Genomic DNA, 71718 nt, shown 5'->3' on the forward strand with positions numbered 1-71718 from the left:
TAAGGCTACCACAGAGTGGACTGAAAAGAACAACCCATTACTTGGATGGCTAACAAGTAATTGTTGGGTTTAATAATTTTTAATCATTCATGAAGTTGATCCTGGCGACGTTGCTACTTGAGCGTCTGTTTTGGTTGTGTTTAACACTGTGTAAAATGTTTTGTTTATTTTTTATATTATATACTTTATGATTAATTATTTTGTCAAAGTGTAAAACATAGCTAGCTTGTGCCAACTTCTTAGAAAGTAAAAGGTCACTATTGTCTTAAGTAAACAAACACATTCTTTTATGTGAGCTAAGGTTAATAACACAACCCACTGAGACGCAATATAATTTTACAACATTAGCATTTGTTATTTCATCCTGTGGAAGACGTTCTGTGAAATGGTGGACAACGCTAAGGCTCCTTGTAGTCTCTAAACTAACCCAACATATCAAAATGTTTGACCCAATGTTTGATTAAAACTACCCAACTTCTGTCCCAACAATATAAGCGCAGAATTTGAGTGAAAGAATCATCCCAGCAGTTTATGCGAGGATGTCTGATTTATTTTACAATTGTATAAGCCTCAATGGGATGTTCTTTTCACTCTGTTTTTTTTATCAGTCCGTCATCTGCCGCTACCCTGTGTAATTTAATCAGACTATAGCTGGAACTGTCCCTGTCGTGGTATGCCACTGAACTTCAAAATACAATCAGCAGCAACAATTGGAGGAAGACAGATGGTAGGCTTCTGTGTAGTCAGTGCATCTAAATTTAAGTATCTCTCCATAAAGTATGGCCGTAGACTAAGCAAAGAATGTTTGCAGACATGCAAGGGAACATACTAAAAGGGCTTTATCTTCCCTTCTCTGAAACCCAAACCGATTTACCTGCAGTGGGTTTGTTAAACTGCCAGAGTGTCATAAATACTTTTTTTTAGTGTAACATAACTGAAAAACTAACAAATCTGTTAGAGAGAAAAATGTAAATATAAGGCAGCCTCCTTAACCTGATTGTGCAAGTGCGCACATGATTAAACTAATACTTTGTTGATTTACCTTGTGAGTAAATCTAAGATTTAAGTCTTTTTTCAAATTTGCCAGGATCCCACAACTTGATTGGCAACATCTGCCCATCCTTCCTTGTAAAATTTCTCCAGCTCTAACAGATTGTGGGGACAACTCTGGCCCACAGCCTCCTTCAGGTGACAAATCCTCAGTTCCTTGTAAAGAAAAGAATCCCCAGAGCAACTAAGCTACCACCACCATGTTATACTTTGGGCAGGGTGTTCTCTTAGAGATGCTCAGTATTGTTTTTGGAAATGAAATTGTGGCCCAAAGTTTAAGTTTAGTTTCATCAGAACATTACACATTGATATTATACCACAACATTTTAGCTAGGACTGGATTTTGTCTTTGGAAGAATGACCTTCTGTCTTGCAACCCTGATCCTTTGTCCAGACAAATGTAGAATACAGATTGTAGTGACATGCAGAACAGAAGTGCTTATTGAAAATGTCTGCAGCCCATTCAGGGTGCAGTCTGCCTCCTGGCAGCCTCCTGGATTAGTTTTTTCTTGTTTCTTTATTGGTTTTGGAGGAACATCCAGTTTTTGTAATGTCACAGCTGTCCTATATCTCCCCCAAGTACTGATGACTGTGTTACATATACAGTCCTGTGGATTTCTTGTGCTCTTTTCTTGACTGATACGATTGTACAAACCATGGCTTTAAACTGTGGTGGTTCTTGCATGAGGCAAGCCCCTCCTTCAAAATGCAAAAAATCCTCCAAATTCTGGGATGGGATAAAACACAGTGCAGTCTTGCTAAAAGTACATACAATAGTCTCCATATTCTATTGACTGCACCTAAGTAAATGCAATAGAAAATTGAACCACCTCTCCATTTCTGATGCTGCCCTGGGCAACTGCCCATGAGGCCTTGATCAAAAAATGCTTCTGGCTTTAGCTAAATGATGCAAATGAACACGTGTTAATCAAACCCCAGGGGAGCAGCTAAACTTTACTACAGATTAAACAGATTCACTATAGTTTATAGGAAGTTCAAGAAAGCTGAATGCTGAAATTAAATCAAAAGTATTAGATTATGGGTGTGCAAAGTTTTGTGACTTGGCTGTTGTATACTATTATTTACATTTATCTTCCCTAAACAGTAGGAAAATTCAGCTAATTTCTTCAGCTGAATTATAGAGGATATAGGGCACTTTACAGGTGGAAAGGTTTTTGAAAATTTTGGTCATGGTCTTAAATCTTTATGCAACAGGGTTGTCTACATTTCTGGGATTAACAGTACTTGTTACCTGAGAAACCTCCTCTCTTTTGCACGTGGCTAAAATGGCTTTAGAAGAATATCTTTGGTCAAATATGGAACAACTTGGAACATATTCAGAATTAATTTCTTTAATAATATAATATAACCCAGCATATCTATTTTACAACAGACTGCAGCATTCACTGACACACTGGACGACAGGGGAGGTTGGTGACCCCAACACAGTTTTTCTAATCCCCTACACAATAATTTACCAGAATAAGCCTTGTTTATTTAACTTGTGGTTTATTTTGCATACCATCACATGGGTGAATGAATATCTCTCCAAACACTGCAATGGGCGGTAAGCACTTGGCCAGAAGTTGATATTTTTACTCAAATATCCGTTAAGGATGTCGTGCTCCGAGCACTGCCAGCAACCTCTCAGTGATCTCTGATCTAATAGAGTTGAGCATAAGAATGTTAAGATTAGATAACTGGCATTTATCTTAAGAAGCAACCATGAGTGTCAGTGTGGGGGCTTCAATCACGTTCATTCAGATACCAAGTTGGAAAATTTAATTCTGCTGCAACCTGCTGATGTCACAGTGTCATCAGCAGGTTGCAGCAGAAATACAGAGAGTGGAATTGTCACAGAAAAGATACCGGACCACACCACACAGACTCCATCGTCTTGCATGGTCCAGGGATCATTTACGCAGGATGAGAGACCAGTGGGCCTCAGTGCTGTTATCTGATGAAAGAAGATTCACGTTGAGCAGATATGATATGCCGCAAACAACACTGGAGACGTCAAGGAGAGCGCTATGGATCTGCCACTGTTGCAAGGATGTTGTCCTCCAAGCAACCTCTCAGTGATCTCTGATATATAAAAAAAGTTGAGAATAACAATGTTAAGTTTAGATAACTTATATTTATCTTAAGAAAGCAACCGTGAGTGTCAGTGTGGGGGCTTCAGTCACGTTCAATAAGGTACCAAGTTGGAAACTAAAGCAAGTTATCTTGTTGAAAAAACAAGACACTACAAATGCATTTCAATTCTGTGGAAAAAGTTAGACACTGTTGGGAAAGTTATTTAGTGTCAAGCTTTACTGAGACGGTGGGAAGTTGGCACGTAACCATGTGGTGTTTCTGTAAGCTGTTAGTAGGGCTTATCTCAACCTCCGCTGTTGACTGGGGCTGCTGTTGATGAGGGGGATGATTTAACATGTAAACACATACGGTAATCCATTTACTTTATAAAACACACAAACACACACACACACACACACACACACACACACACACACACACACACACACGCACACGCACACACGCACACACCCATCACACTCAACTTATCAAATCAACCCAGATAAAATAGTTCATTTCACACAGCAGCTTTCCTGCTACAACAGATCAGCCAACAGTTTATCTCACTGTGTGACACAGATATTTTTAACATATATACAGAACAGTGAAATTTGGTTTTAAAATGTATTTTTCAGTTTTCTTCTATTATTTTAAGTATGCTAAGAATATAAAACTATCACAAAATTGCAACTCGACTTTAATGTCTTGCCCAAAGATAATGTCACTATTGATATGCTGGAGCCTAACTGTTTCTGAGTGAACTAACATGAGACTCAATATAGATCTGTTGTCAAAAGCATCCCTGGAGCACTGATTAAAATAAGTGAAGGATATTATAAAGATACTGTTAAGAAGGGGATCCAACACAGTTTTATTTTTTATATTTAACTGGAAGCGGCTCTGCACTGTCAGACTCTTCGCCAATGGCTTAATTTGCTAACTCAGCCTGTTCTTTGCATTAAATCGTTTTAAGCTCAGTTTCCGTAATTAGGGTAAGCAAGAAAAAGAACATTAACATTACTGACAATACAGCCGAGGAAAATATTGTATACCCTTCCTGTGTAAACGTGTAAAACAAGAGAACAAGAGATCCATCTCAGACTTGACGAACCTCAGTTGGCATGAGAATGAAAGAAAAGCAATAATCACAAATGCAGTCAAGAGCCCAAAGGTAACTTTGCAGGAGCTTCAGAGATTCACTGCTCAGGTGGGAGAATTTGTCGATGGTACGACTATTGATGCTGCCACCACCATGTTTCGCTGTGGTAGGTCACATGTAGGTCAAAAGTAAAACTTTGGTCTCATCTGATTTGAGCACCTCTTGTTTACTGTGTTCCTACATAGCTTTTGGCAAACTGCTAACAAATGTTCTCATGGCTTTCTTTCAAAACTGGGTGTTTCTACTGAGTTTGTATTAAAGCTTATTGATTTCTAATTCGGCAAATAATATTTTTAAAATAGTATTTTATTTTCCCTTCTGATTTGCATTGTTCTTAGTTTTAAAGCTAATTTGACATCATTCCAAACTCCTCAAAACAAACCTTGGTTCTTAAACGAACATACTCACTTTGAACTGTGATATCACTGCATTGATTTAGTTTTCCTTATACTTTTCATTTTGCTTACCAGTTTAGTTGAATGTTACTAGTCTAGTTGGTTTTTTGATTAAAGTACTTTAACTTGGAGTTGAATTACTTTGTTTATAAATTCTTATATTTTTATTTGTATTCTGTATATGTGTACAGTGTTCACTGTTTAAGAACACCAGAGCGTGAATTCAATTCTTCATGTGTTGTTCTATAATACCACACCTCACCAGGCAGGTATTCTTAAAATAATAACTGACAGAGACTGAGAGCTGTTTGTCTAATAATTCTTGATCATCAGCTGGTGCTCTGACTTGGTAATTTTAATCAATTTTACTAACTTGTTAATAATTTTCTATGGCACTTATTAATAGGTATTCATCGCCAAACCAACCTATTGTTGCATAACAGATTCAAAACTAATATTTAATAAATGCATTCAGGGAGCCTCTGTGTTTCCACTGCAAATTCCTTTCTGTAATTGTGTCTTTGATCTTAGGCTCACAAACTGTACAAAACAACAACCATGCCAGATATAAACACGACATAAATACAATTGCCCCATACTCTGCCTGTTCTGAGCGCCTACCAGTCTGCCGATGTGACCTGAAGCTGGTAAAACCTACGTGACTGTTGTTGTGTCTGAGCGGCATTCAGGGATTTCTGTTGTTTATTGTGTTTTGTCTTTTTTTGGACCCCCCCTGGCCACATCCTCTTACACTCCTACCGTAATGCCTGTCCTCCCCCGAAACACACCCTGGTACTCCAAAGCATGTGCTCGGTGTCATGCGTACAGGAAGAGGCACGTGCTGCCAAAACAATGAAAAGATGTCATAGCTGCAGCCAGGGGTGGCCCTCACACAGACAACGAGACGTAGGCTAAGGTTTGGAATACAAAACATGTAGCAAATTCCAAGGTCTTTTGCTTTGGTTTAGCTTGTGATGCTTGGACATAATGTTAGACGCAAAACAGACTCTACACTCCATTGTATCCTGAGATCCTATTTGTAATTGTAACATGGAGCCAGGCAGATGTGTAACACAGATGTCCTTTCAGGCCATTTGCCTGAGGGGGTTAGGATTGGTCCACCTCCTCCTCCTCCTCCCTTCCAGGCTCCCTGTCTGTGCCTCTACGTGACCGGTCCAGTGTGTCAGTGCCAGTGGAGGCCGCCATGGCAGCAGATAACGCGAACTAGCTTCCTGCCATTAGGGCTAATTGCCCCACGGCCCGGAACTGTGCAGACACCCTGGGTGGGGCGTGATGGAGTGGTATGGGTCTCTTTGTGACTTTGAGAAATTCCGATAATTAAGAAAAAAAAGCTAATTCTACCTATCTGCTAATGTGTCTGCATACAACACTTCAGATCAGCAGGATTTGAATGATTAATCAAAAAGAAATGAAAAGGAATGAAAGGACGCATGATGGCAGCAAAATGGTTTCTGACAGAATATGTATCTTATCTGTGTCACCAAATAAACACCAAATAAAAGAGGAAACTCAATGTTTAGTTTATTTCTGGGCTTGTCCAGAGTTTCAAATGAAACTTACATCAAGCACAAGGCAGGAAAATCTTTATGGTGAACTGGTAGAACAAATGGAAAAGGCTGGCTCTGTTCACTCAAAAGAACAGGGTCAGCCAAAAGAACAAGGAAACAGGGATGTCAGAAAAGAGCTATCCCATAGTGGAGCTGGGTAAAATGATTTATCAGACCTGGTTTGATAACTGGATTCACAAAGAGTCAGGGAAATTTAGCTTTTGGGGGAAATATGAGGATGAACCTAAAATACACCATAACCTTAAGAGGTGAACTTAATGTGAACTTTAAACATTAGAATGCACATGCCCAACTCTTCAGTGTTTCAGTACTTTTTGCAGAACTTGTTCTCTAACAAGGAGCTTAACAACAAAATTCACAACAGGTGTTTGATCCATTAATCAACCAATAAATTTCCCAGTTCAGTCAAAATTGGTATGTAAACAGTCCTCATCATCATGCTGTTCTCATTTTGACATCATGAGACCAAGACAACACCTAGTAATTGATCAACAGTACCTTGCCATTGTGAAGCCTTTAAACAGGAGGTTCTCAGATGGAAGTGGCCACTGAGTTTAGTGTCACAGAGTGGCATCAGCAGGTTGCAGTAGAGATACAGACTGGAATTGTCACAGAAAAGGTACCTGACCTTACCAGGCACAGACATCATCGTCTTCCATGGGCCAGGGATCATTTACGCTGGACGAGGGACCAGTGGGCCTCAGTGCTGTTCTCTAATGAAAGTAGATTCACTTTGAGCAGATATGATATGCCGCCAACGGCATTGGAGACGTCAAGGAGAACGCTATGGATCTGCTACTGCTGTTACCAGTTGGGCCTTTGGTGGTAGGGAGTTTAGTCAATACAGAACTGCCCTACACTTTGTGAATGGTAGTGCCAAGTCCATGCTACCTAAATAACATCTTTAATCCAGTCACTGTGCCCCTGCTTGAACAACATAGGCAGAACCTCAATGACCTGAGGGCCACCCTGGTAAGTTATAAAAATCTTTGTATTACATTTATATTTTTCAGAGGCCAGTGGACCATCAACTAGTCAGTCCAGATTAGAAAGCAGTATTGCATCCGAAGATACTGATGAAACTTGTATAAAACTTCACTGGAACAGCCAAGGAAAAGAGCATGTATGTACAGTACATATTATTGAAAGTAAATAAATTTGGGGTAATGAATACTGGTTTGTATTAAACAACTGTTATTTCATTTAGAAAAAAATGAAGGCAAATGACACACAGGGCATCCTGGAGTACTTAAAAAGTTCTGATGCCAGGGATGAAGAGACAGGGGACAGGATGCTCCACACTCTAAAAAGAGCATTTTGGCTGTAGTTTATGTTCGGGACTTATTTATATTGATCTCACTTAATTCTTTTGGTTTAGTGACAACAACTTACTTTTATGGGTTTAATTAACTAAAGTCCCACATTTCCATCTGAAAGTAATCTTTTACATTCAGTCCAAGTGACACAGTTAAGTTTAATGCAGCTTTAGTATCCAACGTGCGACATCATGACGTAAACTTCGCCTGAGGCTGAGACAGACGCCACAGTACTGACACTGACCGTGTGTGCATGTAGTGACAAACATTGCATTTGGTATCAGTATTTAGATGTTATGATCAGGTGCAGGTGAAAATTAAATTCTAATGCGACTACAGTACTGTTGGACTGCCATAGTGTTACTTTAGAAAGGCGCTAGACTGATCAACGCCTGATAGCGGCTCAAGTGTTGCAGTGGCCAGCTAACTTTATTTAACGACATGCTACAATGCAGACAGGGTGGTGGTTTTTTTAAAGGTAATCTTTCCTGGACTTTGCGGAGGTGACGGTGATTTGTGGGTGATCTTTATTGTGTATAGTCCAAAACTAATTTAATCTGATTCAACCCACTATTCCTATTAGTGTAAGCTGCTACTACAGCCAGCTGTCTCTCAGGTGCTGTTTATATATGATATAATGTAAAACAAAATGCATTATATCCCTATAGTTAACGCTAAACTGGCATTTTTCTTTAAAAAAAACGTTAAGTACTTGTGAGTATTCAAAATCTGACTCATTGGGTGCAGCGCTGGTGGCGCAGGTGGTTTAGAGCATTACCCATGTATTGAGGCCTTCGACACAGGTTGTCATGGGATTAAATCCCAGCCTGACAATGTTTGCTGCAATCCCTCCTCCCTCGTTTTCTGTCCACCAACCTACAAAAAATAAACGGCACTAGTGCCTAAAAACAAAAACCTTTAAAAAATCCGGTCCTCATCAAAATTGAATTTCTGACAGGGATCCAAGCTAACCTATTTGCTACTCACAAGGCGGCCATGAGAAAAGGCAACGATCATGAATGAATTATACTTTAGTTGCAAAACATCACTGGTGAAAACCAGCCTACATAAAAATCTGGGCTTCAACAAGGTTTTGCATTCTTTGCGGTTTGTCAGGATCTGCCATTTTGGGTTTTTTGGAAGTTTACTACTTTCTAGATTCTTGTGTTCGCATCTCGTTTTTTTTTTCCTTTTAGGTCAGCGTTTCCCCAGGTTTTATTTAGTCTAGTTTTTGCTCAGTTCCTCTTGTCCCTACTTTCCTCCTGCTCATTAGTTTAACCTGACATTCCCTCAGCCTCCCTGCAGCCTGGTCCACACCTGTTACATGTTTCCTCTGATTACCTGCCTCCCTGTCTCATTGGTCCACACTCCACTTCCCTCAGTTCATAAGCTCTCTATTTTGTATCGTTCCCTGCTGGTTCCTCCTGTAAACTTCCTCATTAACCACCCTATATCTTCCCGAGTTCTTCTTAGTGGTTTGTTGTCTGTTTTGCCTCCTGAACCTGTTCCCTGGGATTACCTGCCTGTACTTAGTACTCTGCCTACCTGTGTGCACCTACAATATTATACTGGTCCTACCTGCAAACCCTCGACCCTGACACAGTTAAGAAAATGTCACATAGTAATATGTCATTTAAACATCCACGTCAAGTTTAATTATGAGGTTTAGGCTGTTTGATGTGATGACTTAAGCATGAAAAACTCTTCCACAATCTAGACTGATGCTGACAAAAACATTAAGTATTCATAAATACTCACAAGCCCACTTAAGGAAAAAAGCAATATCCCTTGTCAGTAAACAAGGAGGTCCTGGTCTCGACTCCTGGCTGGGGTCTTTCTGCACCGAGTTTGCATGTTCTACCCGTACATGTGTGGGTTCTCCGCAGTACTCCGGCTTCCTCCCACAGTCCAAAAACATGACTGCTAGGTTAATTGGTCTCTCTAAATTGCCCTTAGGTGTGAATGGTTGTTTGTCCTGTGTGTCTCTCTGTTGCCCTGTAATAGATTGAAGACCTGTCCAAGGTGTAGGCACCAGCTAATTGTGACCCTGTATGGAAGAAGCAGGTATAGAAGGATGGATGGATATTTCAAATGAAATGTCTAGTATGATTAATGCATCATCGTTTGTGCAAAACTGTTCATGAATTTGTGATATTTTTGCAATACAATTTCATATGTTTCTTTTAAGCAATGATTCTTTTTTTGGCCTACTTGAATTTCTGATTACCATCAAAGTATTTTATGCCTATTAGAAAAACTAAAAGAACATGCTACAACACATATTTAAGATGATTTAATATCTTATTTAAAAAAAAAATATATATATATATATATTAATATGGCGTGATTGATAATGTACTTTTGGATAATTCAGTTGTTTTATTTTGGAACAACTTCATATTTTCAGTTGAGTTTACATAAAATTAAGTCAAAGGGGTTTGAATTCATTTTTGAAAGAAACTAAATGATTTAAGTAAGTTTAACTTAAATTAACTTGGATACACTTAATTCAATTACTTGTTCCCAGTTGAGCAATTCATTTAAGTTGGATCAACTCCTCTGTTTTAGAATGAGAGTTCTTTGGCGGAAACACGCTAGTGATTCCTGCTGTCTGTTTAGGGCCAACATACACATGATGGCTGGAACTTTCTCTAACTGGTCCTTGTAGAGCAGTTTTTTCAAAGATTTAACTCAAGTTAACATAAAACCAGTGTTCTGTTATCTATCTTGTTTATTTGTGCTCTTTGGTTTTGCTTTTTTTTAGAAGAGATAACTGAAGGTGCAAAGATAAAATGAAAATAAAAAATTAGGTCACTTTAACTCTTAGAGCTGAATTAGCTTCTTTCAGATAACCTTTGGTCACACTCAAAAATTCACTCAAATGTAAGTCTATGGCCAAAGAGTTAACTTTAGTCAGTTTAGAATCAAACTGGTGGGCAATAAGTAGTGATTCACAATATATTAAGATTAACAGGGCTATCAGCCGATGTTACTCAGAAACATGTTATGCAGAGCAGATGTTCATAGACGTCCCTCTCCACTGATAGAACAGCTTTAATCTCTGTAGAGTTGCAAAAATCTTGGGTAAAACAAGATGACTCTGAAATATTGAAACCCCATTGTCTTTACCGCGTGGTATTGATTTTCTTATTTGGTTGTCAAGCAGAAAGATACAGATAAAGATGCTGTGAATTTATATATGCTGCATGAATCTACCACAAAAACATGTTGCCAGTTAACCTTTTTACCTTTTACATATGTGTTTCCTACATTTTCATACAAATACATGTGGAAACATCTTCATTCTCCTGACAAACGGGGCTGTATTAAGGTAGGTTGGGAGTCAGGATATTTGACAACATGAGATATGACAAATCTATAAGGTAACGTTTGGCAAATAAATCCTGAGTTTTGAAGAATGCATAAGCTGGTGTTAAATGTCTGACTAGTTGTGAGAAAATAAGACTAAAAAACAGTGCACATATTTCAAAAATGTGAAGAAAAAAACTTTAAAACATAATTATTGCACATATTTCTTATTTTCAGGAAACCTGGAGTAACTTTAATATCGTGTATAAAGGCAGTGGACAGGGTTACATTGAACACTAATTCAGAGACACAATGAAATAGAAAATGTGGCGCAAGACATCAAGAATTGGAAGACAGTTTGATAACTTATCAGTCAATTCAACACACTGCAACAGTTGTTTTCATTGAAGCTAGATTTTGGAAATGTGAGGATTGCTTTGGGCAGTGGAATTCTACAGATTTGAGAAGGCTTTGCTTACTGATTACCAAAATCTGAAAAAAAAAAAAGATTACAGGATCTTCTGAGAAGTTTCAAACTATCTTGTATTTTGTGTGTGTGTGTGATGAGGAGGAGGAAATCAAAGCAAGCTGGTATCCTGTGGGCATCCCAGGGCAGGACCAGTGGGCACAAGGCGGCAACGAGGTGGGTCTCCTAAAGAGCGTCGTCTGGCCTTACAAACACACACACGCACACACCCTCGTCCCAGTACAAAAGGCCAGCCGGTAATTGATGTGGTGTCAGAACTCAGGGGGCAACCCCCCCCCAACAACCCACCTCCACGGACCCCCAATGCACACACACACACACACACACACACATCTGTGTTTTACTATCTTTATGAGGACTTTTCATTGACTTCTATTTTCATTAATTTCTATGCCTAACCCTGACCCTTACCCTTAAACTAAGAACAGCATTTAAAAAAGTGAGGACCACACTTTCCAGAAATGTGTTCTAACTTTGCTGGTACAATATGAAAAATGGTTCTCACTCAGCGTGCACATTGTTTTTTTTAAGACCACATAATTTTTAATACTTGAAATCGTTTTTCAGTATTTTGACAAAAACACAATGAAAACATTTTCACTAGACTTAAACTTTGATTTCTTTGGTGCTGTGAGATCATTTCTAATTCTTATTTTATCAGTTGTTTTTTTTTTTTTTGATCAAGTATTACATTATTTAGTTTAAGTTTTATTTATTTGTAATTTAGTTATCAGTTTTAGCAAGTACTATAGTATGTATCCAACTGTATAAAGTTTTTAATCTTTTCTTCTTTCTTTTTGTTTTAATAGTGTTTTGGAATTGCTTACAATAAAATAAAATGACACTGCACACAAAACAATGAACACATTTTTCTACATTTTAACTGAAAATATCACAATGTTTCTATTTTGCCTTTTCAAAGAACATGCTTTCTAAACTATGATTCGACTGGTTAAGAATGAGAATGAGCCCATAAGAGTCCAAGTCCAATGTATCATTGAAATCAATACCATGTACATGCATTAAACACCAGCATTACATAGTCTGCATTGGCACCTAAATGTTTAGGAGGTTTTAGCACAATCGTGTCAAAGTTAAATTAAATATACCACTGCTGTAGAACCTGCTGTCGGTTTGTCTAACAGACAGATTTCTTGTCTCAAATACTGTAAGTCAGCCCTAATATTCTGGGATAAGTAGGTTAATAAAGCCATAATCTCCTGACCAAACATCACCTGGAACATGTACATCTTTATCATTTGTCTCTAAGTAGATCTCTCACTCAACACATACAGCTATAGTCAGAGCCGGCCCAAGGTAGAAACTTACTTTGCAGCACCTAAGGTCCCATTCAGAAGGTGCCTTGAAAGTTGTTCACATATACTTGGAGAAACATGAATAATTTGAAAGTTAAACAGTTAAAACCTAAAGGTTATTTAATATTTTCTGCTTCTGTTTGAAGGCCTGAAAAAATGATGAGAGACCAAAATTGAATTCACTATTTACTTAATAAAAAAGGAGGACTATCCCTTCTTCGATTTCACCCTCTGTTAACCCGAGGTCACCAAAGCTTTACAGAATTTGTAGAAATTTTAATATTAATAGAAAGGCCAGGGTTCTTTCTGCATAGAGTTTACATGTTCTCCCCGTTCATGTGTGGGTTCTCTCTGGGTACTCCGGCTTCCTCCCACAGTACAAAAACATGACTATTAGGTTAATTAGTCTCTCTTAATTGCCCTGAGGTGTGAACTGGTGTGTGCATGGTTGTCCTTTGTGTCTCTGTTTTACCCTGCGAAGGACTGGCGGCTTGTCCAGGGTGTATCCCACTTCTCGCCCGTAGACCACTGGAGATAGGCACAAGCTCACCCGCCACCCTGTGCAGAAGAAGGGGGTATAGAAAGTGGATGGACATTTAATACCCTTCATAAATGACTATTAGTTAACTCTCACTTATACGTCCCTATAAGTTCTGTAACCACTTTTTTATTCCAAGTCCCAAATTATTACTTGTTTTTCTTCCCTTTAACAGTTGATTCCACTGCACAGCTGTGCTGTACAACAAACTGTTCTTGCCTATAAAACTTTTAAATTTGTAAGGCACTAAATTTGTTAAGTTTCCCCAAGTAGAATAATGGTGAATAATAAATACAATGGAACCTTGAGATATTTTGATGAATATGACGTTACTGTGACAGAACAAAATACATTTTAAGAATCAGAATCAGATTCCCTTTTTCCCTCTTTTTTATGTATATATAAAATGTAAGGCAGGTTGTGGTAATGGAAATATGCCTATTTGTTTCCAGCAGAGTAACTGACTACTTTGGCCGTGAGGTGTTCATTCTGTTTAACAGAGAGCCAGCCCGGGGTAAGAAACTGTCACTCGTAATTTTACCATTTTGTTAATTTAACTGATTGTTGACAATGTAGTTGACTAGAAAACCTTTTGTGTTGATGCAGAATTAAACAACGGCCTGGCTCCAGCTCTACATGTCTTTTTGCGGCTTCTCACAGTGCTTTTATATATATATATATATGTATAATAGATCATTGTGGGACCTGGTCCCTCAATGACGTATTTAGCAAAAGCCCCTATGAAACATTGCTGCCCTCTATTGGCCACATTAAATACATTCAAGGACAAAAACGTTTCACACAGCAGCAGCTGTATAATTGCTTTATTGAGAGGATGGCATAGTTTGATTGGGTTAAGTTTGGTAATTGTTTTGCATGTTTCTGAATGCCATGTGTGCCTCATTGTTTTCCTGTTATGCGAGGTGCTGCAGAGAGGTAATTTCTCTCCTCTGGCCTCCATTAGTCATCAGGCTGTTTGCAGAGAGGCATGTTTGAATCCGTTGGGCTTTAGATTCCAGGGCATGTTTTCTTTTTATTGTTTCAAATTGAATTGTTTTTTCAAACTCCACAGCAATTTGATGGGAAAGCGCAATGTGTCTTGTTGATAACATACCTTACAATATAATAATAATATAAGAATAATTTTGATCAACAGTGACGACTTGAATATTCAGGAAAACATTCTCCTTTTTAAATGCAAATCTGGCAAAATTGCTTCAACATAAGAGCAACTATTCTGCTGATTTCCAAAATATTTTGAAACTTTCTAAACTCAGCTTGTCTGTCCTTCTTTTCCCACATTCGTTATTAAGAATGTACATCTACTTGTCTGAGCTTGTCTGGTAAGTGTCTAGAGCAACTATGCTGACGTAGGTGAGCAGTGAAGAAAGCATCGTGACTTAACAATCCAACGTAAGACTGAATGCAGTCTGGACTGCAGCATGCCTATTAAACCAGCTTTCAGAAACAAATGCAGTTCAAGTAAAATACATTTTTTAATTTTGAGTTTCTTGGCATATTTTCAATGTATTTGTGAGACTTAACTTCACACAGTAACATTTTTATTTAAAGAAAAGCAATCAAACTTGTTTACTGAGGTGTTGCTATGGAATGCAATGTGTATGCAAATCTTTTATTGTTAAAAGGGACTAATCTTTTTTGTGCCTTTTAATAATCACACACTTACGGATGTGTCCAATGAGCAAAGCTTGGACGCGTCCAATAAGGTCCACTTGTTGCTCTCTTTAGCACTCCACCTAAAATCAAACGATGCTTAGCCTATAGATTCAGTATGTTTAACATGCACCCACAGTAAAACAGGATTGTTCTTGCAATCTTTCATTTTTCATATGTCTTGACTTATATAGACGATGAATCAAGACAAATGTGGGTCTAAAATGGAACCAACCACTGAAAACCCTTCATGTTTGCACCTTTCACTTGGTCAACAAAACAACCAGGAAGATACCTACCTCCCACTGTGGTGACCGACCACCAGAGAAGAAATATAATGAAAAGGATTAACAGTACTACAGAGAGCAGATCAGGAATGATGTTATGTTTAAAAAAATAATGAGCAAAGCAGTTATGTCCTTTTATGATTGATAACAGTGGATTATACGTGCATGTCTTCCTGGTTCTTAAACTACAACAAAAAATTGCCACTCAAAAATAGCCAAATACACCACTAGCTTTCAATACTATAAAAGCATAGAAAACACCAGATTTATATTGAACTCAAATATATTTTGACCTCCATTTCGTCACAGCTATGTGGCTGTAAGATTACTCCAGTCCTGTAACACATGAGTAACCAGGCATCTGTGTTTTCTTGTTGCTGACAATAGAACCCAGACCCAGATGTGTGGCACTAGGCTCTAACTGCTTTGAGTAAAAAGGTTGACCACACTCTCCTTCAACAAATTGAATTGTAGTGTTAGAAAATGCAGAATACTGCCATAGAACATATTTGTGCCTACAAAGATGGAAATACTTTACTATTTTGATAAAAATTAGTGAAATGTTCTTTCATCTTACTGTCGCGGTTTTGGGTTCAGTGTGTGTTTGTGTTTTGTCTGCACTTTTGTTGTCAGTTTTCAGATGGTGCTGGAGTTTCTCAGGTGTGCTGGGTGACAAGTGCAACTGATCTGCTGATTGCAGGACGAGTATTTAAGCAGGAGGCTGCCAGCACTTTGATGCCAGAGTGTTTGCCTTCAATGGTAACAAGCTCAGCCACTACTAAGCTATGCTTTGTTCCTTGCCTTGAAGCTGACTTTGTGTATGTTCCTTTGCAGGTAGAAACCTGAACCTTCTGATCATTCTTCATTGAACTTTGACTTCGGTTCCAGAAGTTTCTGAACGATCAAGATGACCTATGTTTGGTGGATTTCGTTTCCAAGTACCAAGCTGGCAGCTTCCTGTTATCCTCCGTCTCCTGAAGCAAGGCAGAACCGTACCCTGTCCACCCTCCAACGCATTTTGATCTGGAAATCATGTATATAATTTATCATGGGTTACAGGAACAAGGTGGATTTAAAAAAAGTTACCAAAGATTTGAATCTGTATTTTTACAAATATAAGAAAGAAATTACCGTTGACTTGTGTGGCAATGTGGGCCTATGGACAGGTAAATACTGTATGTTTATCACCTGATGTTATTAAGAAAGGCCTGATGAGATTTCTGACTCCACGGGCCTCATGATAACACTCTATGGACCCATTGTGATGAACTGTGTGAGCAATGCATGTACAGAGGAAACTATTACAACAAACAAAGAGGGTTTGTGTCTATGAATGTCATGCAGTCTCTGGGGAAATAGGCTGGCTTTCACCACAGGAAATTGACCCACAACACCAGAGGTATTGTAACATGGGAGACGGCCTTTGCTAAACTTGCACAGACCTGCAAAGATGAACAGACTCTTAGTTTAGGCAGCTACAATAAAGCATACAAAGGGAAGAAAGCTCACCAGGTTCATCAAGGGGGCACATGTTCTCAGAGTCATTTGGACCACCAGGGTCCACACAGAGTTGTACATATTTCTTTCTTCATGTGATGACTGCGTTTTATATGACTATTTCCAATTAACAAAGCATGCTGACTTGTCTTTTTATACTGTTTTCAGGAAATAGCTGAGGCCATTTGGAATTTGGTAAAGCAAAACCATTAAAAAAAAATAGGAAAGACAGACCTCGTGTCACCGGTCTTTTCAGGCATGTTCACAAACACATATTGTGCAATCAATTTAACCAGATAAAAAAAACTGATCATCCAGAGTCAATTTCATTTGGAGTATTTATCTTAATGCTTGCACTTTGTTTTACCTAAAATGTTTAGAAAATAATTGCAACTAACTAAATATCATCAATTCACTGAGAATAAGAGTATTTCTGTCTCCATCAAGTAATGCTAATGTAGTGTTTGACATATTGAACTCTATCTTTGTTATGTTAACGTCTTCCATTCAACATCCTGTAAAGTACTTTGGAGGGCCCTGCATAGAACTGGTGCTACACAAATAAACTTGCCTCATCTTGGCCTGCTTTGTTGTGCAGCCGAAACTTCATATAGTTTTCTTTCCAGAATTAAACTATCCTGCCACTCCTCCATAAATCCCTGATTTGCGGGGTGCACAACTATGAATAGCATGAACATTTTGCAAGGCACTGTATGTATTATAAAGCTTTTGTGAAAACTAAAGTGTGTATGTAGAGAGAATTAAGCTTTCAATAAAGCATAATTTCATTTTACCATGACAGTGAAAGACCCAAATTAGAATAAGTTGAACCAGAGAGGCTTCAGGGACACAGTTTCGAGGTTCAACGATGGCATAGTCTCTTCCTTCCTAACTTGTTTTTTGAAGAACCCAGTCGCCAGTCCAAACAGTGAGTAAAGTTAATTAAACAATGAAAATGCTTCGTAGATGTGTTAGATGTCAGCAGTTGACAAAATTTGAGCGGGGAGAATGATTGAGAACAACATTGATTTATAAGATAAGCAGCGACAAAACAGCTTTAAATTAGTTTGCTAAAAGTGTCCCTTTTATAAAGTGTTAGATCACCTCTAACAAGACCTAGTTCAGTAAAAACTGAATTCATTCTGAACTTAGTTCATAGCTCCTGCATGAGCTAGCTTTGTTTAATCAATCAATCTTTTTAAGAAATGTAGTAATTAATATATATAAATCATGATATCATGCGTCAGTTAGTGAAATGATCTTCAAGCATTTGCAATAGGGTCTTTGCCAGCCCACCTGTTTCATTGTCTCCTGTTATCTTTGCTCACACAAACAATATTTTAATGTGATGTAACTCTCAAACAAGCTGCACCTTTCTTACATATTTTCATATCTAAGTTTCAGAGAGCAATAAAAGTGTGATATTCTGAGTAGAAAATTTGCCAATGAAGAGCATGTTTTGTTTTTTTTTACCACCAAAGCACTATGATGTTGGTGTTCCTGTTGAACAAAATGCTGATTTTGGAAAAATCTTCACTAATGTAATTTAAAGACAACATATGTGCTGTTATTTCGGCTATACTTATGGTGCCATAAAGAAGTATTTGTCCCATTATGGGTTTCTTCTTCTGTTTGCTTTTTTTTTTGGTCACATGCAAATGTTTCCTTTCCTTTAACACACTTTCTGCTCAGTCAAAGATAACCTGAGTAAATCCAGTATGTAGATTTCAAATGCTGATTTCATTAAATTAAGAGAACAAAACTATTCAAACCAACCTGGCTCTGTGTAAAAAAGGGATTATTCCCAATATCTGATTACAGTATGCACTACCCAGTGCTATCAAGCCTTTTGGCTGACATTACCTCATTGAGGGCATCTTGTAACCATCCATCAGTCTCTGACATCGGTCTGAGGAAGGATTGCCCCACTCCTGGCTTTCAGCTGCAAAATTTAAAGTCATCCAACAGCATCAAGACTTGTACTTTGACTCAGCCCAGGACATTCAATTTCCTTATTCTCAGCTGGTCCTAGGATTTACTGGTATGTTTTGGGTCACTGAAATGTTGCAGGATACTGTTCTACTTCAGCATTATTTATTTATTTTTTTGCAGATGGTCTCATATCTTCAAGTCCCCTCTAATACAAAATAAAATCCATGGTGGGTTCTATGAGCTGCAGAAAGCTTCTCCATACCATGACACTTCCAGCTCTGTGCTTAACAGCTTGTAGGGTATTTTTCTGGCATGCTGTATTTGATTTATTCAAAACAGGTCTTCTGTTCTGGTGTCCAAAGAGTTCATTTCCACAAGTCCTGTTCTTTATCAGCTTTCTCTGTGGCAAGCTGTAGTCTGACTCTTTGTGATGGCAAGCCACACAGGGTAAGAGCCACACCCTGCTACAATTTGGTTTCCCTTTAATTTACTTTGTAGTCATTAATTTAAATATTCCTTAATTATATAGTTTCTTAGTTTATTCCTCTATCACCTTACAATGTTTATATGAAGTGGACACATTAACACTGCAAGGTCACTTCACTTCTATGCTATATTAATACTCTTTTCTTTGTTTGAGTTTACATGGGTGTTTGGCTTCCCCTTCCTGATGGGCAAAAGGCGTGGCTAAGGGCTGAGATTCCTGAAGTACTGCTGATGGCCTCATTGGACCGGACCAAACGCTTCATGCCAAGTGGGGGAACCTTAGGGGGTGTTTTGGATTTATTTCCTTGTTTCGTATTACTTATGTGGCAGCCATTTTGTCTTCCCCTATTGTGTGTGTGTATGGTTTAGCTAAACCTGTATTTAAGGGCCCTTATGTGTTAGTTCAGGAGGTCGGTTTTAGTTCGTATCTGTCTGAGTCTTGTCAGTGGTGATTTTGAGTCTAGTATCTTGAGTTGACCTCTTTTACTGGCATGCCAGTTTAATTGCCCATTTTGTTAACCATTTTTTCATGTTTTTTGGGTAAATAAAAACCCACTTTTTAAATTCAGCACCTGTGTCATCTACTCTACTTTGTACTGCTTGGTTCCTGCACACTCTTGGAGACCAAAGCTCTCCTCCCTGCTGACCTCCCATAAAAGTTGAACTTATGACAGCTCTTCTGATCCAGCCATGGTCTTCACACTTACTTCTACAGCTAGGAGCACCGAACTAAATGTCTGAGGTGTAAACAGGGCAAACCTCCTTGAAAATGATGAGTAATGATTTTCAAACCATGTGTAATATTAGCTATTTATAAAGGTGGGGGTGTCCTAATTTATTCTCCACCAGAAGCTGGACACTAAAAGATCGTTTCTTCATTTTTTATTGTCCTTGAATTTGTCAGTATTGTTAAAACTGATATAAAATATCTACAGGTCCTTCTCAAAATATTAGCATATTGTGATAAATTCATTATTTTCCAGAATGTCATGATGAAAATTTAACATTCATATATTTTAGATTCATTGCACACTAACTGAAATATTTCAGGTCTTTTATTGTCTTAATACGGATGATTTTGGCATACAGCTCATGAAAACCCAAAATTCCTATCTCACAAAATTAGCATATTATTAAAAGGGTCTCTAAACGAAGCTATGAACCTAATCATCTGAATCAACGAGTTAACTCTAAACACCTGCAAAAGATTCCTGAGGCCTTTAAAACTCCCAGCCTGGTTCATCACTCAAAACCCCAATCATGGGTAAGACTGCCGACCTGACTGCTGTCCAGAAGGCCACTATTGACACCCTCAAGCAAGAGGGTAAGACACAGAAAGACATTTCTGAACAAATAGGCTGTTCCCAGAGTGCTGTATCAAGGCACCTCAGTGGGAAGTCTGTGGGAAGGAAAAAGTCTGGCAGAAAACACTGCACAACGACAATGGTATCACTGTGCTCAATTGGCCTGCCAACTCTCCTGACCTGAACCCCATAGAAAATCTGTGGGATATTGTGAAGAGAACGTTGAGAGACTCAAGACCCAACACTCTGGATGAGCTAAAGGCCGCTATCGAAGCATCCTGGGCCTCCATAAGACCTCAGCAGTGCCACAGGCTGATTGCCTCCATGCCACGCCGCATTGAAGCAGTCATTTCTGCCAAAGGATTCCCGACCAAGTATTGAGTGCATAACTGTACATGATTATTTGAAGGTTGACGTTTTTGTATTAAAAACACTTTTCTTTTATTGGTCGGATGAAATATGCTAATTTTGTGAGATAGGAATTTTGGGTTTTCATGAGCTGTATGCCAAAATCATCCGTATTAAGACAATAAAAGACCTGAAATATTTCAGTTAGTGTGCAATGAATCTAAAATATATGAATGTTAAATTTTCATCATGACATTATGGAAAATAATGAACTTTATCACAATATGCTAATATTTTGAGAAGGACCTGTATATGTCCAAATATTTCAGAACAGCACTCAGGCTTGTAGAGTGTAGTGATTTTTTTCGTATGTGATGTATTTTCTCCACTCCGCCTCTTGTACCCAGAGACTGTAGACTGTGAGGGATTTTCACCATCAGGACCTGAACAGCTGGGATCCTTTTCTGGAAGATGCAGATATATAGAGTACAGTTAGAAAAACAACACTAAGCCTTTCCTTGAACCTTATTTGTGGAAATAGGAAAGAATATATAACGAAAAACATTACAGGACCTATATAAATAGGCTGACTAAATTTCATATCATGGCAAATAAGAGGACAACAATTTTGTGTGTAAATATTATTTTATTTTTAAACTGGAATTTAACAAGACACAGGCATCAACCAATTTAAAATACTTCAAACACCTTACAAAAACATGTAACCATTTTGTCTCTGTGACTGACATCATATTCATCATCATTAAACCTTTCCTTGTTTATGTTAGAAGGTGTTAGGAGGTGTTCATACTTCATTTAGTAACCAGTTCTAAAACTCATTCAAATCCAACAATAGATCATCAATTAATCATGTAACCGCACAAGGTAATAAACCGCCATTGGCCGCATAGCTCACATTATAACAAAATAATTTTGAGTTGTTCACTGCAGTTAGCATACATTTCCTATTTTAAAAGGATGAGTAGAGTCCTTGATTCTGTTTCTTCTTACTTTTAGTTTTCAATGCGGATCAGTCCAGACTCCATGGCAGCGAGAAGTTCTCTTCCTCTAACTCTTTGTTAATGACGGATGTGAATCGGACCAGTTGCTCTGAGCTGAAGTGGTTTTTCCAGTCACCTGTAACCCCTGTCACAACATGTGAGGGAAAAGAGTGTTACAGACAGCAAATCATTGATATGAAAGCAAATCTCAGGTGTGCAGTAAGCAGACAGGCACAAACTCACCTTTCCTCAGGAAAGGAGACTTGTCGCTGTCCATGTACCCCTTTGGAACCAGGCTAAAGTTGGACATAGTGTTGGCCTCCATGCTCTCGAAAGAGCAATGCTTTGCTATCTTGTGAATGACATCTTCACTCAGGGTGCAGCACAAGAAGTCAGAGATACACCTGATAGATGTGGGCAGGTCCTGGATGAAAGATATATGGTCATTTAGAGTCATGATACAGTATAGATTGAAGCTCTTTTAATATAATGTTTGTGCCTCATTTTCTTTCACTTCACAACTATGTACAATTTTATGTTGGTCCATCCCATATATCTCCAATAAAATACATTAATGTGGTTGTGATGTGACAACATCTGAAAAGGTTCAAGGGGTATGCAAACATTTTACAATATGTTCTCAAACACACCTAACATGAAGTTGAGCCACCTCCATTTAGTATGTGTGAACAACCAAAAATAAGAAGAGTTGTTTCCATCAGGATGTCTTTTATGTACACAAATACCATGCAACATGCGTCTGACTTCCTGGTCCACCTCTGGACATTTCCATAAGACCCTTATGTGCCATAAGCACATATTGGGCCCAACTTCTGTTGTTAGCTATTAAGAGTCACGTGGAAGAGAGTTAACACAAGTCTGCGTTACTAAACATTGTTCATACAAAATGTAACTAGCAGGATAGTTAAAAGATACCATTTGCAGTGCACCACAGTTCAATGTTCAAAGCTTAAAACAGATAGTCTGACCTTTAGCTGACAAAAGTCAAACATGCATTTAAAAAAAAACTAAAAGAGAAGTACCTCAGCCATTTCTTCATACGTGATGAAAAGTATCCTGTCTCCTAGCTCTGCACATCTCCAGCTCTTTACATGGTCTGTCCATTTTCCAAAGAGCACTGCAGGCAGAACATATCAGATCACTGCATGCACTCCAAACAGACATACCATGACAAAAAGATCCTTGTTTTACAAAACTGTGTGGAAAGAACAGAGAGAAACCAATTCTTTTGACTTCATATTATAAAAGTCAGTACTCTGCACATAAATTATTTGGACCCATGGGAGTTTCTGATAGCAAGTGAGACTTGCATCTCTCAGAAGATAATAAAAAAATGTAAAAGGAGTATCACCTTTGAACTACAGTGAGGAAAATAAGTATTTGAACACCCTGCGACTTTACAAATTCTCCCACTTAGAAATCATGGAGGTTTCTTAAATTTTCATCTTAGGTGCATGTCCACAGTGAGAGACATAATCTAAAAAACAAATCTGGAAATCACAATGTATGGTTTTTTAGTAATTTATTTGTGTGTTACTGTTGCAAATAAGTATTTGAACACCTGCCAATCAGCTAAAATTCTGGCCCTCAAAGACCTGTTAGTCCGCCTCTAAAAAGTCCACCTCCACTCCACTTATTATTCTAAATTAGAAGCACCTGTTTGAGGTTGTTAGCTGCATAAAGATACCTGTCCACCCCACACAATCAGTAAGACTCCAACTACTAACATGGCTAAGACCAAGAGCTGTCCAAAGACACCAGAGACAAAATTGTAGACTTCCACAAGGCTGGAAAGGGCTACGGAGCAACTGCCAAGCAGCTTGGTGAAAAAAGATCAACTGTTGGAGAAATTATTAGAAAATGGAAGAAGCTAAACATGTCTGTCAATCTCCCTCAGACTGGGTCTCCATGCAAGATCTCACCTCGTGGCGTATCAATGATCCTAAGAAAGGTGAGAAATCAGCCCAGAACATACGGGAGGAGCTGGTCAATGACCTGAAGAGAGCTGGCACCACTGTTTCCAAGGTTACTGTGGGTAATACACTAAGACGTCATAGTTTAAAGTCATGCATGGCACGGAAAGTTCCCCTGCTTAAATCAGCACACGTCCAGGCCCGTCTTAAGTTTGCCCATGACCATTTGGATGATCCAGATACCAACATGACAATGACCCAAACCACACAGCCAGGATAACCAAGACGTGGCTCCGTAAGAAGCATATCAAGGTTCTGGAGTGGCCTACCCAGTCTCCAGACCTAAACCCCATAGAAACTCTTTGGAGGGAGCTCAAACTCCATGTTTCTCAGCAACAGCCCAGAAACCTGGCTGATCTGGAGAACAGGTGCTTCTAATTTAGAATAATAAGTGGAGTGGAGGTGGACTTTTTAGAGGTGGACTAACAGGTCTTTGAGGGCCAGAATCTTAGCTGATTGGCAGGTGTTCAAATATTTATTTGCAGCAGTAACACACAAATAAATTATTAAAAAACCATACATTGTGATTTCTGGATTTTTTTTTTTTTTAGATTATGTCTCTCACTGTGAACATGCACCTAAGATGAAAATTTCAGACCCCTCCATGATTTCTAAGTGGGAGAAGTTGCAAAGTCGCAGGGTATCTGTTTTTTCTGTTTTTCTTTAGAAAAAAAATGTGTATAACCTTCTCAATAATCAATACAAAAATGTGGCATACAGCCATCAAACCCTTCATGTAAATTGCTTAGCAGCTTTTTGCACGTTTTCACTTGGATTTTTTAAGGACTCTTAGAGATTGGAAGGCTACTTTACCATTACCCTAATCTTCTACCATCACAGATCCTTTACCAGATTTAAGTTGGGGCTCTGGCTTTGCCTCTCCAAAAAACCTAAATATAAGTTACACTCAGAAGAAACATGATAGTAAAATGTTTCACCCTCCAGTGTGACCAGGGCTACAGGCTCGGTACCTCTTTGGTCTGGGGATTGCTGCTCCTGTGCTTCGCTGCACACCTACCCGGGTGTCGTGCAAACAGCTGTCCTGTTGGGGTGCCTGATGTCTGTCTACCTGGGGCTACTGATGCCTTTAGGGGATGAGACTACCTGTCCTGTGTTGCTGTTGGGCCCCAAGTTTTGCGAGATTTGTTCTGTCGCACCAAATTCGCACACACCCACCCACCCATGTACCCATACACACATTCCAAATGGCTGAAGGTCATTTAAATACAGCTTGCCGTCTACTTTGATGCCAGCTGCAGTCTTTATTAAATAAAGTAAATCATGTGATTAGGACACCATCTTGAGAGCAAAACTCTGCTGGGACATGCAGGTAACCAGCTTATTAAGATGGTATGCCTGAAATGTGGAAACAGGACACCTGTAAACAAGCGAAAACACCGGGGTATGGATCAACTGTACAGCAATCTCTGACCTCTGCCTTCCAGGAATTTATCCATGAATTCATCAAAAGATCCTGGATCCTCAAGGAAGTTGGCCATTTGGTGAAAGTAATATGAAGACACCAGGACATCTTTCGGATTCCTTATTAGATTGATTACCTACAAGTGACAGAGTACAAACACATGTAATGTTTTCTATATTTTTAGGTAAAACCTGGAAATATATGACCAAGTCTCCACCCACTTACTTTGGCCTTGGAGGTGTGGAAGGAAGGGGGCATAAAGCTGTAGGGAAAATGTGTAACAAGTGCACGTGGAGATGTCAACTTATCCACAACCTTTGCCAGTCTTGTTTCTTCCAGCCAGGGGACCCGGTCCCAATTCACAACTGTATGGATAGGAGTCAGATCTCCACCGTTTAGCACCAGTGGTAGGATCTCCTGCATCCAGGTCGTTCCTACAAAGATGAATGAGATCTTAAATTTCAGGAGTTTTTATTTGCCGGATTGGTTTTCAAGCTTAACATAGTAAGTCTCTCCCTAGTGTGATTATGTTAACTGCATAAGTAAAAAAAATCCCACGAGCAGAAACTACCTGGAGCATAAGTGTGGTCAAACAGACTTACTGAGAAACAAAGAGGAAATGAGTCACAATTCATGTAACTAATGACCTAGTAAGAAGTGATATAAAAAATACAATCTGCAAGAAAAGTTCTATTACAAACCCATTTAACAACTTTGTTGTCTGTATCAGTTTAGGGTCCTTGATCACAGCCATAATTAATAATTTACAATATTACTGAAAAGTTTGTTTATATTAGTAACTCTGTTTACTAAGTGAAACACATCTTGTAGATTAATTGCAGACATGAAATCTTTCCCTCAGTCTTGTGGATCATCCAAAAGGAAATTCGAAACCTGATTTTTTTACATATATTGCTACCAATTATATATCACAGAATGAGCAAATCTTTTACTCTTCCAGATATCCTGAGGGGAGATTTCAGAAGATACACTCATTCCCTGACATGTTCCAATAAACATCTCCTAGCAGCTTTACAAGTTTACATGCAATAAGGGCTCACATCAAAGTTGTTAATGTCAGGATCTGTCTGTTAGGTTGGTGTTTGTTTACCTTCTCGGCGCTGCTAGGTGCTTTTCTGTTCATTTCTGGTTCTTTAGATTCCTTCTGGTTGGTTTTGTTGTTTTTCTGTGTTCTGGTGTTAGATGCGTTTATTATATTCTGATGGATCTGGTTCTTGTTTATGTTCTTAGGCTAGTCATTGTTTCCTTGTATTCTAGTCACCTCCATGCTCTCCTTGCTCATTTGTGTTTATTAGCCACTCCCTCTGTGTCCCTGCAGCCCTGGTCCACACCTGTGCCATATTGCTCCTGATTAGCTTCTCTCCCGGTTCATTGGTTCTCACTTCACTTCCCTTAGTTTCTAAGCTCTCTGGTTTGCATTGTTCTCCACTGGTTCCTTCCGTTAACACCTTGTTATCTACCTTGTGATTTTGCCCGGTTCTTTCCATGTCTGTTGCCTGGATTTTCTTGCGGCTGCTTCCAATTTGTTTATGTTGTTTTTCACCTGCCTGAGTTCCTGTGCCTGGTCATTTGTAAGTTTATTTTTTCATTAAACCTTTTTCATTACCACTAAACTTTGCATTTGGGTCCTACCTTCAAAACTCATCATGGCAGTTAAGTGAAGCCACAGGCCTGAGCTTTATATTACCTAAAGTAGTTCCCTGGAACGATTCCTCAAACGATTTGACAAAAAGGCAGAATTTCTTGCTTTGCTTCTTTGTTTATGTCATAACTTATTCAACTACCTAATTTTTTTCTGCAAGCAATAACAAGTTTCACAGGGGACGGTTATTGTGGGTGCACAACTTATATTACAATAAGAGCCTCTAATGGGTTTTTTTTTTTTTTTTTTAGGATTACCCTCTATTTAGCTTGATCCATTACTTCATCAATTAATGGATGCAATAACCAATTCACTTTTACAGCTGATGAAAAGTGTCCCCACAGCATGATACTGCCATCCCCATGTTTCACCATGGGGATGATGTGTTCAGTGCAGTGTTAGCTTTCCTACACATAGCGTTTTCCATGTGGGCTAAAAGGTTCAACTTTTGGTATTCTAAACAGAGCACAGAGAAACTTGGTCTCTTTTTAAAGGTAACAGTCTGAATATTTACCTGAGAAGTCAAACCTACTGTAACTGTAATTAATTTGCAGTTATTGAAGTTGGATTATAATGAAATTTTACTCTTTTTCTTGTCAGGATTGTTTTTGTTTGTTTTTATGTAACTGTACATGGAGGGCTAATGATATGGACTCAGATCGAATGAGGAATTAAGATAACAGTTGTGCTATACTCTCCTGTGAGATATTTAAAACTTGTGATACTTGTGAACTTGTGCTTCATACAGAAGGCTGCACGGTGGTGCAGTTGGTAGCACTGTTGCCTTGCAGCAAAAAGGTCTTGGGTTTGAATCCCAGCATGGTGTTTGCATGATCTCCCCGTGCATGCGTGGGTACCCACTGTTGTTAGTGTTGGTCTATTACATAAAGATACTCAATAAAATACACTTCAGTTAGTGCATGGTCTTTTCAAGAGGGTCCTGTGCCCTCAGCTGAACTGGCCCTGTCTTGAACCAATTAAATTTTTACCTTTACAGTTTTACTTAAACACTGAATTAAAAATTAAATGTGTTACACTTCTAGCTTCAGTCGTGCTGAGATAGAATTACAGTTTTCATGTGCTAGATCAGGGGCCTGAACCTGCAGCTCCAGAGCCGCAAGTGGTCCTGTGGCACACCTAACATATTAAACAATGAAATATTGCCGTTTTTTGGTTGTTTGTTTGTTTGTTTGTTTCATTCTTTTGTTCAGCGCCCCCATGAGAAAAAAACAAACAAACTCTGGCCCAACCCTGGCCCCCTGGATAATTTGGTCAAAGGACCGCAACTGAGTTTAAGGGGTATGAATACTTTTGTCAGATTTAGTACCTATGTAAAGTTCTACTGTTTACTACTATTAGTAAAAAGTGCTTTGTAACAGTGCAACACTGACACGGAGTTGCAAACTTACAATGCAGGGTTTGTGTAGATAAAACAGACAGCAAGTCCGCTCGGGTTTTTATCATGCGATACATCATTAAAACGCCGTTAGAGTATCACTGTAGCCACAATGAAAAAAGTTTAACTGGATGTATTTTAGCATTAATTTAAGTAATGTGTTCACCCACGAGAAAAAAAAAAAAAAAAAAACTGACCTGACTTTGGGTACGTAACCGCCACGACGTCATCATCTTTAAAACTGAATTCCTGCGCAAACTTCAAACTCTCTGCGCAGTGAGTCTCTCTGGGGAGCAGAAGTCCCTGATATTCCAGGTAAAAGTCTTCGGGAAAAGACATTGTGCCGTGCAACCCGTGCTGCTGGAACACTGCTACCCAGCTCACACAAGACGCCCGGACCGGACCGGTGTTACCCTGCCGAGAGGCGCATGCCCTCTCGCGGGAACGAGCGGCCCTGAACATATGGGATAATACCATTTTGTTTGTTTCTCATCTATTTAGTTCTTAAATATAAAATGTTCATGTGCTGTTAAATAAAAATGCGAAAATAATAAACCCGTTGACCCGTTTCGTTTGGACATGTTTGACGCAAATCTGGCCATGCATGCACTTCTTCTACATAACCTCAGGAAATGTATTAAATGACTCGAGTCCTGGATACTGATTGATACCTATCTTCACGTAAAAAAGAAAAAAAATCGCACACGTTTTTTTAATGTACTTATTATTCACATTCACAAATTACACAAAGTGAATTTGCATTGCCTTATTTGAATGACGAAACAAATTTCTAACAGTGTTTTTACGCAGCACATTACTTCCGGAACTCTCATCAGGTTCAGACTAAAGATCTAAATCTAAAATTCGTTTTCAGTAAGTTGCTAAACTTGCAGGCAGCTTGACATTTTGCTTCTTAATTCCCAAGCTTTCAGTGATCAGCTGAACAATATTGGTAAGAATATTGATTGACTCGGGAAAGAATGTGGTAGTATAAACAGATAAACAACTACAAGCTAAAAACAAAATTGTGATCAAATGGATTAAAAAATGTTTAATATAAGTATGTCTTTTAAACTACATAAGTCAACTGCATAATACAGCTATACAAATGGACTACATATGAAGATCAGTGTTCTTCCAATCAGTAAGACTTAATTAAGCAGCACCGTTTCTGTGTGAGCCCTGTGATGGACTGGCAACCTGCCTGGGTGTACCCCACCTTTAGAGATAGGCATGAACCCCACAGCGACCCTGCTAGGATAAGCCATGGTAGACGATGGATGGATGTTTATGAGTGATTACTACTTATAATCTAATTTATTATCAGGTATAATGCAGTTATTTAAAAGACAAAAATCCTTTGCAAAGGTGTACCCATGCACCCGCAGCAGACCTCTATGTCCTCAAAATATGATCAATCTGATAGGAACAACAGCAAGCATAAGAGCTACACCAACTTGATATAGCATCTAACTTCATCAGTAGAATTTTGTGAATACAAACAGTTGGAATATCAACTACAGTCACTAAGATTTAAACAGATCAGTAAAAATATGAAAAAGATGTGAGATACAAAAACAAGTTTACTTTACCTGACTTGGGATAGGTCACAATAAACACATCAGAGTCTTCCACAGAAAAGTTTTGGGCAAACTCCAAGCTCTCTGCAGTGTGGGCCACAGGAGGCAGGAGAAGGCCTCGGTACTCATACATCGGCGAAGACATGAGGACTGATCCCAGGGAGATGACCACTTACAGGTTGCAGGGGCCCTATAGGTAGTCTTCTCTCTTGTCACTCCGCCCTGCTATAAACCATTTATCTGCAACTCCAGCTGGGAGTGCCAAGCTTTTTTTTTTCTTGTATAACATTATGATTGGCAGCTGTGTGCCACAACTTTTTAGCTGTTTTTTAATGGACTGGAACAATGACAAGTTGATCAAGTTAAGAAAGCTGATTTGCTCAGATTCCTTCTGGTTTCCTAAGCAAATCAATTTAGCTTTTTGCTCTGGGTCCTGTGGACTAAAATCATGTTTTATGAAGGCAAGAACAAAGTATTTCAAGCATATCTGAATGAACTTAATAACGCCTACAGCTTAAGTTGCATTGATCCTATAGAGGTGCTCATATGCAGGTTAAACTGTGAGTAAGGTATTGGGGTCATGCGGCAGCTGGGCTTATTTGGTGAATAATAATGCCAATAATGACCATCAGATCCATTTGTTGTATCTTGGACTGATGCACAAGCAAGAGGCAAGTAGGATCACATTAAATAATTTGATGGAAAGAAATGAAAACTTCCAAAATCTAGAAGTAGCAAGGATAGAACATCAGAGAACAGAAAACATACGGGGTAACAAGTAGACCATACTAATTAACAAAGCACAGGAATCTGCTAAAATACATTATAAATCCACACACACAAAATTTTAGATCATTCTCATTGCAATTTTTTCTTTCGTTTTTTTTAGTTTCATGAATATTTTATAAATTATGTGGACTGTAGGGAGATAATGTCCTGGTGTTTATTGATTGTTGCCCTGAAGGCATTTAAGTAAAAACCAAAGACTGTCAGGATCTGCCATTTGGGGTTTTTGTTAGTTTACTTTTTTTCTGTTAGGTGTTTTTCTGTTCCTTCTGATTAATAGTTTACTTCTGTTAAGTTATCAATGTCTACATTCTGGTGTTCACGTGTTTCCCTTTAGATCCAGTTTTTTCCTCAGGTTATTTAATACAGCTTTCTTTTGGTTAGTCCCTCATGTTTATGTTCTCTGTGAGGTCTCATTAGTTGCTGTAATGGATTGTGATCCATTTAAAATGAATTGCCTAAATAATTTATTTTCTAGACTATTTAAATCAAATTGTTCAAAGTGAATTTTCTAAATTAAGAACGTCACAGATTGTTTATGGATGTTTGTCTGTTTTGATTAGCATTGTTGGTTTATATTTTATAATGTTTTGGGTTTTTTTTTGTATGTACCTCACAGGTTGCTGTAGTTAATGAGGGCAGGCCCTAGAAAGGTTTGTTGAATCATTGTGCCAATGAATGACTTGAACTGACAACATGCTCAGCACAAGGAAATGAATGAACACTTCGTGTTCCCCAGTGAAAGCAGCGAGGTACGTTTTGTTTGGTTGTTTGTATTGTAGGTTTATGTTTGTATTCTAATATTTGTATATGTTTTAGTTTTCACGGTGATTGAAGGACTGAGGTGACTGAGGGAAAATAAAATGCTACAATCACCCATCGAGACTGGCTGATTAATTTAGGTGCTGGGGAACTGCTACAGTTGCAGTCTGTCACTAGGTGTTCTGTGTTTGTTTACTTTTCCCAGTTAGGTTTTCCTCATGTCCTCAGATACTTCTGGTTAGTGATTACTCTCCAGATTCTTATATTTTATGTTTGGTTATAGTTTCCTTAGATTGGTTATCCTGAGTTTTGTTATTTAGTCTTGTTTCCCCTACTAATTAGTTTCAATCAGATCCATTCCCCTCAGTTCCCTGCAGCTTGTCCTCACACCTGTTCATTATTCATCTGATTACCTGCATCCCTTCTCTTTGGTCCACACTGCACTTCCCTCTGTTTATAAGCTTACTGGTTCTCATTGTCACTGGCTGGTTCCTTGAATAAACTCCCTGATGTCTCCAGGTTCCTGGTCTATGTTTTGGCAGTTAATGTAAGTCCGTTGCTTTGTTTTTATTAAAGAAAGAAGATTGCATCACATAATGCTGCTTCCAAGTGTTTGTCTGCGCTTTGGTCCAAACCAACCACAAACCCTGTCAAAGATATTTGTAAAAGCATTTACCTGAACCATTTCTTCATATGTAATGAACAGGATCCTGTCAGCTAGTTCTGCATGTTTCCAGCTCTTCACATGCTCTGTCCGTTTTCCAAATGGCACTGCACACCACACAGCGAGTAAAAACTGATGTGACTGTCTTTGACACATCAGAAAGGTTTATATTTAACAACATTCAGTCTGCTCCCACAAGATAATCAAATTTACTCACTTTCATTTTCCAGACTGCATCTTCTTAAGATAAACAAAAATATACTATTTAAATTTAAATGAAAAGCTTTTCTGAGTAAAGACAGTCATCTGGACATGATCTCTGACCTCTCCATTCCAAGAATTTGTCCACAAACTCATCAAAGGTCCCTGGATCGTCGAGAAAGGCTGCCATCTGGTGGAAGTAATATGAAGACACTAATATGTCCTTTGGGTTCCTCATTACATAGATTACAAGGCAAACAATGTGAGAAGCAGTCTCTATGTTGAAAAGAACAAATATTAGAATCAGAATTATCGCCAAGTTTGTACAGACAAACAAGGAATTTGACTCCAGTACACTTTGCTCTCAGTGAGGATTTTGTTTTTGCAACATATAATAGTGGAAATAAAGAATATATATTTTTTACAAGTACATATATGCACAATTGACCTTACAAAAGAATATGATTTGGGATCAGTCCAAGTATGCATGGGGTTGTTCTGGAACTCTGACTGCCTAGTGTTCATCAGAGAAACAGCCTGTGGGAAGAAACTGTCTCTGTGGCCGCTGGTTTTAGCAGACAGCGCTCTGTAGCGCCACCTTACTGTTAAAGCCTAAACAGTTTGTGTGTGGGGTCTGCAGAGATTTTAGCAATCCTTTTCCTGATCCTAGACCAGCATAGTCCTGGACAGAGAAAAAGGTCAGCCCTGATCATTCTCTCTGCAGCCCTGATTATTCGTTGCAGTCTGGACCTGTCCTGTTTTGTGGATGAGCCGAACCACACTGAGATGGATGAAGACAGGACAGACTGAATGATGGCAGTGTAGAAGATGACCAACAGCTCCTGTGGAAGGTTGAACTTCTTGAGTTGCCTCAGGAAATACAGTCTTTGCTGGGCCTTCTTCTGAACATTATCTATGTGTGAGGACTATCTAAGGTTTCAAGAAATGGTGGTTCCTCGGAACAGGAAGTGGATCACAGTAGACATGGTGTTGTTGAGGACGGTGAAGGGCGTGGCATTCTCCGAAAGTCCACTATAATCTCCACAGTCTTGAGTGGGTTAAGTTCCAGTTGTTTCTGACCACACCAGTGTATCAGCTGATCCACCTCCTGTCTGCAGACTCATCACTGTCCTGGATCAGTCCGATAACAGTGGTGTCATCTTCAAGCTTCATAGATGGGTCCGCTGAGGTGCAGTCACTTGTGTAGAGGGAGAAGAGGAGTGGGGAGAGAACACACCCCTGGGAGTCGCCAGTGCTGATGGTTCTTGTGCAAGAGAAGATGCTCCCCAGCCTCACCTACTGCTGCCAGTCCTTCAGAAAGCTGGTGACCCACTGAGAGGTGGAGGTGGACTTTGAGCTGGATGAACTTCTGGTGGAGGATGTCTGGGTCGATGGTGTTGTAGGGTGAGCTGAAGTCCACAAACAGGATTCTGGCGTACATCCCTGGGTGGTCGAGGTGTTGCAGGATGAAATGTGATCCCAAGTGGACTGATCATCTGCCGACATGTTTGTCTGGTAAGAAAACTGCATAGGGGCCAGCAGGGGGCCTGTGATGTCCTTTGGGTGCTTCAACACCAGTCACTCAAAGGATTTAATGACCACTGACGTCAAGGTGACAGGCCTGTAGCCATTTAATCTTGTGATGGTGGGTTTCTTGGGTACTGGGATGATGGTTGAGCGTTTGAAGCAGGAGGGAACCTTAAACAGCTCCAGTGACTTGTTGATGATCTCAGTGAAGATGTGTGCCAGTTGGTCGGCTTGGGCTCTCAGGGATGATGGGGAGACATTGTCAGGTCCTGTGGCCTTCTTTGTTTTCAGGCGTTGAAAGATCCTATTTACAGGTCCTTCTCAAAATATTAGCATATTGTGATAAAGTTCATTATTTTCCATAATGTAATGATGAAAATTTAACATTCATATATTTTACATTGATTGCACACTAACTGAAATATTTCAGGTCTTTTATTGTCTTAATACGGATGATTTTGGCATACAGCTCATGAAAATCCAAAATTCCTATCTCACAAAATTAGCATATTTCATCCGACCAATAAAAGAAAAGTGTTCTTTATACAAAAAACGTCAACCTTCAAATAATCATGTACAGTTATGCACTCAATACTTGGTCGGGAATCCTTTTGCAGAAATAACTGCTTCAATGTGGCGTGGCATGGAGGCAATCAGCCTGTGGCACTGCTGAGGTCTTATGGAGGCCCAGGATGCTTCGATAGCGGCCTTTAGCTCATCCAGAGTGTTGGGTCTTGAGTCTCTCAACGTTCTCTTCACAATATCCCACAGATTCTCTATGGGGTTCAGGTCAGGAGAGTTGGCAGGCCAATTGAGCACAGTGATACCATGGTCAGTAAACCATTTACCAGTGGTTTTGGCACTGTGAGCAGGTGCCAGGTCGTGCTGAAAAATGAAATCTTCATCTCCATAAAGCTTTTCAGCAGATGGAAGCATGAAGTGCTCCAAAATCTCCTGATAGCTAGCTGCATTGACCCTGCCCTTGATAAAACACAGTGGACCAACACCAGCAGCTGACACGGCACCCCAGACCATCACTGACTGTGGGTACTTGACACTGGACTTCTGGCATTTTGGCATTTCCTTCTCCCCAGTCTTCCTCCAGACTCTGGCACCTTGATTTCCGAATGACATGCAGGAATTTGCTTTCATCCGAAAAAAGTACTTTGGACCACTGAGCAACAGTCCAGTGCTGCTTCTCTGTAGCCCAGGTCAGGCGCTTCTGCCGCTGTTTCTGGTTCAAAAGTGGCTTGACCTGGGGAATGCGGCACCTGTAGCCCATTTCCTGCACACGCCTGTGCACGGTGGCTCTGGATGTTTCTACTCCAGACTCAGTCCACTGCTTCTGCAGGTCCCCCAAGGTCTGGAATCGGCCCTTCTCCACAATCTTCCTCAGGGTCCGGTCACCTCTTCTCGTTGTGCAGCGTTTTCTGCCACACTTTTTCCTTCCCACAGACTTCCCACTGAGGTGCCTTGATACAGCACTCTGGGAACAGCCTATTCGTTCAGAAACTTCTTTCTGTGTCTTACCCTCTTGCTTGAGGGTGTCAATAGTGGCCTTCTGGACAGCAGTCAGGTCGGTTGTCTTACCCATGATTGGGGTTTTGAGTGATGAACCAGGCTGGGAGTTTTAAAGGCCTCAGGAATCTTTTGCAGGTGTTTAGAGTTAACAGATGATTAGGTTCATAGCTCGTTTAGAGACCCTTTTAATGATATGCTAATTTTGTGAGATAGGAATTTTGGGTTTTCATGAGCTGTATGCCAAAATCATCCGTATTAAGACAATAAAAGACCTGAAATATTTCAGTTAGTGTGCAATGAATCTAAAATATATGAATGTTAAATTTTCATCATGACATTATGGAAAATAATGAACTTTATCACAATATGCTAATATTTTGAGAAGGACCTGTATTAAAAAGTCTGTATGTTTTAAACAGTAGCTGCAGGAATCACTGATAAACCTACAGTTCAGAACACTTATATAACCTATAGTTGGGAAAAACCAAGGCAGAATCACTGAATATTTGCTCTACTTGCTAACTTAGAAAGAATCCTTAGCTCCGATTATTCAAGTACAAAAAGACCAGAAACAATAAGCAGATCTTTTTGTGTTCGTTATTAATGGTCCATTATACAAAATGGATGTTTATTCATTAGTACTATAACCCCGAAAGAGTTTAACTAACATTGTGTTATGCAGAAAGGTCTTTAAAATGATGTTTTATTTCTGGAGATCATTCTTTAACCAGAAACCAATACATTTAAGGCAAGGTCATATTTTAAGGAACTGTCGCTTCTTTAACAAAACATATTTAATAAAAGAACAAACTGGAGAACAGAAAAAAGAAATGGTATTTTTATTTTAAGTGTTAATTCATTTATAGTTAAATCAATAAAAAATTAACATTTTTAAAAAACAATACAAGCCAGTCATACTGAAGAAGTCTCCTGACGTTGACATTCGTTCTTTAGCATCAACTAATCGACTGAAAAGTAGGAACAAAAATGGTGTCTGAGAACGTTCTTTTTCCTCATGGGCTCATAAGCGATGATCGGTACGAACTGGAAGAACTGGTAGCTGTACCAGTCGGTGGATCATGTCAGTCGACTCCAACTAGACCACCAAACATTTTTAAGCCTTCCTTTAAAAGGTCAGACTCTGACATGAAAACCTTTTCTCCAGTTTGAACCCAGACTGTCACAGATCTGTACTTGGTGACATGTTTTCTTCAGTTGCTGTGAACTAGAGTGACAAAAAGAAAAAGTGAGCAGAGAGAGATTGCACCAGTGAGCACGGCCTTCACCAGTAACACTGTCCAGCTGCCCAACAGGAAGACATGGACGAACAACCTGAGGGCATGAGAAAGAGAAGCATTATGTAACAAAATAGTCCATTATAATAATTTAGCTGAAATATTTTAGAAGTTTAGATAGAAAAGTAACAAAAACCAATAAAAACCTGACTTACTCATAAAACGGTAAATCTACAGAGTGGTCAATAAACAAATAACCTAAACACAAGTAACAAACCCTCAATTCATTAGTTGATTTTTTCACAGGCCTGTTAGTTCTTCATTAAGAAGCTCTCCTGTTCTCCACTCATTACCTGCATTAACTGCACCTGTTTGAACTTGTATAAAAGACACCTGTCCACACATACAAACAAACTCCAACCTCTCCACAATGCCCAAGATCAGAGAGCTGTGTAAGGACATCAGGGATAAAATAGTAGACCTGCACAAGGCTGGGATGGACTACAGTAAAATAGCCAAGTAGCTTGGTGAGAAGGTGCCAAGTGTTGCCGCAATTATAAGAAAATGGAAGAAGTTCAAGATGACGGTCAATCTCCCTCGATCTGAGGCTCCATGCAAGATCTCACCTCGTTGAGCATTTATGATCATGAGGAAGGTGAGGGATCAGTCCAGAACAGCAGGACCTAGTCAATGACCTGAAGAGAGCTGGGACCACAATCTCAAAGAAGACCATTAGTAACACACTACGCTGCCATGGGTTACAATCCTGCAGCGCACGCAAGGTCCCCCTGCACAAGCCAAGGCATTTTCCAGGCCTGTCTGAAGTTTCCCAATGACCATCTGGATGATCCAGAGGAGGAACAGGAGAAGGTCATGTGGTCTGAGACAACAATAGAGCTTTTTGGTCTAAACTCCACTCGCTGTGTTTGGAGGAGGAAGAAGGATGAGTACAACTCCAAGAACACCATCCTTACTGTGAAAAATGGAGGTGGAAACATCATTCTTCGGAGATGCTTTTCTGCAACGGGGACAGGACAACTGCAACGTATTGAGGGGAGGATGGAAGGGGCCATGTATCGTGAGATCTTAGCCAATCTTCAATGCCCTCAGTAAGGGCACTGAAGATTGGTCTTGGCTGGGTCTTCCAGCATAACGACCCAAAGCATACAGCCAGGGCAACTAAGGAGTGGCTCTGTAAGAAGCATCTCAAGGTTCTGGAGTGGCCTAGCCAGTCTCCAGATCTGAGAATTGAAATCTTTGGAGGGAGCTTAAAGTCCGTATTGCCCAGCGACAGCCCTGAAACCTAAAGGATCTGAAGAAGATCTGTATGGAGGAGTGGTCCAAAATCCCTGCTGCAGCATGTGCAAACCTCGTCAAGAATTACAGGAAACATGATATCTGTAATTGCAAACAAAGGTTTCTGTACCAAATATTGAGTTTTGTTTTTCTGATGTATCAGATACTGATGTTGAGAAATAAAATACAAATTACATAAAAATCTTCTGATTTAAAGACTTCTACATGCTTTGCAAGTGGGAAAACCTGCAAAACAAATACTTGTTTTCCCCACTTCACTAGAACAGCTACTTTCTTGGGTGAAATTTACCCAAGAAATTTAGCTTTGATGACTCCCACCTAGGTCATTCCAGTAACATTTCTATCTAAAAGCTCTGAAAAGAAGAAATAATCATGCTGTGGTATGTAACAAGAAAAAAAAAAAACACTTGTTTGATTTAAGTCTCTTAGTTTTCCTTAACTTTAAACCAAAATGGTTCTGTTAATGATGTTGGATTTGCTTCAAACCCATCAGAAATGCTGACACGGTCTGTATTTTTCCTGACCATTTGAGACTTACTCTATTAAAAAGGCCTTGTACACACACAGAGCCAGCAGCACAGTGACAGGCAGCCTGAAGCTCTTAGGGAGGTCATATCGGGTGAACATCCACACAACAGCTGCCATGGCGATGTAATGGACCTACACACACACACACAAACACATCAATTAGTCGAGTATACAGGTTCTAAACATAAACAAGTTCATTTAAATACAAATTTGCATTTCTGGAAAAGGTCACCATGTCATCTAATGAAAGAAGAGTGAATAAGTAGCACAGCTACTCACCAAACTAATGTTTGAGTCAAAGCTCATCTGGATGTACTTCCAATCAAACTCGATTCCTCTGGCACCAACCCAGAGAGGAAGAAACCTGAAGAACCATGATGGTACACAAACAGAACTTATACACATAGGGTAATTTTACTGAAAAGTTTTCTTCACAGGAAGACAGTTTCTTCTAACCTTGACATCACCAGTTCTGCTGTGGCCCAGCCCATGGCAGCAACCATAATCTTATACTCTCCTTTCCCAGCATTACGAGACATCACTAGATGGAGACCCAACAGGTCAGCCAGGTCCACTGTGGACTTCATGAACTCCTGAGAAACAAATAAACACGGTTCTACAACGTGTTGTATGTCATCTTGTGGAGACTAGACAGATGTTTCTTCTTTCCTTATTTTCGTTCTACAGTAAACATTTTACTACTCACCCCAACAAAGTCATAAACACCGGCTCCTCCTTCCCAGGTGGGGAAAAATGTAGCGAGAAACAGCATCTGGAAGACAGAAGGATGATGGCTTGCTTACACTTTCTCATACAAAACAACATCCATGTGTAAAGATGTGATTTCTGTTGATGCTCAGTAGGGATGTACCGAGGACCCGGGTAGTCACCGTCCGGTCGGTGACTCAAAAATCAGATCTTTTTTTCTGGATCAGTGAACACAAGATACAAAAGGGCGACAACGTCTTGCTAACAAAGCTCTTTACTGTTACTGAGAGAAGACTCAAAGTAAGCAATTTTCAGTATTAGAGAAGTGTTTAACATAGAAATTAGAGGAAGAACAGAGATGTGAGAAGCTATTATAAAAGTAAACTGATATTTATGACATCTCTAGATGTGTCTGCAGGTCACTTAGGGTGCAAGAGATGGAGATGTCCAGCAAATAATAGGAATGTCCAACAGTACACTCAAGTTGCTTTGTTTTAAAACCTTTTATGGCACTAGTGGCCTTTATTGGACAGTAATTTGACAGGAAAGAGGGTGAAGAGAAAAGGGGAAGACATGCAGCAAATGCCTCGAGATTAGGAATCGAACCCAGGACAATCGCATTGAGGACTATAGCCTCGACACATGGTACACCTTCTCTACCAACTGAACCACCCAGCACCCCCAAGTTGCTCTGTTTTATCATAAAACAAGTTTAAACTGTAAATTTTAACAGTCTTTTGACAATCTTAGCTTTAAGGATCTATATCTTCTACCACATATAGTTAATCTTTAAATGAAAGCAGATAAAAAAAAAAATCGTTTCTTTACTTTGCAAAGTTGGACAAACAGGTACGTTGCTCCAGCCTGGACACATCTCCAGAAAGCATTGTACTCCGAGCTAAATAATAAGCACACAAACACACAATAAGGTTAATTAGTAGGACTAGAACAGAGACTGAAGGGCATGTCAGCTTTGTATGAAATATAGGACAATTTTCACTTTATGATGCATTGCTTTAGGATATGAGTGAAGTTAACTGTGGTTGATTCAAGAGAACAGTACATAGACCTAAAAGGATTATAGGGCCCCTCTCCCAAAACCTGACATAACTAAGAAGCTTATAAGAGAACGTAAGAGTCTCAGAGCATATGTTACTGCTGCAGCTGAGGAGTGCATTAACCAGGAATCTACAAATAGGAATACAAAACATTATATTTGTTCTTTCCATAATTTTAATCAAGCCAGCCCTATGTGCTCAGATTGAACTGTTGGCAGTACACTGACTATTTATTCAGACACTCACAGGCCACTGCACTTGTATGTGATAAAGTAAGGGAAATAAGCCAGGGCAAAGCAGTTTCCAAAGTGAAAAAGTGTCATCGTGTCTGTTGATGAAAATCAGCTTCCTGTACAAAGACAAAAATAAACAGATAAAAAATTTCATGTAAAAATGCTTAGTAAATGTGTTTAGTCTGATATAAACAGAGTTAAACACCGATCAGAGTTTTTCAGGCCACCTCCATTACATTAAATACTCTATAGTACAATTCAAAATGTACCCTTCTAAATTATTCAGAAATTACAATATAGTTGTAGCAGCAAATGATCGAGAATTTGGTTTACATTCTGAGCACTGTGCGAAAAAGGTTTTTTACATATACAATTTTTAGTTGTATTTAAACAGATTCTAATGACCAGACTTAAAACACAAGTGATCATGGATCTAAAATATGTTGCAACACAAATACCGCAGTTTTTACACTTGATATAAAAACAACTAAAATATCTTTCAGAGCTAGGTAAAGACGTTGAAATGTTGCTAAAATACAGGAGAATGCAACCATCAGCTAGCTAAGCTACACTAACATCACCCTCATCCTTGGCAAAACGAAGCTCCGTAAATCTACCGTCACTTCTTCTCGGATAAACACACAGCTTGTTTGATTCAGTTAACAGGTAGATATGCCACTCACACACGGAAACTAAAAATATTTAATATCTTCACTGACTGAGATCACACGGCTGGTTATACGCACACCGTCGAGCAGCTGATTAGCTGAATGACAAGCGGAAGTCGGAAAGTGTCTCGCCAAACTACCTCCGACTACCGGTACTGTGCGAACCAAAGAAAGGTTCCCACATGATGCCTTCAGTAGTTTTCACCTCTGGAGCGTTCATTTAAATATTTTTTCACCATTGTCAACTTTTTGGGTTATTTAAGGCTAAGTATGACCGGTGTATATGACGTAGTCCTGCCTTAGCCACAGTTCTACTATAAAAATGAATTTAAAAACATAATCAAGCACATTACCTTGTAAATGTAATGTTGAGGGAAAGTTAAATGCACATACATTTTTTGGCAACACATTTCAACCTAATATTTTGATCAGAATTTTCAGGAGGATGGTCTGGTCAACAGTTATTCTCATTTGTTGTGTGTCAACAGAGAAGATTAAGGCTGAAATATGTATGGGTTGTATTATTACTCACACTTAAGAAATGTCAGAAAACCTTTGGTTGAAAAAGTTTCTGTTGTAGCAAGAATCTCATTTTTGCACCTCTGTGACTCCATTACCTCAACAGGAACTTCATTTATTAATTTATTGAAATATTTAGTTATGTATTTACTATGTATGTAATGTGTTTGCCTCATATGTGACTGGTGTGTTGTACTTAATTTGTACAACACGCCAGTCAGATGTAGTTAATTTTCCTTGTCCAGCAGGTAAGGCATGGCTTGTGCACTTGTGCTTTCCAACAGTAGAAAATGCTCAGTCTTGTTTATTTGTTTCTTTAACATATTCAATTTCCTGACATTTATTACACAAATGTTCTGCTAAAGCTAAGTAATTCCATAAGATTAAAAACATATATATTATTAAATAGCTCTTGTCAGAGAGAACCTTCCTCCAAGGTCACATACATATGCCTAAAGTTTGCCCATACCAGCTTATTCACACAAGTATTACACTCTACCAAAAACTTTTAGAAGGGTTTGTAACATTTTTTCCCTTACACCACCTTTCTTTTCCTACCCATATCTCTGTTTCTGCTTCTGAGTTGTGGGTTTATTTTTTGAATAACTTTAATATTGTCAGATCCCTTTCTTTTCATATCTAAATAAATTCCAAACAAGTTTTAGATTTTCATGAAATATGTTGCTAGAAATAAAAAAATATATATAATAATTACATTTAAAAGGTTCTACAGTTCGTCATAAAACAGCACATCACAAAGAAAATACTTCTTACTCATGCTTTTGTCAATCAAAAAAGGACATGTTATATTTCTAAATACATCCACTTTGAATGAAACTGTAAAACTTTACAGTGCTAAAGTGAAAAGACATTCATGTTTTCTTCCTTTTGTAATAGCAGATGAAGTTTCTTCTCTCTGAGCAGTCCCTGTTGATCCAGTTAGCTGTGTTGTATTTGGACATCGTGCCACAGTGTTCCCACTGGTTCGAACAGTCTGGCAGCATCTCTTGGGGGTCCAACGTCTTTCCATCAGACTGCCACCACTCCCCTCCTAGAAACTGCAATCCTGTCCAAACCTAATAGACATGAGTCGAGGTTTAAATGAAGTTCTGAAAATAAACAAGATTTTCATAGTTTTACACTTGCAGAAACTTGAAACAAGAATAAATCTTAAGTGATCCCCAGACCTCCTCAGTTGTGGCTCTGTAGATCTGATCTCTCACATAGCTGAAGTCAGATGAGTTTCTAAAGCTCAAGAGGTCATACTTATAGATTGTTGTCATTTCCCTGCAGTGGTTCAGAGCATCCTCGCATGTCTTATTCTCAGTGACCAGCACCAGATTGTCTTCATAGCAACTGAAGTAAAGCCATTTGGAGCAATACTTGCTGTACCACTTTTTAAGAAAGCTGTTATAAGAGCCACATCTGTCTTTAAATTGCTGTCCCGTGGCTCAGTTCTTGCTCTGTGAGACGTCCTCTCCTGTCAAGCCTTTACCAGTTCTGAAACAAACACAACAATAACATAAATGTCTGAATTTAAATAATAGTTACATTTTATATTTGACGCCAGGCTGACTCACTTTACATTGATAAACTTCCAGACTGAGTCTTGTTCAGGATCCTCATGTAAACCAATCCAGACATTTCTGATTTTTTTTTTCACCAGGCATGTACTCAGCAGGTTCATGTTCATCATGTCCCAGGTAAACATGTCAATGTAATTATTCTGGCAGTACTCTCTTGCTTCAGTCCATGTCAGTTTCAAACCAGGAAAGTAAATTGTTCTTTGGAGCCTTGCTTCCATCCAAATAACAGCATTAAAAAGGAAGAGCAGCATAAGCTCAGGACGGCTCTTCTTCCCCATATTCAGTGCTGTTGTTACATAAAGTCACATCCGTCAGTGGCTGGAGAGAAGCTGCCACTCTCAGTTTATGCCAGTGTACAAACTGGTGCCAAATGGACACACCTCACAACCTTCAGCAGACCAGTAACACCACTCCCTGCATGCTGGTGGAGATTTGTCACCCTAGTAATGCATTTATATGCCACCCCTTCCAGTTTTAGTTTGTGTTCACAATTGTTTACCTGATGTGTCTCGACCTGTTTTTAAAGGAATATTTTCTTCCAAACTGATAATAGAAATAATCATTATGTAAAAAAAAATTAAAGCACAAATAGTTCTGTTAAAGTAGTTTTTCCTAAATAAATCCGGAAATCCAAAACTAGTCATTTGTGTTTTTATGGCTGTGTTATTCAAATTTGTTTTACGTTTAATTAAGATAGTTTTAATTAATCTTTGAGACGCGAGAGGAAAACCTGACTTTTGACATGCTAATTACTACTGTCAGTGTTGAGTTACCTCTCTCTGCTTTAGGCACATTTGAAATAATAAAAGCAGGGCAGCTGAGATGAAGATGGACATAGGAAGAATACTTAGACATTCACTTCTTAAGCTGGATTTTGTGGCCCCCAAATTGGGCTTAGGACCATCCTCTGGTTAATGAAACACCAAGTAGTCGGTCTTGAAAAGATCTTAATCCGTCAAATAATTTTAAAAGGACTATTAACAGTTTATCATGTATGTCACAAAGGTTAACATGATAAAATTATTTGAAAGGTTATTGACTGTTGTGCAGAATAGAGTTTGGTTTGGTATTTAGCAACCATTATTAATTTTGTTTAATAATTTCCTATTATAAACAAAATTATTAATAAAGTTAGAATATTAACTTTTTAGTCAGACTAACAAATCAGAGCACCACTGATGGGCAACAGTGATTGGTTTAACTATTAGCAACTTTTAATAATTGCAATTAACTACTATTTATTTACAGAATAACTAATAAAATTGAAATATTAACTTTTTTGTCAGACTAACAAATCAGGACACCCCCTGATCAGAAATCATCAGTCAAACAACTTTTGGTCTCTCAGGTATTGTTCTGTGAATACTTGCCCAATGTGGCGGTATTATAGGACAAAACATGAAAGAGGAGATACGAGCTCTAGATTTCGAAACAGGAAGCTGTGCACATCTATATAGAATAAACACACACAACGACATTCCAAAATATTAGAAGTTATTAACAAAAATAATTCAACTTCTGGTTAAATACTTTAATCAGTGAACTATTCTACCAGGGCAGTAACACTCAACTACATTACTAAGTAAAAATGAAAAGAAAACTAATAAGTACAAAAAGGGAACAAAGAAATAAACTATAACCAAAACAAATAATGCAGTGATACCACAGTGTGATATGAATATGTTGTTTAAGAACCAAGTTTTGTTTTGAAGAAAGGCCAAATTAGTTTGTATGTGTTTTTACAACAAGTGCACAATGTAAATCAGATTTAAACTAGAAAAATGTGCATTTCCTGCAAAAATGCAGTGTGAATGCTGTAAGCTGAATTTATTAGCTGAAAGCTGGCAGAAACAAGCTGAAATTGACTGCAGAAAATCTGCTGAAATGTAATGATTTAGAAGAAAACAGAAATGCTAAAGTCCTGTTGAAAGCTGGCAGAAAGCGGCTAAGGTTGATAGCAGAATATCTGCTGAAATCTGATAAATTAGTAGAAATAGCAGAAACGTTAGCAAAGAAAAACTGTCATCTGATCTGTTTTACCAGGAAGACTATTAGCTATAAAACAGTGTAAAAGGTGAAATTACCTCAAAACTACTTGTTGAAACAGTTGCTGAAAAGCAAGAAAAAATTATTCACTCTTGTTCAGGTGCTGGAAGAGCAGTAGAAGCTGTTTAAGTAGCTGATATCAAATGATCACAGTTTTGATGCTCCACTGGGACCTATGGAGATGGTCTTATCATCATAAGTCACAGAGTACTGGTTTCATTCTGGTTCTGATAGAGATTGGACCTGTTTCTGATGGAAGTTTGTTCCCGATTCTGATAGAGGCTTCCTCCTGGGTCTGATGAGGATTTGTACCTGGTTCTGATGGATGCTTGTACATGGTTCTGGTGTAGATTTGTTCAAGGTTCTTATGGAGATTTTTGCCAGGTTCTGGTGGAGTTGGGACCTGGTTTTGATTAAGGTTTCTTCCTGGTTCTGATGGAGTTTGGACCTGGTTCTGATACAGGTTTGTACCTGGTTCTGATGAAGAATTGTACAAGGTTCTGATAGAAATTTTTTCCTGGTACTGATGGAGTTTTTGCCAAGTTCTGATGGAGTTTTGGACCTGGTTCTGATAGTTATGATAGAGGTTTCTTCCTGGTTCTGATGGAGTTTGGATCTGGTTCTGATGGAGATTTGTTACAGCTTCTGGAAGAGTTTGGACCTGGTTCTGATGAAAGTTTATCACTGGTAATCGTTAGAGTGAGCTGCTGCAGCATCTCCTCTCAAACGACTCCTATATATATATATATATATATATATGTATATATATATATATACATATATATATATATATATATATATATATATATATGTCTATGTCTTTGGGGGGCAGGGGAAGGGCAGCAATGGATTAGCCAATCAGCATCGAGTGTCAAGGAAATTCGACACCTGCTGTTTTTCTAATGAAGGACGTCACTCTGCCCTCTAACTAGCCGGCCTTTTTAACATGCTCCTGAACTACTCCTAATATCTCGGAAACCGTAAGGGCTATCGATGTCATTCTTTGACCGTTTTTATCAGAACGGACAAGGGAACAATAATGTTGATCTTTTTTTGTTGACAAAATATTATTAAAGGCACAACAATGGGTAAAAAGAAAGGGGAAAAATGGAGAAAAGACAAAAATGCCTGAACATGCTCTCGAACAACTTTGAATAACTTGGAAACTATAAGGGCTATCGATTTGATTCATGTACAATATGAATCTGCAGGCTTTGCTGAACAATCATGAAGCTGTTCAAGTTTCTTCAAAAACTTTGTAGGAGGTGTGACCCTGTAAAAAAGTGGCTCATTTTGAACATTTTAACTTAAGTGAAGGCAGATTTTGTACTCTGAAACAAACCTCATTGGAAAATGGTAAAGGGGTATCAAAATAATTCCTTTACTGGGAGTGAGAGGACCCATTGAAGCAAAAAGCTGACAAGGCTCATGTCTCTATATACTGCCATTTAGGAGTAGGGCAATTCGAAAACGACAGTTTTCGCAGTCCTTCCTTTTCTTAGATTTTGTATTGATCCCAATGGTTCGGAAGGTGTGCACTCAGGGAGGGTTTAAAAGAAAGCCCTAAAACCAAACGGCAATGACACTGATATTGACTGAAAGCAGAAAGGCAGAACTACGTTTTGATGCATAAATTACTTCTGTAGAGTGAAATCTGTAAGAACAAGAGCAATTTGTTTGTGAAAATTCAGTCAAGTTTCAACAACTGAGAAAAGCTTGAGTGTGCACTGTGACAGTTGGAAAATTCCATCATTGGATTACATTGTCAGTCAGTCAGTCATTTTCTACCGCTTATTCCATAGTGGGTCGCGGGGGAGCTGGTGCCTATCTCCAGCAGTCTATGGGCAAGAGGCAGGGTACATCCTGGACAGGTCACCAGTCCATCGCAGGGCAACACACAAACAACCATGCACACACTCATTCATACACCTAAGGGCAATTTAGAGACCGATTAACCTAACAGGCATGTCTTTGGACTGTGGGAGGAAGCTGGAGTACCCGGTGAGAACCCATGCATGCACGGGGAGAACATGCAAACTCCATGCAGAAAGACCCCAGGCCGGGAATCAAACCCAGGACCTTCTTGCTGCAAGGCAACAGTGCTACCAACTGCGCCACCGTGCAGCCCTGGATTACATTGTAAAATTGAAATCTTGTGAAAAGTTGCATAAAACTTAAATCGTGATTTTAGAAAAACCATAAGATATCAAAAAGCTGAATCATTTTATGACAACTTAATGTCTTGTGACCCATTTAAACTTTGAATGGAGTTTCTAGCTGAAAGTATGTGGAAGTAGTTAGCTGTGAAAGAGCGCAAACCTTTCGCTGAATTTTGCGAGATTTTCCATTCCTTTCAATGGGCTAAAAATCGGCAAAAAAGCTGAATATTTTAAAAAGTATAAAAAATATTAGTAAAAAAAGTCAGTCCTAAATGAACTGAACATTTTTAAACTTGAATGGCTAAAATAGCACAAAGTATGAAGGAGGAGATACAGGTCCTTCTCAAAATATTAGCATATTGTGATAAAGTTCATTATTTTCCATAATGTCATGATGAAAATTTAACATTCATATATTTTAGATTCATTGCACACTAACTGAAATATTTCAGGTCTTTTATTGTCTTAATACGGATGATTTTGGCATACAGCTCATGAAAACCCAAAATTCCTATCTCACAAAATTAGCATATCATTAAAAGGGTCTCTAAACGAGCTATGAACCTAATCATCTGAATCAACGAGTTAACTCTAAACACCTGCAAAAGATTCCTGAGGCCTTTAAAACTCCCAGCCTGGTTCATCACTCAAAACCCCAATCATGGGTAGGACTGCCGACCTGACTGCTGTCCAGAAGGCCACTATTGACACCCTCAAGCAAGAGGGTAAGACACAGGAAGAACTTTCTGAACAAATAGGCTGTACCCAGAGTGCTGTATCAAGGCACCTCAGTGGGAAGTCTGTGGGAAGGAAAAAGTGTGGCAGAAAACGCTGCACAACGAGAAGAGGTGACCGGACCCTGAGGAAGATTGTGGAGAAGGGCCGATTCCAGACCTTGGGGGACCTGCGGAAGCAGTGGACTGAGTCTGGAGTAGAAACAACCAGAGCCACCGTGCACAGGCGTGTGCAGGAAATGGGCTACAGGTGCTGCATTCCCCAGGTCAAGCCACTTTTGAACCAGAAACAGCGGCAGAAGCGCCTGACCTGGGCTACATAGAAGCAGCACTGAACTGTTGCTCAGTGGTCCAAAGTACTTTTTTTTGGATGAAAGCAAATTCTGCATGTCATTCGGAAATCAAGGTGCCAGAGTCTGGAGGAAGACTGGGGAGAAGGAAATGCCAAAATGCCAGAAGTCCAGTGTCAAGTACCCACAGTCAGTGATGGTCTGGGGTGCCGTGTCAGCTGCTGGTGTTGGTCCACTGTGTTTTATCAAGGGCAGGGTCAATGCAGCTAGCTATCAGGAGATTTTGGAGCACTTCATGCTTCCATCTGCTGAAAAGCTTTATGGAGATGAAGATTTCATTTTTCAGCACGACCTGGCACCTGCTCACAGTGCCAAAACCACTGGTAAATGGTTTACTGACCATGGTATCACTGTGCTCAATTGGCCTGCCAACTCTCCTGACCTGAACCCCATAGAGAATCTGTGGGATATTGTGAAGAGAACGTTGAGAGACTCAAGACCCAACACTCTGGATGACCTAAAGGCCGCAATCGAAGCATCCTGGGCCTCCATAAGACCTCAGCAGTGCCACAAGCTGATTGCCTCCATGCCACGCCGCATTGAAGCAGTCATTTCTGCAAAAGGATTCCCGACCAAGTATTGAGTGCATAACTGTACATGATTATTTGAAGGTTGACGTTTTTTGTATTAAAAACACTTTTCTTTTATTGGTCGGATGAAATATGCTAATTTTGTGAGATAGGAATTTTGGGTTTTCATGAGCTGTATGCCAAAATCATCTGTATTAAGACAATAAAAGACCTGAAATATTTCAGTTAGTGTGCAATGAATCTAAAATATATGAATGTTAAATTTTCATCATGACATTATGGAAAATAATGAACTTTATCACAATATGCTAATATTTTGAGAAGGACCTGTAGGTGCCAAAAAAGTGTTAGATATATGGAATAATAATAAAGAGAAACAGGAACACTTTTGTTATGTGAATGCTTTACAACATTCACACAATAAAATAATATATAAAAAATATTATTTGCCAAATTAGAAATCAGAAATCTTTGCACAAATGATTCCTAAAGTTGTTAACTAGCCACCACTGTGAATGATTAATGAATGGAGTGATGGACTACTGAAGTTGGCGGTGAGGAACATTTATTGTCTCTTACAAGATGGCGAACAAATGGATACACATGATGAATTAGCAGTTAAACTACACAAAGGAAAAAAATGTCTTTATTTAGCAACCCCAAAGGCACTTTTAAATACTATCTATTCAAATATTAATGCATGTTTGAGCACAGGTTGCAGTGCAAACCGATGATGAGCTGTGTTGCATCAAATGGTGGGTACCACATCTGCAGGGCTATTAGCTGGTAATGGAGCACGATTTAATACAGTTTGAAAGGCTTTTCGGACATATTTTAATTTTTTTAAAGTTTGTCTCAACTTTAAAAACACAACCAAAACAAACTTGTGGCACTAGGCTCAATTGCCTTTAGCATTAGCTTAGCGGGTGGCCTTCTAATACTCAACATTAAGCAGCACAAACAATGCAAAACACAATGAAATAAACAATATTTAGAACTGATTTTCTCTGACCAGATGCCAGCTCTTATGTAAACAGGAGGGCCAAAGGGGCAATGAGTATGGGGTGCTATGTGTAAAGTTACAGAGTCAAAAATTGACAGCAATAGTTTGAGTTGCTTAGCTTGTCATAAGAGAAAGAAAATGGGGGTTCAAAATATTTAGCTTAGATTGGAGCTAAATATTTAGCTTGCTAACGAAATGTTTAGTTTGGTGCTAAATAAAAGTTAGTAAACTAAATATTTAGGTTGGCCTGGATACCCCAGAGCTCGTCCAGATACCCCTTCTAGAAAGTTATCTTTGAAACTTCTTTAGCACAAAAAGTGTAGCTAAAATGAACAAGAAAATAAACACCCATAACACTTAGGCCAAAGTGATGGGTGAACTTAAAGCCATACTTTAAGTCCACCAACAAAAACAGCAAGATCTAAAACAAACTCAACCAAATTCAATCCTACATCTTTCAGTAAAGGTCCCAGCCAGTGAGTGTTTGATTCAAATGTTCTGCATTCAAAATAGTGTTTCAGCTGGATGGGCAGGTCAGGCTACACGTAAAACACTGAATTTGAATCATTGAAAAACATGCTAGGAACATGAGCCAACCAGTGACGTGCGACAGGGTTCATGATTGGTGAGACACAGACACCTCTAGAGTACAAAACTATTAACTAAAAATAGAGGCGTATATTTCAATTAAATTAAAACATGTAATTATTTTAAAAGCGTTTAATTATGCTTTAATCAATTGTATACTGTTCAACAATACTACAGCAAGAAAAACAAAGTAATGTTTTAAATAATGTCAAATTTGATTATTAAAAATATTTCTTTCATTCTGCGTGATATCTCTTTTTTTATCATGTGTATGATCTTTTTTGGAAGATTTGTACATGAATTATCATTGCTTAGTTTAAAAAGGTTCGTTATCCTTATGATTTACCATTAAAAGACATTTTCATTTAGTTGGGTAAAAGTTGATAGAAGCGGTTTGAATACATTTTACATTTATCTTTGAAGTACTTTCATGAACTATTAACAGAAATGTCAGCTTGTCTTGGAGTTGCATTTGGGTGGTTGCTATGCAGACTGAGCAGGAACTTGTGTGTTTGTGGAGGAGTTTGGAAAGCACGCTGTTTGCACCCCAGCCAATCTAAGTGTCCTTGAATACCAGATGTGGAAGTGGGTGCTGTATCAGTATCTGGCCAGAACCAGTTTTATTCAGTAGGACTTGTATTTGTGAAACTGTGTGTAGCCACGCCCACGATGCTGTACCATGAGTGTTTTTACTTTCTTTGATAAAAGGCTGTGACACAGGGCAGCTCCTCTGAGAGAATGAACTCTCTCCCTGGCCAGCCAACAGTAGCTTTGACTCGCTTGTGTCTTCATTGCATACCTTCTCTGAGTTTATCAGTGTGTCTAACTCTGACAATCTTCTATGTATTTGTATATAAAGTCCTTGGAAGCAGGTTGCATTAATCAAGTCTTTTAAGGCTCATGAAGGGAGCATATAAGGAGTAGGCTGTGGATCATTTGATGCCGAGTGTCAACCCTAGTGGTACCTCTAGCCCTCTGAGCCTTGTACCAATTATCTGAGTTTTGTAATCACTAAGTTCTCCTCCTTTCTGAAGGTGCCACCAGAAGTTCTGGCTGTTGTTTCCTCTAAACTAAATATTTGACCTAGTATTTATAAATGTAACGCTGCACAGATCTAAGTAAATCCGATGAAGGCTAACTTGTTCATGTAGTTCTTGTTTTTAAAATTTTAAAATTGTGGTCAGTCTACCCTGTAACAGGGTTTTGCCCATCGTTCTTGAAGGCCACAAGTTGGGATGCTTAGCAAGTGTTGAGCCCCAGTGTTAAGGAAACAATGACAAATAGTAGTAGGTTGTTGATTAAAAGAACGACAAGAGAAAGCAATAGAAGCAGACTCCTTTCTTTGTATCAACTCAACATTATGTAAGAGCTAAATAATTCACATTTAGTCCTGCAGATCATGCAAATAAGTACTTCCAAATCTAAATCTTTTAAGTGGAAACAGCCCCTCAAGAAAAAGAAATAATAATTAATTGTAAATCACCATTAATCAGTTTCCTGATACTGTAAAAAAAAACAAAAAACAGCTAATCTGAAAGACTCTTGGTGTTAAAGACGCTGAGGTAAGTTCCTGTCTGCTACATGTCTTTTCCCCTGCAGGAGATGGATGGAATCACAATCATGAATATTTGGTATCACCTACTGTATTTTTCTGGTACTGCAGGTCAGCTGAAAAATAATGATTGAAGTCCTCTGGGTTTGCCTCTGAATATTTTTTACTGCCACTACTACAACACCGACAACAACAATTGCTACTACTACTGTACTTATAATAATAACAAGATAAGATAAAAAGAGCTGTGTGGTAGTGGTAAAATTGTATCTGTAGAGTAGATTAATTTATTTATAAACATTATGGGGCTCAACTAAAGTATTAGGTAGTAAGAGGAATAGCAATACCAAAAAGTGGAGAAGACAGAAAGTGTAAGAAATGCAATGAACTGCTCAATCTTGCTGTCTGATTTGGAGTTGTTGGGCTTTCCTATGCTGAGAAGATGTTTTCTCTAAATTGCACGTAGTTCGTAAAGCCAAGAAAAAGGTTATAATGTGTAAGCATATTAACACAGACTTTATTAAGTAAATAAAACAAATTATGTGAAATCACCATATACTCCAGAGCAAAATCTGGAGTATATATATACATATTATATACCTATATATATAATATGTGTGTTTATCCAAATGCCTATCAGCCCTCAAATCAGCCTTACATGCATGTAATATGACCCTCCTTGATCTCCGTGTGTTAAAATCTTTACGCTTCAGCACTGTTAACAAAGAGAAGCATGCATCATATATTTCCTAACTTCTTTCATACATTTGTCTGATCCAAATTTGTTTATCACAACAACATGCTATGTATGTAGAATGCAAGCATAGAACTAAACAGGCCAAGAGTAAAGAGAGCTACACCTTTTATTAATCTTCTGCTACTTCTGTATAATAGCAGATGAAGTTTCTTCTCTCTGAGCAGTCCCTGGAGATCCAGTTAGCTGTGTTGTATTTGGACATGGTGCCACAGTGTTCCCACTGGCTTGGGCAGTCTGGCAGCATCCCTTGGTGGTCCAACATCTCTCCATCGGACCACCACCACTCTCCTCCCAGAAATCGCAATCCTGTCCAAACCTGATATACACAAGTCAAGATTTAAAAGGCAATATCAAAAAAGATCCTCAGGCTATTTATGGTCTGGTTAAAATTTTGAGATTGAATTCTGGTTTTAATAATGCTGTTTTACAAATACAAAAAGAATGACTAAATTCCCAGACCTCCTCAGTGGTGGCTCTGTAGATGCGATCTCTGACATAACTAAACTGAGATGATCTTATAGTGCTCAGGAGGTCACATTTAGATTTAGATGATGACATTTTCCTGCAGTGATTTAAGGCATCATCCCATGTCTTGTTCTCAGTCACCAGCTCCAGATTATCACCATAACAGACAAATTTAAGTTCTTCAGTGCAAACATTGCTGTACCACTTTTTTTTTAAACTATTATAAGCGGCACAGCTGCCATTGGATTGTGGGTTGGTGACCCATTTCTCACTGTCTGAAACGTCCTCTCCTGTCAAGCCTTCACCAGTTCTGAAAAAAACAAAAAAACAAACAAACGATATTAAGGTTATCGGCAACATTTTGTTTCTACATTTTCTGTCATAAAATAAAAGATTGCATCAAAACGGAAACTCACTTTACATTGATCCACCTCCACACCAATGGTTGCTCAGGATCCTTATGTAAACCAATCCAGACATCATGGTAGTTTCTGTCAACCAACCACTTGGTCACCTGGTCCATGTCTGTGGTGTCCCAGGTAAGCATGTCTATGTACATTCTCTGGCAGTACTGTCTTGCTTCGGTCCATGTCAGTTTTTGAGCATGTAAATTAATTTTTTTTTTCACCATTGCTTCCATCCAAACCACAGCATTAAAAAGCAATAGCAGCTTAAGCTCAGGACAGCCTTTCCTCCCCATGGTCAGTCCTGTTGTCACAACAAATCAGATGTGTCAGTGGCTGGAGAGCAGCTGGCTTATTTTGTACCAGTGTACAGGTGAGCACCACTTAGACACACCTCAATGCATTTAGCTGATCAGTAACACCCACCTGCTGTTGGATGTGACTCATACCTGGGCCATACTTTCCAGCTTTTACCGGAAGGATTTACCCATGATTCTTTATTTCACTGTATTAATTAAAAGCTTGCTTTATTAATTTTGTCCAGTTTCATAAAGAACAATGATTTTTAAATTGCCAACAGAAGCCATCTTTTCTGGGCAATTGTTATCAGTTTGCCATGATGTTACGTCCCTTTAACTTTTTAGCCATTACATCACTACTCTATTTATTTTGATCAACTCTCTACAATGTTTTGTTAATTCCTTCGGTGAATTTTCAAGTCTGTTTTAGTCACTAATGAGTAGTAACCATCAAATCTAAACTTGTTGATTTGTTATATACACTAATGGAGGGATTGAACATAAAAAATTCTAATAATTATTTAGCTTTTCTTATATGAAAATAATATTAAAAAAAGAAAAACAGATCCAAATGCAGTCACGCGTGTCTCAGAAGCTGTTTACTTCATTCTTTTGTTGTTTATTCAAATTGTCCCCATTTACAAAACTTGGCTGGTAGGAAAATCTGCCTCCAGGTAAATGACTCAATTTGACATGCTAATTAGCACAGTCAGTGCTCACGTTAGGTCTCTAAATTTATTTTGGGCTTGGTATCTTGGTCATGAAACACCAAGTCTCGCATTTTGAGAAGGTCTTAGGCCATGAAACAAATTACCATAATGTCATATGAGGTTTTTTGTGATGTTCCTAGGCTTTTATTCAGATGGTTTGCCAATCTAAAGTTGCACTTGACTTTCAACCAAAATGTTTAGATGAAACCATCTCTGATGCACAAATCAGTCAGCCAATTTTGTTTGACTGGCCCTGATTACTGCCTTGTAGGTCGTATACTGTAAAACTATTAAAAAAAATATATGTATTTTGGGGCACCGGGTGGCTCAGTTGGTAAAGCAGGCACACCATATGCAGAGGCTATAGCCCTCGACACAGTTGATTCCCGGAGTCAGACCACTTGCTGCATGTCTTCCCCTTCTCTCTCCAAGAGCAGGAGTAAAAGTGGTCAATATAACTGTAATGGGAACCTGGTATGAGAGTACAGAGGTGATCTAGTTGGGAGAGTAATTGAGACTGAGGCAACTCAGGGGAACCAGCCGGAGAGAAGGCAGAATAAAGGAAACACAGAAACAGTAACTTACAAAAATAAACCCAGATCAACACAGCAGTATACTCAAAAAATAGAACTCCAACATAAGAATAAATACAAAACTCAAGGCAAAACCATAACATCCTGGGTTTCTCTTTTTTATATTTTTTAAACCACCCCAAATGCAAAACAAAACCTGAAATCATAAAATGTTTGCTTTGGATGACCATTTTGGGCCAAAAATAAATAATTAAATAAAATTGGCTTAAAACAAAGTATTGATTGTTTTCCATAACTGACAATACTTTTCTGGGGTGGGGGGATTTACGGTTTGCAAAAGCAACAACAGCAAAACCTAAAACAGCAACTTAACTAAATTCTTAAATAAAGATGCCAGCTATTTGCCATCTTCTGTCTTTCAGTAGAAGTCATTGTTCCACAGTGTTTAATTCAAATTTGCTGCATACAAAATAGTCTTGGGGTTTGTATGGGGATGGTCAGGCTACATGTAAAGCACTGAATTTGAATCTTTGGAAGACGCGCTGATGAGTATATGAGTCATTTCCACTTGCTTGTAAAATTGTTAATTTAATGTGTTTAAAAAACACACAGAACAAGCATTAATTAAAAAGACAAAAGTTAGTCGCAATACTAAAAATAAACCCAAAATAAATATAATATCATATTATATCATGAGGCTTTAATGATTTACTGGAGCTGCTCTATCTTCAGAATAGAATGATGATACAATATTCATAGCTTCAAATATTTTTAAAAATCAATAAATGGAGGACGAGTTTGAATTTGTTTGTGTGCAGTTAATCTATATAATGTGTTTCATGTAATGAGCTAAGTTACTGAAATAAATGAACTTTTCAACAATATTCTAATTTACTACAGGGGTTGGACAATGAAACTGAAACACCTGTCATTTTAGTGTGGGAGGTTTCATGGCTAATTTGGACCAGCCTGGTAGCCAGTCTTCATTGATTGCACATTGCACCAGTAAGAGCAGAGTGTGAAGGTTCAATTAGCAGGGTAAGAGCACAGTTTTGCTAAAAAATTGAAATGCACACAACATTATGGGTGACATACCAGAGTTCAAAAGAGGACAAATTGTTGGTGCACGTCTTGCTGGCGCATCTGTGACCAAGACAGCAAGTCTTTGTGATGTATGAAGAGCCACGGTATCCAGGGTAATGTCAGCATACCACCAAGAAGGACGAACCACATCCAACAGGATTAACTGTGGATGCAAGAGGAAGTTGCCTGAAAGGGATGTTGGAGTGCTAACCCGGATTGTATCCAAAAAACAAAACCACGGCTGCCCAAATCACGGCAGAATTAAATGTGCACCTCAACTCTCCTGTTTCCACCAGAACTGTCCATCAGGAGCTCCACAGGGTCAATATACACGGCCGGGCTGCTATAGCCAAACCTTTGGTCAATCGTGCCAATGCCAAACGTCAGTTTCAATGGTGCAAAGAGCGCAAATCTTGGGCTGTGGACAATGTGAAACATGTATTGTTCTCTGATGAGTCCACCTTTACTGTTTTCCCCACATCCAGGAGAGTTACGGTGTGGAGAAGCCCCAAAGAAGCGTACCACCCAGACTGTTGCATGCCCAGAGTGAAGCATGGGGGTGGATCAGTGATGGTTTGGGCTGCCATATCATGGCATTCCCTTGGCCCAATACTTGTGCTAGATGGACGCGTCACTGCCAAGGACTACCGAACCATTCTTGAGGACCATGTGCATCCAATGGTTCAAACATTGTATCCTGAAGGCGGTGCCGTGTATCAGGATGACAATGCACCAATACACACAGCAAGACTGGTGAAAATTGGTTTGATGAACATGAAAGTGAAGTTGAACATCTCCCATGGCCTGCAGTCACCAGATCTAAATATTATTGAGCCACTTTGGGGTGTTTTGGAGGAGCGAGTCAGGAAACGTTTTCCTCCACCAGTATCACGTAGTGACCTGGCCACTATCCTGCAAGAAGAATGGCTTAAAATCCCTCTGACCACTGTGCAGGACTTGTATATGTCATTCCCAAGATGAATTGACGCTGTATTGGCCGCAAAAGGAGGCCCTACACCATACTAATAAATTATTGTGGTCCAAAACCAGGTGTTTTCAGTTTCATTGTCCAACCCCTGTAAATTGGTCTGTACACCCTCAATAGTATTAGTTTTAATGTCCCCTAGCAAGTTGCACTGTTGTCATCCAGTTGCCCACTGTAACAACTAAGAATGTCATGGACTGGATATTTGACCTGAATTCATAAAGTTCATTTTTAATAAATTAATTTGCAGAGATGGATCCAGCATTATGGGCAGAATCGAATTTTCTCTAGCCCTTTGGTTGTTGCTTTGGCAAGATGATTCCAGAAGCATAATGTCAACCTCTTTTATCCATTTCAGAGCCAGTTTTTTGAAAGCCCAGCAGAGGATGTTCTTCCTGCGGCAGCTGAAGAAATTCAACCTGCCAAAGACTATGATGGTGCACTTCTACACAGCCATCATTGAGTCCATCCTCACCTCCTCCATCACCATCTGGTACGCCGCTGCTACAGCCAAGGATAAGGGCAGGCTGCAGCGTGTCATTCGGTCTGCTGAGAAGGTGATTGGCTGCAGTCTACTGTCACTCCAGGAACTGTACACCTCCAGGACCCTGAAGCGGGCAGGGAAGATTCTGGCTGATCCCTTCCACCCCGGTCACAGACTCTTTGAAACTCTCCCCTCTGGCAGGAGGCTGCGGTCCATCCGGACCAAAACCTCACGCCACAAGAACAGTTTTTTCCCATCTGCCACCAGCCTGGTTAACAAAGCCCGGAAACCACCCTGACACTCTCCCTTTACCCCACACTCTCCCCCTTTTTTTGCTGACAGGACACCCGTAACTTGTAACTCTATGCGTTACATTAACGTTCAGCTTGGACTCCTGCTTTACTTGCACTGCCATACTTGCACAATGATCACCTGCACTGTTGTATTGCTCTTGCATCTTATACTGCTCTACATTTACTCTCACTCACTTAAAACTGTGCACATATATTTATATTACATTGTAGATATGTTTATACTGTTTAATTTGTATTGTATTGCACCGACTACGCCAAAACAAATTCCTTGTATGTCCAAAAACGTACTTGGCAATAAAGCTTTTCTGATTCTGAAATAAGTTTCCTATTGGAAAGATTAATTATATCTGAATTTCAATCATCTAGTTGTTGATTCAAGGTGAAGCTGATGATAGATGTTTGTAAGTAGTTCTTCTTCTTTATTCCATCCACTATGTGCAATGCTCCAGCACCAGCAACACCGCCTCATGGTAACACAGCTGAACAGCCTTTTTTTTAAACAACCACCAGGCTGTTGGTACAGATTTAACATTCAGTTGACTTGGGACAGTGAAACTGATTCACTGACACTGTTTCACCAAGCAAATCCACATTAGAGCTTAACAGGCTTTTGCTTTGTCAAGTTAAAATATATTCTACAATCTTCAAGAGCCAATTATGACAATAAATTGATGTGTAGTGTCAGAAAAATACAAAATTAATCCAAAGTTGTATATTGTATAATCATTGCAGCCTAGAAAAATAATCAGTTCAAATCAATCAGTAACACTGCAAATTAATGACATTTTAGCCCATTGTGAGTTCTAGCCCGACCTACATTTTATTTAGATTTTATTGCATGATTTTAGAGGAATGTATGTTTGAAATAATTTACTCAGGTGAACTTTCTACCGATGTTTCTTTGTTTGTCAGTGTGGCTCTGATGTATTTAAAGTGAGTTGACTAGTATCTTAGCAAGTGTTCCTGAAATGTACCAAAATAGTCTTTTAAGTTATCTTTTATTGCAATGAACAACAAGCGTAGAGCAACTGTGTAAAATGTATTCAAGTTGAAGTTTCTCTTCTCAGCCAAAATCTCGAGGGAAGTAGGATAAACAGACAACTGCAGGAGGAGATTTTTAACATTCTGAAAGCCCTTAGGGCCCCAGTTTGAAATAACATTGCTAACACACTACACTAAAAGGCAGTCAATTCCTGTTATCACTGCTTCAAAAGGCCTGCCTTCAGTTTGCCAATGAAAGCCTAAAATATTCAGAGAAAGCTAGAGAGAAAGTGCCATTTACAGGAAGCCAAAATCCATCATGTGCGGAGAAAGATGAATGCTGAGAATGACTGGAATACTATCCTCACAGTCAGGCCGATGGACATAAAATCATTGTTGAGAACCTTCTTCAATCATCCAGAAGGCAAGGCCAGTTTTTTTATACAGCACCATTCATGAACAAGGCAATTCAAAGTGCTTTACAGGATGTCAAAGGCAAGACAGAAAGAAAATAAAGCCTAAGCATACAAGAACTACTTATAAGAAACAGATGTTAAAATACAGACATTAAATGTGTAAAAGAAACAGTTCAAACGGCTCATTAGTCAGATTCTTTTATCAAGAACAGAACAGTGAAGATAGGTTGTGGAGGGATTTTCCACCATGAAAATGACCCAAAACATACCCTTAAGGCAACAAAAAAGTGAAAAAGCAGGAGCACCTTAAGCCTGTGGAGTAGCCTCAGGTCAGTCCTGCAGAAAATCAACACCTCTTTAACTTAAATTTTTAACCTTCATCATATGTATTTTGTCTAGAGTTGTGGTTGATATTCTGTCTATTCAAATTAAAATGCATCATAGGGCAAGAGATACACCTAGACAGGTCACTAGTCCATCACAAGGCAACACAGAGACACAGCATGCACCAACCATGCATGTAAACACTCACTCAGGAACAACATATAGAGGTCAATTAACCTAACATGCATGTTTTCAGAGAGTGTGAGGAACCAAGATTACACTTTAAGAACCTATGCATACTGGAAGAACATGCAAACTCCATGCAGAAACACCCCAGGTCAGGAGTCGAACCCAGGTTATTCTTTCTGCAAGGCAACAATGCTAACAACTGTATTCCGGTGTGGCCATACAAAAGAAACTGACAAGTCAAGTTTAATTATATAAGTCAAACTATTTGCTGCCTTTGGGTGTTTATCCAAATAATGTTTCTGAGCCCTCAAACCAGCCTTACATGCATGTAAAATGACCCTCTTCAACCTCCCTCTGTGTGTTTTTACACTTCGGCACTGTTAACAAAGAGAAACACATTTATAATATTTCTTAACTTCTCTCATAAATTTCTCTATCACAACAACATGGTATAAATGTAGAATGCAAGCATAGAACTAAAAAGGCCAAGAGTAAAGAGAGCTACACGTTTTATTAATCTTCTGCTACTTCTGTATAATAGCAGAGGAAGTTTCTTCTCTCTGAGCAGTCCCTGGAGATCCAGTTAGCTGTGTTGTATTTGGACATGGTGCCACAGTGTTCCCACTGGCTCGGGCAGTCTGGCAGCATCCCTTGGTGGTCCAACGTCTCTCCATCGGACCACCACTCTCCTCCCAGAAATCGCAATCCTGTCCAAACCTGATATACAGGTCCTTCTCAAAATATTAGCATATTGTGATAAAGTTAATTATTTTCCATAATGTCATGATGAAAATTTAACATTCATATATTTTAGATTCATTGCACACTAACTGAAATATTTCAGGTCTTTTATTGTCTTAATACGGATGATTTTGGCATACAGCTCATGAAAACCCAAAATTAATATCTCACAAAATTAGCATATTTCATCCGACCAATAAAAGAAAAGTGTTTTTAATACAAAAAACGTCAACCTTCAAATAATCATGTACAGTTATGCACTCAATACTTGGTCGGGAATCCTTTTGCAGAAATGACTGCTTCAATGCGGCGTGGCATGGAGGCAATCAGCCTGTGGCACTGCTGAGGTCTTATGGAGGCCCAGGATGCTTCGATAGCGGCCTTTAGCTCATCCAGAGTGTTGGGTCTTGAGTCTCTCAACGTTCTCTTCACAATATCCCACAGATTCTCTATGGGGTTCAGGTCAGGACAGTTGGCAGGCCAATTGAGCACAGTGATACCATGGTCAGTAAACCATTTACCAGTGGTTTTGGCACTGTGAGCAGGTGCCAGGTCATGCTGAAAAATGAAATCTTCATCTCCATAAAGCTTTTCAGCAGATGGAAGCATGAAGTGCTCCAAAATCTCCTGATAGCTAGCTGCATTGACCCTGCCCTTGATAAAACACAGTGGACCAACACCAGCAGCTGACACGGCACCCCAGACCATCACTAACTGTGGGTACTTGACACTGGACTTCTGGCATTTTGGCATTTCCTTCTCCCCAGTCTTCCTCCAGACTCTGGCACCTTGATTTCTGAATGACATGCAGAATTTGCTTTCATCCGAAAAAAGTACTTTGGACCACTGAGCAACAGTCCAGTGCTGCTTCTCTGTAGCCCAGGTCAGGTGCTTCTGCCGCTGTTTCTGGTTCAAAAGTGGCTTGACCTGGGGAATGCGGCACCTGTAGCCCATTTCCTGCACACGCCTGTGCACAGTGGCTCTGGATGTTTCTACTCCAGACTCAGTCCACTGCTTCCGCAGGTCCCCCAAGGTCTGGAATTGGCCCTTCTCCACAATCTTCCTCAGGGTCCGGTCACCTCTTCTCGTTGAGCAGCGTTTTCTGCCACACTTTTTCCTTCCCACAGACTTCCCACTGAGGTGCCTTGATACAGCACTCTGGGAACAGCCTATTCGTTCAGAAATGTCTTTCTGTGTCTTACCCTCTTGCTTGAGGGTGTCAATAGTGGCCTTCTGGACAGCAGTCAGGTCGGCAGTCTTACCCATGATTGGGGTTTTGAGTGATGAACCAGGCTGGGAGTTTTAAAGGCCTCAGGAAACTTTTGCAGGTGTTTAGAGTTAACTCGTTGATTCAGATGATTAGGTTCATAGCTCGTTTAGAGACCCTTTTAATGATATGCTAATTTTGTGAGATAGGAATTTTGGGTTTTCATGAGCTGTATGCCAAAATCATCCGTATTAAGACAATAAAAGACCTGAAATATTTCAGTTAGTGTGCAATGAATCTAAAATATATGAATGTTAAATTTTCATCATGACATTATGGAAAATAATGAACTTTATCACAATATGCTAATATTTTGAGAAGGACCTGTACACAAGTCAAGATTGAAATAATTTCATAGTGAATACACCAATTATTCATTGTCAGGTTGAACATGTTGAACTATTATATTACAGGTTTCAGACCTCCTCACTGGTGGCTTTGTAGATCCGATCGCTGACGAAGCTGTAGTCAGATGAGTTGGTAATGCTCAGGTCATATTTGGATGATGCAGTTGACATTTCCCTGCAATGATTCAGAGCATCCTCCCATGTTTTATTCTTATTCACTACAACCAGGTTGTCAGCAAAGCAGGAAGCTCTGTTATGCACAACATGCTTTGCCACTTTTTACTAAGGGTGTTATAAGAGCCACAGCTGGCACCAAATTGCTGTCTTAAAGCCCAGTTCCTACTTTCAGAGACATCGTCTCCTGTCAAGCCTTCACCAGTTCTGAAACAAACCCAGAAATGAGGTGACGGTTGTCAGCTGCATTTTATTATATGTAAATTTAATGTAATTTTAAAGAATGCATCACATGTAAACTCACTTTACATTGATCCATCTCCAGACCAATGGTTGTTCAGGATCCCGGTTTAAACCAATCCAGACTTCACTGTAGAGTTTTTCGTTCAGCCCCATAGTCATCAGGTCTGTGTCTGTTGTGTACCAGGTAACCATGTCTATATAGTTACTCTGGCAATACTGTCTTGCTTCGTCCCATGCAAGTCTTTGAGAAGGAACATGAATAGTTATGTGTATCTTTGCATCCAACCAAAACACAAGCATGGAGAGGAGTAGTAACAAAAGCTCAGCGCAGCCTTTCTTCCCCATATTCAGCCCGGTTGTCACATCAAGTCCGATGTGCCAGTGGCTGGAGAGAAGCTTTCTCATTTTATACCATTGTACATGTAACCAACTAGAAGGGTTACTTTATTTAAACCTGATAATAGTAGATGGCAGGTAAATCAATTTACTTTGATGACTAATACCAACACTACACAAGCATAGAGAAAACTGGGCCTGATCAGAAGATTTCTAAATTCACGGGAGCCTAGGTGTGAGTAACAACAGAGGAGAACACACAATGTCTATGAAAAAGAGTAGAGTTTAATATAGTGAACATTTGTGGATCTACATTTACAAATAAACCAAAATTGCGCACTTTGTTTAAAAAAAAAACAACCAAAAAAACAACAAAATAAAATAACATAAATAACCCAGTCTTTTCGATACATCTGTCAAATATTCATTCAATGTCTCACAGCCAGTGACCAGTCGGGTCACAATCTACCAGTTCACTCGGTCCCCTGGGCTGGGGCTCGCCATCCAAGTTCAGGAGAGGATGATCTGGTGGTTTCGAGGCACCACAGACCAAAAGTGCACTATAACCAAAAAACCTGACCTGGAACAAGGCCAAAGTAAAGCATCTTAAAATACAGGATGCTAATATCAATAAAGCTTAAGCTACATTTCAAAGAGATCTTTCATCATTTCTCAAGTTTTTTTCATGTTGTACAACAATATTCAAGTTATCAGAGTTCAATATTACCAATATATCAGTAAACTAAAGAAATGAGCTTATATGTGGTAAAAAAATATATATATACTTCAATCTAAAAGTGCCAATGAGGTACATCTATAACACTATATTTAACATCAGAATGTGAATTTGAAGCTCATATTAGCTCTGACTCAGAACAGAAAGTTCCCAAGCAATGCCAACAGAAAAGCACATTACAGCACCATGAACCATAAATTAGCACCATTGAAATATTAGAACATGTGCTAACAGAAAAATAAGTGTAACTGCATAGAAAAAATACAACATACACAATAATAATAATAATACAAAAACTTACAATACAATTATATTTTTATTAAATTTGATCAGTTACTAGGTATTTTAGCCAATTTTCAGCAATTTTACCGAGCCAACTGCCGAGCGCGTGCGATCACTCACCGATGCTTCGATGCTACACGACTACACGGGGATTTTTTCGGGCTTCAGCCGTTCACAAGGGAAGCTTTCTGAGATTTAAGAAAACGGATTTACTATTTTGAATTATATATTTTGCGAAACTATTTTAACATTGTTTTTCTTACCTATTTCCAAGATTCTTCATCGAATTTGACAAGATTTCCAGGCTATTAGCGGAAACAACCGTCAGCTCTGAGCTCGCGTGTCTAACACAATCTGAGCAAAATCTCAGCACAGCCGTTAAAGGGGCGGGACAATCAACCTTATTGGCTGATGTGAAATCAGACTGTGCCAGCTATTGGTTGTTTAATCCGTCACTAAAAGCAATCACTAAAGGCATATTTCACAGTTTTTAAAGATTTTTAGCATTTCTTATCTATACTTATGAACATATTTATTAACTTATTTTTAACTTTATTACTTTTCAACTCTTATTGTAGAATAAGACATGAAATCCATTTATACTTTTTAATCTTGTTGTAGAAGAAAACAATAAATCAACATCATTCATTTTTTTCTTGTGTTTTTAACATTGGGTTACATACAGGTTAGTGCCAACTGGACACACCTTCATGCATTCAGCTTACCAGTAACACCACTTCCCTGCCTGCTGTTGGAGGGAAATTACAGCACAACTAACATTTACATGGTTAAAACTTTTGGCTTTAGGAGAAGCAGTTTAGATTAAAATGTTTGTAAAAAAAAATCAGAGGAAACTTGTGAAATTCATGGATGTAATGTAAGAAAATGAAAAAAAAAATTCCACTATAAAAACTTCCACAATGTTCTATAATTAACATGACAGTGTGTTGGATGGGTGCAAAAACTTGTTATCACTCATGTAAAAACCTTGGGTTGGAAGGCACCTGCACTATGCCTTCCTCCCTGTGTGTGTGAGATCATTGTTATCTCTGTGTGAACCAGCCTCCTTTCCGTCTCACACACATACACCCTGTCTGAACTGTCTGTTGAACTGTGTATATAAATAAAGAGATAGGGTGTCAAAACTTTGTAGTTTCACTGCAAAGTGGGCTACCCTTGTCACAAGTAACTCTGACTGTATCGTTCTTACCTCTGAGTTGACTAAATAATACCTAACATTTATTGGTCCTTCGAAGCCGGATTAATTCAATAACCTTGTTTCTCTTTGCTTTAACAGTGACTCTGGGATCCGTGGGGGAAGCCTGACGTCGAGCGAAGCACCGCTGCACAGCCTCCTTTAGCCGGAGTGGCTGAAAGTCCCGGTGTGTGTGAATTCACACCTGGCCAGTGGGTTATTGCCTTCCTCTGCGCGGGGTGACTCTCACAGGGTCCAAAGAGTCACCAAGAAGTCAACTCCGAGGTGAGACAGTTTTAAAATACAGTTCATAGGAAAAGTACTTAACAGTCGTTGGTAGTGCGTCGCCGGTAAGGACGCTGCATTCGAATGGTTTTATTCCACCGTGAAAGGAATAGTGACAAATTTGGTACAATCCCGCCGTGAAGGGGATTAAAGAAAACGACTGAGGATTATTCCCCTGAGAGGGAATAGAGTAAAGCGCTATATAAATAAAAGAAGAAAAGTACTTAAAAGTCGTTGGTAGTGCGTCGCCGGTAAGGACGCTGCATTGGGAAGGTTTTATTCCACCGTGAAAGGAATAGTGACAAATTAAGGTAGGGCCCCGCCATGAAGGGGGCCAAATAAAACGACTAAGGGTTATTCCCCTGCGAGGGAATAGCATAAGCGCTATAAAAGTAAAAAGAACGGAGTAAATTGAGCTCATAAAATAACACCAAGTTAACTTAGAAAAAATTACAAGGTACCTGAAACTAACTGTGTGACTGTGTTGTGTGTGTTTGGAGGACTAAGCATTTTAATAGAATCATAGCAGGATTCTGCTAGTCCTGTGTTTTCTTTTGCCCAGATTAAAACTACGTACTGGTGACTTTGGAGATTCAGGTCGGATTTCATTCCAGAAAATTAACACCGCTGTGAATTAGTCGCAGTAGAAGGCCGTGTTAATGTCCTCTCCTTAAAGTCTCATGCCAGTGACCTTTTATCTGGGACATTTATACTATAATTAAACTAACATAAAACATAATGGGGAAGAAACAAAGTAAACTAATTGACTTAGAAGGGGAGGTAAAGTTTATGGAGAACTATGTAAAAGGAGCAGGTATGATCTGTCATAGATGGAATAAAAAATAAAAAACATGGGTTTTTGGGCAAATTAGATACAAAGGATGTCTTAAAATTACAAGGGGATCTAAAATTAGCAATAATGAAAACTAAAAAGAGAAAAATAACAAAGAACAATGGGGGAAGAACAGAGAAAAAGCTCTGATTTAACAGAAATATGTGCACGATGGCATAAAAATACGGATTTTCAGGTAACTTAATTATCACTGAAATCCTAAAACTACACGGGGATCTTAAACTGGAGATTATGCATTCAAAAGATTCAAGAGACAATAAAAAACCTTGCCAGGTTATAATTTCAAAGGGGACTTTTCAGTCCCTGAGTGCTCACAGTTGATAAACAGATTAAAACAAAAAGATGAATTTAAAAAAAACAACAATAAGGGCAGCTTTTAACTGACATAGCCATAATACTGAGGCCTTAAGAAAAGCACAGAAAAAAAACTTTCAGCTTAACTGAAAACAAATAAAGGGGGGGGCGGACTGCCACCCATCCCAGTTTAGAATACCAAGGTAGCCCCAAATTATAAAGACTAAGAGATGGTTTTAGAGGACGTGGTAAAAGAAGTTAAAAGAGGAGGTGACAATGTGGACAACATGGAAACTGTCCAACTGGACAACCCAGTGAACAATGACTAGAGAAGAGAGAACAGAATGTTGTTAAAGAAGTAATCTGAGAGTAAAAGATTTTGTAGGCAAGCATTAGTGAGAAACAGGTGCTTTAAAAATCATTCTATGGTGTTATACTACCAACAATATCATGATAAAATGCAAAAGATTCATTTTACAGGGAAATAATTCCATATTTGGCTCAGATTGTGTGCATTCTTGATTTTTCCTCTTTGAGAGAAGTTAAATTTCAGCTCTGTGAAACGACCTTGACAAAGAGATGCAGCTGCCTGAAAACAAAGATAAAACTTCTGCAAACAGCAGAAGCCTGTCTCTGCTGAAAGGTCTGAAAAAAATTGTAACTCTACCTCTGCATGTGTCAAACTCAAGGTCCGCGGGCCAAAACCGGACCCCAAAAGTTTAGTGATTCTCTAGAAGTAGAGCCTTTTAATATGGTGATTGTGTGCTTGAATCTGCCTTTTGAAAATGTTTTGAATCTTGCTCTTTATGTATAAAAAAAAAAAGAAAGAAAAGAAAAATTGGCTAAAGTCTGCAGACACAAAATGAACCTGGATTGAAGCTCTAACTAAGTTTATTTAATCTGAGATCTTCTCCAAATGCAACAGTATATGTCAGTCTACATGAGATACTAACAACTTCACCTACTGGTATAATATAAAGATCTGAGTGAATATGTGAAACAAACAATGATGAAAGTTTTTCAACAGGTGATGCTCATCCAGGAGGAAGACAGTGTTCCTAGGAAATGCAGCTCATTCATTAACAATCAATTTTTCTCCTATAGGTGGAAGTTTTGCTGACTAATCATAGGCTGGATCTATGAAACATTATGTGCACAGAACAAATGACCAAGGTTCTGACTGACTTATGAACCTCACTGACCTGACAATGATAACATGACACCCAACAGATAACACCTTTAATGTGGACCCACTAAGACCACCTTATTGATTCTTGGTGAATAAAAAAAAGAATTGAAGCGTTCAAAACAGACCTTGTGGAAACAAAAGGGGTTATGAGGAAACAATGTGCATTTTAAGAATAATAGAAGTCAAATTATGTTCAAATCTTTGCAAATAAAAATTACTCTGACAGAGAAATAAGTAAGTAGTGTGTGAATGTGTGTGAATGGGAATGACTGATTTCATTGTAATGCATCTTTGAGGGACATTAAAAGCGCTAATAAAGGTCTGATGTTCTGATGATCTTTGCCAAATTTATATCTTAATAAGGTTTCCAGAATCTTTTTCAAAAAATCATTTAAAGATGGCAAAGGTTCTACCTCTACTGAAAATACTGATAACCATAAGAAAGTTCATAGATCCGTCTTCAATTTTTCACAATTCTTTTACAAACAGGTTATTTAAACTTTCATGTGGCCAAATGTCTGTGTTTGACTTTCTGTTTTTGTGAAATAAATGTCTGTTTCATGTTATGTAAAAATTAGAGTCCTCAACATTACCATAATAATATTAGGTCAGTTCTCTATGATAAAACAAAAAGATTTTAACAGATGTTTAGACTTTTTCCAGTCAGGTTCAAAATGATTGAATTAGACTCAAACTTAACATAAGATGAAATGAACCTTAACAGAATTACTGGACTGGACTGAAATACAGAAAACGTGAGTTAATTGAAACAAACTTTAGTTACTTGAACTAAATACAAAGCTGACTGAAACTATATGTTGTATCTATAAAACTGGGTAAGATAAACTAAGATTATAAGATATAATATGCCCTTCATTTTTTGTGTTCATCAGTGAGTGAGTTTTTATTTTTTATTTTTAATAAGAACTAAACCAAGCATTATTTATAATAATAGCAACTACCAAAAATATTGATCTCATTTTTAAATGTAATAAGGACTTACTTTATAAAATATGATAAAAAAGAATAATAAGAATTTGGAAAAACAGAGGCTTTAAACCTCTGCAGGAACAGCACTGACACTGTCAAAGGTAGATCCTAATACAGGAATCTGGAAGCTCATTCTGGCGTGGACAGTCAAAGTCCATCCAAGGACACATTTAGATGAGGCAGAGGGACAAATACAGGGCTTAGCTGAGAGCAAAGAGAGCAACATGCATCCTGCCCTAGCTGCTGTCCCACCTGAACTGTGGTCCCAATCATCAACTGATGTAGGGCTTATAAAGGGGTTCCCACCATACAAGGTTAAACTAATATCTGAAAAAAGGCCATTAGTCCGCCAATACCCCTTAAAGCCAGAAGCTGAAGAAGGTACTAAGCCAGTAATACAAGATATGTTGAAGTCAGGAATATTAAGAGAAGCACCTGACGCTACATGCAAGACATATCACACTGACATCGCTATTATTATCACAGCCAAACATAACTCTAAAAAGATGTGCCCTTTAAATCCAAGTACTCTAATACCTACTGCAGAAGATGGAAAACCACATTCTTATAAAGCAAAAGTTGAAGAAGACACCAAACCCAGGCAAGACATTTCTCAAACCCTTATACCAGATTCATGTGTTGTGTTTGTAGATGGCTCAGCATCTAAAGATGAATATGGAAAGAATAGAGTTGGTTATGCAATAACAACCATCGATAGGATAATAGAAGCTAAATCTCTACCCAATACATGCTCAGCCCAAACAGCAGAATTATATGCTGTAGTAAGAGCATGTGAATTACATGAGGGACAAATACTTACTATATACACAGACAGCCAATACGTTTTCGGATCAGTACATCACCATGCTAAGATTTGGCAAAATAGAGGTTTTAAAACATCATCAGGGACAGAACTAACTCATTTCAACCTATTAAAGAGAAAATGTCAGATCTGCTATTTATAGACACAGATGTGCTGAAAGACGCCCAACAGTCAGCACCCAAGACAGAAATAAAGGCCTGGCTAAAGAGAGGAGCACAGAAAAAAGATGACATCTATCAGATAGAAGATAAACCAATCCTCCCAAAACATTTATACAACACAGCGGCTACAGTGACACATTGGGAAGACCCACGTGTCAAGGGGGGAATATGTCACATCTGGTAAAGCATTAATGCTACACTATAAATATTTCTGACTATGCAAATCATTTTTGCAGATCATGCATAATTTGTTGCAAACACGGGGGAAGAAATATTGCCTAGTTGTAATAGATGAACCTAGTGACACATTTCTTCCCCACATATGGTATCCCACAGATTATAAGGTCAGATAATGGAACTCATTTTGTAAATAAATTAATAGAACTAAGTTCTAAAGCATTAGGGTTTCAGTTAAAGATTAAGGAAAACAATGGAAGAAACAGGGAGGCCATGGCCCGAATGCCTATCCCTGGTTAAATTATGGATGAGAATAACTCCAAATCAAACTGGTCTTACTCCATGAATGAAATAGAGAAAGCACAACAGGAACCTTCATTAGCTGAGTGGATGAATAAAATGTTGCAGACAAAAGAAGAACAAATGTCCAGTGGTCTGCCGATAATCTCTGCTCCTATCCCACAGAATGAGGCCTGGAGACCTGGTCCTGATTAAGACACTCCACCGGAAGGATTGGAGCACTCCTTGGTGGAAAGGGCCGTTTCAAATACTCCTGACAACGCCCACAGCTCTGAAAATAGCAGAGAGGCCTTCCTGGATCCATAAAAGCCACTGTAAGCCAGTTTTGCCATTACAGGAGCCAGATCAACCGACGGGGTAGCAGAGGAAGTCCGGGTTCAAAGATGGCCCAGCGTCTCAAACCGGTGAAGAAAACAGCTGATCTGCGCCCAATTATAAAATGGCTCTCTGTAACTTGTGGACAGGACTGATAAGCCTGAGCTTAATTCTGGTAGCAGGACTCTTTCTCTGTCTAAAGCAGGATCCACAGGAGGTGATACCGAACCAGAAGAGATGGACATCAGACGGGACCCATCTCAGAACACTGACGGAAGAACATGACGCACATCCATTCCTACAGAATTTCTGGTATTGTTCATGGTGGCATATGCAACACTGAACCAGGTAGAAATGCACGAAAATGAAGGGGACGATTATGATGACATGTTGTAAATAAATCACATCAAAAGCCTGAGTGTACTCATACATTGTATTTCATAAAATAACCTTACAGCAGAAAATCGGAAGAAGTTGTTGCTTAAGTGAAATGAGAAAAAGTACAATGATGACATAAACAGGGCAGATTTTTTAATTCTTTTATTTTTATGATTTCAAGTATTATTCTTTTATTTTTATGATTTCAAGTATTATTCTTTTATTTTTATGATTTCAAGTATTATTCTTTTATTTTTATGATTTCAAGTATTATTCTTTTATTTTTATGATTTCAAGTATTATTCTTTTATTTTTATGATTTCAAGTATTATTCTTTTATTTTTATGATTTCAAGTATTATTCTTTTATTTTTATGATTTCAAGTATCATTATTTTATTTTTATGATTTCAAGTATCATTTTATTTTTATGATTTCAAGTATTAATCAACATTTAACTTTTAATGGTCGCCGAGGGCGGCGGGGCCGTATGAGTATTTCCCACAAAATATAATCTGTTTACCGTCCGTGGGTTTTCGCTCATACAAAGTATTTTTCTTACTCGTTTTTATATTAAATGTTTTTACTTGTGATA

The 71718-nt window shown here is 38.8% G+C and overlaps 3 protein-coding genes and 1 long non-coding RNA gene across 9 annotated transcripts; all 4 read right to left on the minus strand.

Annotated features, from left to right (window-relative positions):
* Window positions 1–21027: 21027 nt before the first annotated feature.
* On the minus strand, window positions 21028–29995 carry sult2st3 (sulfotransferase family 2, cytosolic sulfotransferase 3). 4 transcript variants are annotated; one of them, XM_047360331.1, is made up of 7 exons: window positions 28438–28670; window positions 25407–25615; window positions 25191–25317; window positions 22808–22902; window positions 22008–22188; window positions 21775–21909; window positions 21028–21227 (listed from the first exon to the last, which is right to left on the minus strand). In XM_047360331.1, the coding sequence occupies exons 1-6, from the start codon at window positions 28577–28579 to the stop codon at window positions 21794–21796; spliced, it is 870 nt and encodes a 289-aa protein (XP_047216287.1). In that variant the 5' UTR covers window positions 28580–28670; the 3' UTR covers window positions 21028–21227; window positions 21775–21793. The 4 variants fall into 4 exon arrangements, with proteins under 4 accessions (XP_047216287.1, XP_047216288.1, XP_047216286.1 ...); XM_047360332.1 differs by lacking the exons at window positions 21028–21227; window positions 28438–28670 and adding an exon at window positions 29833–29995 and having other exon boundaries at window positions 21390–21909; XM_047360330.1 differs by lacking the exon at window positions 21028–21227 and having other exon boundaries at window positions 21390–21909; window positions 28438–28669.
* Window positions 29996–36103: 6108 nt separating this feature from the next.
* On the minus strand, window positions 36104–41209 carry tmem147 (transmembrane protein 147). Of its 3 annotated transcripts, none has more exons than XM_047358376.1 (8): window positions 41080–41209; window positions 40374–40476; window positions 39898–39967; window positions 39068–39133; window positions 38818–38954; window positions 38641–38725; window positions 38372–38493; window positions 36104–36613 (listed from the first exon to the last, which is right to left on the minus strand). In XM_047358376.1, the coding sequence occupies exons 2-8, from the start codon at window positions 40448–40450 to the stop codon at window positions 36493–36495; spliced, it is 678 nt and encodes a 225-aa protein (XP_047214332.1). In that variant the 5' UTR covers window positions 40451–40476; window positions 41080–41209; the 3' UTR covers window positions 36104–36492. The 3 variants fall into 3 exon arrangements, with proteins under 3 accessions (XP_047214332.1, XP_047214339.1, XP_047214348.1); XM_047358383.1 differs by having other exon boundaries at window positions 41044–41184; XM_047358392.1 differs by having other exon boundaries at window positions 40978–41120.
* An 11731-nt stretch (window positions 41210–52940) lies between these two features.
* LOC124866295 (secretory phospholipase A2 receptor-like) lies at window positions 52941–54198 on the minus strand. The gene is made up of 3 exons (XM_047362010.1): window positions 53734–54198; window positions 53312–53627; window positions 52941–53168 (listed from the first exon to the last, which is right to left on the minus strand). The coding sequence occupies exons 1-3, from the start codon at window positions 54015–54017 to the stop codon at window positions 52962–52964; spliced, it is 807 nt and encodes a 268-aa protein (XP_047217966.1). The 5' UTR covers window positions 54018–54198; the 3' UTR covers window positions 52941–52961.
* Window positions 54199–63412: 9214 nt separating this feature from the next.
* Window positions 63413–64758, minus strand: LOC124866268. Its single transcript, XR_007037764.1, has 3 exons — window positions 64429–64758; window positions 64286–64353; window positions 63413–63727 (listed from the first exon to the last, which is right to left on the minus strand). It is a non-coding gene; the product is annotated as an uncharacterized LOC124866268 (long non-coding RNA).
* Between the last annotated feature and the right edge of the window lie 6960 nt (window positions 64759–71718).

Source organism: Girardinichthys multiradiatus, chromosome 3 (genome assembly GCF_021462225.1).
Source record: "Girardinichthys multiradiatus isolate DD_20200921_A chromosome 3, DD_fGirMul_XY1, whole genome shotgun sequence".
NCBI classification, from domain to species: domain Eukaryota; kingdom Metazoa; phylum Chordata; class Actinopteri; order Cyprinodontiformes; family Goodeidae; genus Girardinichthys; species Girardinichthys multiradiatus.

What these genes read in the sequence shown, in the direction of transcription:
- sult2st3 (XM_047360331.1), bottom strand. Translation starts at nt 28,579, where the DNA reads ATGTCTTTTCCCGAAGACTTTTACCTGGAATATCAGGGACTTCTGCTC. An exon ending in TCCACACCTCCAAGGCCAAA is followed by an intron (nt 25,318 to 25,406) that starts GTAAGTGGGTGG and finishes TGTCACTTGTAG; the next exon opens with GTAATCAATCTAATAAGGAA. An exon ending in GTCTCCTTTCCTGAGGAAAG is followed by an intron (nt 21,910 to 22,007) that starts GTGAGTTTGTGC and finishes ATGTTGTGACAG; the next exon opens with GGGTTACAGGTGACTGGAAA.
- LOC124866295 (XM_047362010.1), bottom strand. Translation starts at nt 54,017, where the DNA reads ATGGGGAGGAAAGGCTGTCCTGAGCTTAAGCTGCTATTGCTTTTTAAT. An exon ending in TGGAGGTGGATCAATGTAAA is followed by an intron (nt 53,628 to 53,733) that starts GTGAGTTTCCGT and finishes TGTTTTTTTCAG; the next exon opens with AACTGGTGAAGGCTTGACAG. An exon ending in ACAGAGCCACCACTGAGGAG is followed by an intron (nt 53,169 to 53,311) that starts GTCTGGGAATTT and finishes TGTGTATATCAG; the next exon opens with GTTTGGACAGGATTGCGATT.
- tmem147 (XM_047358376.1), bottom strand. Translation starts at nt 40,450, where the DNA reads ATGACACTTTTTCACTTTGGAAACTGCTTTGCCCTGGCTTATTTCCCT. An exon ending in ACATACAAGTGCAGTGGCCT is followed by an intron (nt 39,968 to 40,373) that starts GTGAGTGTCTGA and finishes CTTATTATTTAG; the next exon opens with CTCGGAGTACAATGCTTTCT. An exon ending in GTGTTTATGACTTTGTTGGG is followed by an intron (nt 38,955 to 39,067) that starts GTGAGTAGTAAA and finishes TTTGTTTCTCAG; the next exon opens with GAGTTCATGAAGTCCACAGT.